We start from the raw sequence: 62,193 nt of genomic DNA, 5'->3' as shown, positions 1-62,193 counted from the left end.
TGTCTGTTAGGAGAACCACACTAAAATGATGGATAATTTTCATGAGTGTTTTTAAAAAGAAAAATCACAGCTTGCTGCAGAAATGTGCAAAACAAAAAAAAATTAAGACTGGAAAAAAGAGAAATGGAGAGAACCAACATTGACAGATCCAGGCCGTCTTACCCATAGGTGCTAGGGGTGTAGGGCACCCGGTGGCCGGGCTCTCAGGGGCGCCAGGCCGAGAGTCCGGGGCCCAAGAGTTGAGTCCAGAGAAGAGCCCACTCAGCAGTCAGAGCGCCGTGGCGGGCTCATCTGCGCCATGAGTTGAGGGATGACCAAGCTAGCAAGACACTGAGGTGGCCGGCTGGCTCCGCCTTCCTGCGCACCTGGGACTGGGCAAACTGGGGGGAGGTGCACCGAGCGGATCTTTTCACCCCGGCACCACATATGCTTAAGACAGCCCTGCATCCGTCGCTACTTGGGATCCAGAGACCTGCTTCTTTATGCACCTTCCTGCACGTTGTGGTCATCAGGGCATGGTGCTCTTCTCACAGCACCAAAGGTCTCCAAGATTCAGTCTTTGGTGACATGAAAGGGCATTCTCTGTGATCAGAGCCAATGCTAATGAAGTTTCAACAGCAGGTAAAAATGTGACTGTTCACTAAAGCATTTTACTAAAGTGGTCTCCTTGCTATGCTGATACAGTGGTACCTCGGGTTACAGACGCTTCAGGTTACAGACTCCGCTAACCTAGAAATAGTACCTCGAGTTAAGAACTTTGCTTCAGGATGAGAACAGAAATCGTGCTCCGGCAGCGCAGCGGCAGCAGGAGGCCCCATTAGCTAAAGTGGTACCTCAGGTTAAGAGCAGTTTCAGGTTAAGAACGGATCTCCGGAATAAATTAAGTTCTTAACCGGAGGTACCACTGTAGTAGTTATATTGTTAGTGTAATGTCTGTTTTTCTACTGAGTTGTATTTAAATGAAATATTCTTTTATTGTCCGCTGCTCTTTGCTCTGGGCTCATGTTAGCAATGGCAGGTTATAAGCAATGTAAATAAAATAAACAGGGAAGGTTCCAGGTTGGAGAACACTGAACTAGGCCCTGATCAGACTCAGGCCTCAGGCTGATGCCTTCAGACCATGCTAATAGTTATTTTTAAAAACTTACATTTTTAAACCCACCCTCATAGTGTTATTTAAAGAGGCAGCATATTTGTGGTCTACAGTGTTAGAATCTGACCTCAGATGGAAAAGAGTGAGATGCAGAGGGATTGAGGCCCAGTTTACACACAGCATTTTTATTTTTATTTTTATTTTAAATGTTTCTAATAAAAACAACAGTTTCTAATAAAACGATAAACAAACATGTCACTCTTTTTGCAGGTCCTTGCTTGAAAACGATATCCATGTTTGGAGACTTTTCGCTAAGGATCTGTCCTGCTGTGTTAGAGGGTTTCACACCATTAAAAATTCCTGTAATATTCCCATGAGTCCTAACTATATTGTTACATATGCCCCAATCTCCAAGTGAGGTGCATAGTAGATTCTTATTCCTAACAGTTATTTGTTCTCAGCGGCTCCCGTTAAGTTCTGCAGAACAAAGAGAACCAGCTGTAAATTGAGGTGCCATTGCAGGGAAGAGAAACCTTACTAGACCCCCCTTGCCTCAGGCACCCCAAAATGAGTGTGTCCCCAACTTCTATGGCATTCTCAAGTCAAGTGCACCCTTTCATTTTCTATCATAAATGCATTTACTCCAAGAGGAAAAACAAAATTGCTGCATTTGGGAGCAACAGATCTCTTGGGTGCTGAGATCGGCAGATGGGGCCTGCTTGGTAGTTGCTCCGTCTTCAGAGGCTCAAGGAATGGTGGCCTGGAAAAGGGCCTTCTCAGTGGTGGCCCCTAAGCTGTGGAACTGCCTTCTCACAGAGCTGTGTCTGGTACTTCCGTTACCTAGCTTCCTGCAAATGCCAGAGAGGCACCTCTTTGCCCTGGTTTTTAATACTTGAGGTGCATATATTTAGGACCCACCTTTTGTGATTTCATGTTGATTTAAACTGTTTGTAGTGGAAGGTTTTTTTTATAAATGATTGTTATTGGTTTTACATATAATCACATTACGTAACATCGTTCCCTCTTATTTTATCTCTTTGGCTCGACTGAGCCAGACAACTTCCCTCCCTCCTCTCTGATGGTTTGCAAAATTAAACTCTACATCTTTACATTTCACTTCGTTTCCTATCCTTGTTATATCATTACCTAAAATATTATATTACTCAACCTGAATAGGTAGCGATTTCATCTTACAGATCTTCAGATAACTAATGCTAATGATATTAATTGCTTACAGTTGTCTTTCAAATATAATATAAATTTGTTCCAGTCCTTTTGGAATGGTTGGCCTCGCTTGTTCTGGATTCTTCCAGTCAGTTTCGCCAGTTCTGCAAAGTCCATCATTTTCATCTGCCACTCTTCTTTTGTTGGTAACTCCTGCTGTTTCTATCTTTGAGCTAACAAAATTATTGCCACAGTTGTTGCATATAAGAACAATTTTTTATCTTGTCTCAGTATCTCTCTTCCCACTATACCCAATAAAAAAAGCTTCTGGTTTTTTAACAAAGGTGTTTTAAAACATTTCTTTAACTCATTATATATCATTTCCCAGAAAGCTTTTACCTCTTTACATGTCAGTCACATATGGTAAAAAGTACAGTACCTTCCTTTTCCTTACATTTCTAACATTCATTTTTTTTATCTATATATTTTGGCCAGTTTGTGATTTTAAGTTGCTTTAAACTGTTTTTAGTGTTTTAATGTTGTAACCGGCCCTGGGATCTTAGGGCAAAGGGCGCAGGCAGTTAACAACAGCAACAACAGTACATTGTGGTGAGGAAGGCTCCACCATCAAGGAAACCACATGCACACACACACACACACACACACACACACTTCCTGCAAACACACAGATACAATAATGGGCCCTCCGTTGGTGAATAGTAATCCCTGCCTCCTTACAGATTTGTTGTTTCAGTTAATGAGATCAGGGCTGACGATCACTTCCCGTCTCCCAAGTTATAAGCAATTAATAATCTTCAGAAAAACATTCTGTCCCAGTCTGGACAATGGAAGCATTTACCCATTTGCATTGATGAACTGACACACCTCACAGGTGTAAAATTACTCCTGCGTGGGAGCCGTGTCTGCTGACTTGGCAACCGGCCTCCCTTTCCTATGTGAAATGTTTTGGATCAGATAATTTCACTGGTAACGTTGACGGATTGTGTTCTCAGGCACAAAATGTGCAAGAGGAGTAGGGACATCCTTAAAAACAAAGATCTTGTTTGCCTGAAAAATGTTCCTGGCTATAAAAATAATGTAGTCACACACACAAAAAGAAGCAAACCAGCAAATCCATATAAATGGAATCATCTCAGAACAGCGTGGTTCAGTGTGCATGTGCTCTCTTCCAAAGCATTCAGCAATCTTTAAGGACAGACGTGTGACTGAGCTACTGTAAATTCCATCAGATGGAAACAGAAAAACATCAGCTGGTAAGATATATTTCCCCCCCACCCCCGGCTCCTTAAGCACAAGTAACACGGCACACTATTCATCGTTCAACAAATCATATTTATTTCTCTATCATGCCTCTCAAAATTAAGGTCAAATGATGATTTTATGCACGCACAGAGGGAGAGAGGGAAAGACTCAACTTCACCAATACAAAGTATAAAACTAATTGTGCAGCTCTTGAAAACAGTAATTTCTCCTGAAGCATTGTGTGTGCGTAGGTGTGCCCAGCTCGATAAATGCTGGCTGTGGATCTCCACCTGCCAATCAAGCCTTTGACAGATTTTCTTCAAAGAAAGAAAGGATTCGGGGAAGACCTACATCTGATGAAGGCAGGTGACAGCTTTGGGCAAGGAAACGGACAGCTTCGCCTTTGCTCACAGAAGGTTTTTGACAGTAGCAGGTAAGAATCATGCCATCCCGACTGAAAAGAGTGGCGGCAGAAAAAAACTCTCTAGAAGAAAGAAGTGCTGGTCTGCAATCCATCAATCAATTGCTCCAGAGGTTAGACAGTTCCCTCAAATCCCCAGTATTCAAAGACGAATGCATTGAGGCTACAATGCTATCCTATCCTGATAATAAGTCCCATTGATGTCAATGGGGTTTCAGTACCGACAGGAGGCAGTTTCTTATGTTCCTGTGTACTTCTGAGCAGACATGCATAAGACTGTTCTTTTGAACCTTAAACTTATATCTCCCAAGGAGATCAGAGTAGCATACATGGTTCTTACTCTTCCATCCAATTTTATCCTCACAACAACCCTGTAAAGTAGGCTAGACTGAAAGACAGAAACTGGCCCACAAAGTTGCCCAGTAAAGCTTTATGGCTGAGCAGTGCTTTGAACCTCTAAACTACAATAAAGCTGACCCTCTAATATGCGGGCTCTCAGGGCAAATATCTCTTTCACAACCTCACTACCTGTATTGTTTACATACCCCTGCTTTTCTTTTCATTGTTGTTTTATATTTTCTTTGTGTATAATTACACACACACACACACACACACACACACTACATTGGGGTCCCCCCCCCAAAAAAATTAAGCCCTCAAACTGCTTTTAAAACTAAAATAAATGTAGGGTCCTGGTGGATATACACAGAGCATTTCCACAAACCTTATTTCAAAAAGTAAAAAACCAGGACACCCCAAAAGTTGCTGAGTTCCCCCCCCCAAGTCAATTCTGCCTTTGAAATCCCGGTAATGTCCAGGAAAATCCGGACATATGGCAGTCATAACAAACCTCCCCAATAGAGCTGCTTGTTCTATTAACATGAATTAGCAAAGCTTCACTGTGGGCATGATGACTCAAGCTGCACACTTTTATTATTCCATTATTTTAGCATGCTTATATTTCTCCTGAGAGAAATGTAAGTGGCTTAGAAAATATTCTCACAAGGAAAATCTTAGTCACAGCATCAGGAACAGGAAGAACATGGTATCTTTACGGTGGTAGAGAGAGATATTCAGGTAGCATTGTGTACCCCCATCCTTGGTCTTCCTTAGCGCCAGCAGGAAAGCCCATCAGGTAGGCAGGAAAGCCCATCAGTGATCTCTAAGGCAAGGGGCAGCTGGCTCTCTGCCCATGATGGAGGCCAATGTTTCCTTACCAGCTATTGGCAGTTGCCAGGCAACAGTTCCCGCTAAGGACCTCTGAGGAAAGGGAGTGGGGTTCAGGACCAGAGGCAGCATGAGAGAGCAACAGCGGGGCTGGGCTATTGCCTTCCTGTTTGTTGGTTTTCCTGAGGCATGTGATTGGCTGCTGTAGGGAGGACCACAGTGGTAGAGTATCTCCTTTGCATGCAGAAGGTCTCAGCTTCAATCCCGGCATTTCCCACCCAAAATAGCCACTGCCAATCATCATGGGCCATACTGAGCCAGGAGAACCAATGGGCTGACTCGATATACAGCAGCTTCCTGTGTTGCTGGACCAGACAGCCCTTTGGTTTGATCCAGCAGGGCTCTTCTAGTGTTCTTAAATCACATGGATCAACACCGCAGCTGGTTGCCGAGTCCATCAAATGCAAAACGGAAAGATGAGCCTGAGTGATAGGAGGGATTGCACGGGCAGTCGCATTAACAGTTTTACAACAGGGCTGTCGGTGCATTAATCGCCGCCAGTTTCCTGAGACTCTCCTTGACTTCCCTGTCCTGTCTTGCCTGGACTGCTTCCCAGTATTGACGATTTCAAAACTGCTCCCAGCCAATCATTCCATTGTCTCACCGGCGTCATTGACAGGAACGACTCAGCAGTACGTCACTGACATTCTTTGCAGGGTGAACCTGGTCACCACCATCATCTCAATTCACGGACTTTCCCCTCTTGTCTCAGACAAGTAGAGCATATCACTGTTTATCTGCCCACATGTCAAATCAGTTCTCTTCACCTTCCAGACTCTCTCTGCCTTGCAGGATTGCCAGAATGAACTCTGGCGAGGGTGTTTCAGGACATGTGTGTTCAAGCCTTTGCCCTCCTTTCAGTGGATTGATTCAGACAAATTATTTTAAGATAATACACATCTCTGCCTAGCAACCTCCAGTGCCTAACTTCCACAGAAGCAAGGGATAATAACCCTGTTGACCCTGAGCAATGATCAAAGACACGTTTCGTCCCAATTCAAAGTCCTAACAAATGCACCACAACAACCTGTGTTAGTCCATGGCATCATCGTAAAGCCTATAACTCTCCAGATGTTTTTGCACACAGATTCTTTGGCCCCAGCCAACATCTGGGATGTTGGGGGTTGTAGTTCAATGGCATCTTGATATCATGGACTGGCTGGATACAGAGGAATGGTGGGAGGCAGCAGCTGGGGAACCCCCAGGGAAAGAAGGCTCAGAGCCAGGGGATTGGTGGTGGGACGGTGATGAGTGGTCAGAGGGAGCAGACTGGGAGGGCGTTGTGTTGGAAGGTGAAGAGGCAACAGTATTTGGTGAGCAGGAAGAGGCTGGGACAGAGAGCAGTCCAGTCTCAGAGGCAGGGGAGGAAGGGGACCAGAAAAACAGAGATGAGACATAACTGCTGAAGAATCCAGGGAGTTTCCCCCTCCTGCTGCAACCAGCTCCCCTCCTACCCAGGTCTCCCAGAATACAGAGGAAAATGTAGAGGGCAGAGGAAAAAGAGACAAGACTATGGAGCCTTAGGCTACTGGGGGAGGAACTGGGGAATAATAATGATGATGATGATGTTCTATTTATACCCCACCCATCTGACTGGGTTGCCCCAGCCACTCTGGGCGACTTCCAACACACACAAAAATAATAATAATAAAACATCAAACATTGATAGTAACAATCAGATCCTATATAAAAAGTCGCAATAACTTTAAAATAAACCATAGAAGCCATAGAGAGTGGTGGGAAAGCAAGGACCTTTGGTCCTCACAATGCCTCATTGGGGCAAGACCTACTGGGAAGGGCTGCTGTGAACACTAGGCCTGCACTGTTTTGGTTTCTTTGACTAAAAAGTTAACTTCGCTGACACTGGGTATTTTATTACAGACCTACTCCTGCACTCTGGCTCCTGACGCTTGAGAACCACAGGCTCACCACCCCTGCCTTAAAGGACGTCTGAAAGTTTCAAACATCCAGCAAAGTTCTGCTATAGGTCCCAATATTCACATTCCGGCCTTAGGACATGACATTTTGCAGAGGTTCATGGCTGGATGCATGTATTCTGTTGCAAAATCCCCATCTCACCCCAGATTTTTCACTGAAGTATTAGGTTTCATAGTAAAACTGGAACTGTACACAGTGCAAAACACATCTCCCCAAACACCTTCTTGTGAATACCATGTTTGTACACTTTAACTGTAAGTCCATAGGTGCTTTGAGGTATTGAGGAAAACCAAGTAAAATTGGACTAAGGCATCAAATTCAAGAAAGCAGACAGAGTTCCTTCTCTAGAACATTTCTCTATGCCACATAATACAAGATGATGTAAAAATGTGGAGTTCTTTTCCTACCTATGAATCAGGGACCATACTGTTTTCTAGCAATTATGAACTATACGTACAGCTGTTGAAAGAGTCAAGGAACATCAGAACACCCAGGCTGTTTTCCTGGGGTCTCGTAAATTAAATGTCTTCAACGGTGAATAGATATAAAATTAGATCTTGGTAGTTGTCAGGGACTGGCAGGGTGCCAAGGAACAGGTGGCAAAGGCTGCAAGGCCAGAGGCTGACCCAGGGAATGGGACAGCAATTTATGGGGTTTGTACCTCCCACGAGGCAGGAGCTAGGGGGCTGGAGGCAGGGGAATAGTCCGAGCATGACAGGACCAGGGATGGGTGCAGGATGTGGGGAAGGAGGCAAGTTAGGAGGAAGAACAGGACACACAATGAACGGAGGAAAATATAGTGCCATGGGGTGGGCAGTAGAACCCCCTCTGTCCCAGGAGGGGCCTGAAGAGACTGGCACTGCAGCTGTCAGGGCTAGAGCCAGACTCAGGTCAGCACGAAAGACGCAGGGCTCCATTGTCAGTAAAGTTAGCTCTTCATTCAAGGAAACGGCAAACAACTCAGCAACACTTCCCAGTAGGTCTTGCCCCTGTGGAGCAGTTGCCAGGACTGAAGGTCCCTGTCTTCCACCCTTTCTAAGGCTTCACCTCTCCCGTATGTTTCCCAAGCAGTCTCAAATGACATCTGTGCACCTCTGGACTCTGTTCTGCTCTCAATATTCTGCACGTTCTTAGAGATCAGCAAGGAGGGGAGCTTGTCGCAGAAGGAGGGGGAGAATCCTTGGATTCTGAAGCAGCCTCTTGAGCCACCTCCTCTGCTTCAGCCTCGAGGTCTGAACTGCTCCCTGTCACGGGCTCTTCCTGCTCACTAAACCCTGTTGCCACTTCAGCATCCAGCTCCTCCCTCTTCTCCCTTCTCCATGTCCCACCACCAATCCCCTGGCTCAGAGCCACCCTCCTCTGGGTTTTCCCACGAGGGGTCCCTGACTGGTGCCTCCCACCACTCCTCTTTGTCCAGCCAATCCCTGACAGTGGCAACTTCTGCATAGAAGTCGTCGCAGGTCGCTTGCGTGTGCCCCATCAGACAAAGGTATATAATCTTGGGTGAAGGAGTGGTTGTGCTGTTGCTCCAATAGTCCAGCTCAGAGTACAAGTTTGGGGAGGGGATGCAGCTATTTAGTCGCCAGAAGCGTTTGTGTGTTCTGTGCACCTTAGGAGCTACCGCAAGACTCTGCTTTGTCAATAAAGAATTAAACTACTAGCCATTTGTCCTCCTTGCGCTGGGACTGCTCAGGGCAGTAGTTTGTCGTAATTCATAACCATTTACATGGTGGCCCCACCCACAGCAGAATTACTGTTTAGTTCTGTGCATGCAAGACCTGGAACTCGGAGTAACCCTGTGCATATTAGCATAACTTTAATTCCTTTGTGAAGCAGGCAGCAGAGTATAAGAATTATGTAACTGCATAGATTTAGTCACAATTTTGTGCCATTATGTGTCAGGCTGCAAGCATAACCCAAAGGAGGCTGGAAGTCTTGATCAGCAGAGTGCAGAGTGCCCTAGTGAAGTAGCACATGCTCTGATTGGCTGCGTAATTCAGAGGGAGTTTTTACCTCTGTGTGTTTTAGTGTCCCCCTGCTAAAAACAAGGCCTGAAGTCTGAAAAACTCTCCTCAAATTGCTCTTTCCTCAAATTGTACACTGTTTTTGTCCAGTGCCCTCAGTAATTAAGATTTATTTTATCCCTGGACTCCGTGTTATTTACATGACTTTTCTCACAAATGCATGGTACAATCTTTCCAGTACTTTGCTGCTACAGAATGCGGGTAGAGGACCACTTATCTGAATGCTTCTTCAAAAAACTATCTGTGAGGAGAATAACCCCACATAAGGGATTATGGAAGAGAGTGAATCTCTTTTACTTTCCCCACCCAAAGCTCCTGAGCTTTATTGTCTGCAATTTTGTAGGACTCATCCACTCTGGAGGGGTTCTTGTACCTGTAAATTTCATTCACTTTTGCCAAAAGGGGAAAATGTTATAGCTAGTATTAGGAGTTTGTGGGTGCTAGACACTACTAAATTCCTGGGACCAGTAAGTGTTAGAATTTAAACATGGCTCAGGGTGTTAAAAAACTGGCACCAGACCGGTGTGCATTAAGTTATGTACTAGACCAGGGATGTCCAACAGGTCGATCGTGATCTACTGGTAGATCCCTGGGAAGTTTTGGTAGATAGTAGATCACGGTCGATCGCTGGGTCCCTTTCCTTAGCATTGGTAAAATCGAACCCGGCCCCACCCCCTCGCCCCATCCTCCATTGTTGCACGATCTGTAGAACGGAAGATGGAGTTTACTCAGTGAGGCTGTTTGTTTCCCCAGTGATTTGTTGACCTGAACCCCCCCTGTTTTTAATTCTGTAAGTAGACCACAGTCACCTGGGAGTTGGCCACCCATGTACTAGACACTTCTATTCCCCTGGAATCAGTTAAGTGTCAAAAAATAATTACACCAGGCTAGTCTGGTGGGCCATTAAAACACAAAGGATCAAAAGGGACTGCATTGTGCTCTAGTTGGTGTGTCCACATCATCTTTGAAGGCAGAACTGAATACAGTGCATTACAGTAATCTAACCTAGCTGTGACCAACACATGGATTATTGAGACAGCATGCGATCTAAGATGATAAAAGGCACTCCTAAGCACAGATGTTGGGACACGGGTGGCGCTGTGGTCTAAACCACAGAGCCTAGGGCTGCCAATCAGAAGGTTGGTGATTCAAATCCCTGCGACGGGGTGAGCTCCCATTGCTCGGTCCCTGCTCCTGCCAACCTAGCAGTTCGAAAGCACTTCAAAGTGCAAGTAGATAAATAGGTACCGCTCCGGCAGGAAGCTAAATGGCATTTCCGTGCGCTGCTCTGGTTTGCCAGAAGCGGCTTAGTCATGCTGGCCACATGACCCGGAAACTGTCTGCAGACAAACGCTGGCTCCCTCGGCCAGTAAAGCGAGATGAGCGCCGCAGCCCCACAGTCATCAGTGACTGGACTTAATGGTCAGGGGTCCCTTTACCTAAGCACAGATGTTGCGTATGCTTCCACATACAGTGCTGAATCCAGGAAGTATGCACGAGAATAAATCCAATAAAAATTCTGTCAATAGTTATGTCACAACAATGCTAGCTGAGCAGCCTCTCAAGCATGGTGGGCCCTGAATAATGGGAGCAAATCTGTCATCACCAATAAAGGCTCTAGCGGAGAATAATCAGCTCTGCTAAACAGGTCTTTGGGTAACTCCTGGTGCCATTTGAACATCTATGTCATCAAAACCAGGTGCAATTTATTTTTTAGGATCAGATGATGCTCCACAAATCACAGGGGACCGAGAAGACATCACAGCCCTGAAGGCAGAACATCTACCTCTCTCTTTCTCAGTTCTGAGCCTAACTATCCCACTGGGTTTCATAGACTCCACGTCTGCTGTGGCAATTAGGTAACTCCAAACGTTTTAACCCTGCCCCAGCGTTTCAAAGCTTTCTTATACACATCCATGCAGTTTGTTGTTGTTGTGGACAGCGGCAATAAATCATGTTGTCTCACCGCTGGTGATAACTCTCTGTTGGGACTACTTACAGGACCAAAAGCCAAAGTAGTAATAATTACTATGATACCGGCGATATGCAAACACCTTTGTTACAAGCTGCTGTGGGACAGAGGGAGACATTTCCATAACCAAATACACTCACATAACAACCAGTCATTTGCCTTTGGGGATTACTGGGAGACTGGCACCGCTGCAGAATGCAAGCAGCTTAGCTCTCAAGGGAGGTATACCTCCCAAATCTTCAGAGCACAGAGGTTTGAAGCTGGGGGTATATCAGCAGACTGTCCCTCTTCTCAAATTTATTTTGGCCAGGACTCAACATTGCTGAAGGACACTGGGGGAAGCTGTCACATACTAGAAAGGGGGGGGCCTAAGACAGCAATCCCAGTAGCAATGCGCCTTTCAAGGGATGAGAGAATACGTCAATTTCAGTTTCTCATTTTTACTGTCTTAAGGTCGGTTCTCCACGTTAGCACATCAGTTACCTGGGGGGGGGGGGAAGCCTTCATGAAAATTCCTCAGCATTTCACTGCAGTTTTACCCTAACATCCACAATTTTTGTGCAAAGTATTTTTGTGTGTTATTTTCATGAATATATGCACACTTTATGTATCTTAATACACATCACTTGGTTGGAGAACTAAACTGCAAAATTTGGAGAAGGGTGAATTTCAAAGGAAGGCTGTGTTTCAGTTCACACACAGTTTTACAAAGTGAGAATTCGGTAAATTTGCTATTAAACGCAAACTGAAACAAATCTTTCTCCTCAACCCCCCCCCCCCCCAAGCTATTGGTATTTTCTTAAGGATGCCTTAACACGAGACCTTTTCCTCCGCACCTGAGCCATTATGGTCATCAAGACAGAACACAGAATACAACATAATCTCCCCAGTGCAATCCAGAGCCCTTCTTTTCCAGTATTATTTTATTCTACAAGATTTATATGCTGCTTAATCATTGCATTTCCCTGAGAGGTTTAGACTATAAATGAGTTCCATCTGCTCAATAGGACTTTCTCTGCCTTTCTTGTGGCTGAATGTCCCTCTCTCACAAATCTGCTCCAGAAAAACCAGAACAGATTTTGGGGGTGATGTGGGGAGACGAAGTACTGTTGCACAGGCAGAAGTCCTTGCACTAATGTCTTTGTTGAACACAATGCGATAAAATTATCGCAATACAGATAAAAGTCAATACATCAAACAAATGGACATAATAAAATTTAAAATCTGAGCCCAGTCCAAACAAAAGTTTTTAACATGCAACCACTTACAACCATGGCGCTTGTCTAATATCAAAAGGGAGAGAGTTGCAGAGAATAAGAGCTGTCATACTAAAAGTCTGATTTCTCAGAAGTGCAGAACATACATTATGTTGCACTTGTAAAAGTGCTAGTTCTGCAGATCTACAAGTTTTCAGAGCAATGGGATGTAGGAGCATCTGCATCCCACCCCATCTCATTTATAAATGTTCAGGACTCCAGTTGTGTCCTTAGCTAGCTGGTAACTGAGGCAAACATGGATAGCAATAGCTGTGATGGCCTCATCAATAAAGGAAGCAATCCACTGTGCCCCAATAACCAAATCGTTTTTCCTTTTTCAAAACATTGCAAATAAGAAATCACTGTTGGAAGTTTACGCTCTGAGACTCTCAATTCTTGCATCAAGATAAACAGTATAAACAGGCAAAAACAGTATTGAAGGGGAAATCATATATTAGCATGGATAATATCACGGGGACAAATCCTGATAAATGCTCAGTAAAAGAGGACATCTGGATTGGTTAATGCTGCTATAACCTTCCTTCATTGGGAAATGATTCCAACATCCCCCCCCCCTTCATTAATCAATCAGATTAACTTTTACATACATTCCAGTACAGTATAATATACCAGGACAATGGCTTGCCATTTAAGCTCCGAAATAATGACAATAATAAAATATGACTCAAAATATGGAAACAGCATGGGAAATTAGCAATGTAGTCATGGGTAGGAAATTATCAGCACCACAGAAGTACCAAAGGGGTAAAGGACATTGAGTCTTGGTGCATAGTCAAATAAAATGAAATTGTGTGGGAACTTGCCAGTCATGTGTTTGTCTCTTGATATAAATTATAAACATCTACCATGTTGCTGCATAACCCATTGATTTGGCTGTGGCTCATGAAACTCTCAGCAAATGAGTTAAGTTTCTCAGAGACAGCAGCGGTGTGTAAAATCTTTTTAAACCAAACACTGAGGGTCCTTTTCTGCATCATTTCCAGCTCTATACTATCTTTTTTGAAGTATTATAACTAGAACTGTACACAATATTCCAAGTGTGGTCACACTATTTATTTGCATAAAATCCATTCACAAAAGAGATAGTGCTTATTATGATTTTTTATTATTATTATGGTGACATCTTGTGAAAAAATCATGAAGATCTGCTTTTGACCCAGGTCTTTTGCCCAGACCTGACATTTGGCGGTTCACTTCAGTAGGGGAAAATCAGACCCCTGGTAGTTAGAGCAATCCCAGTCATGTCTACTCAGGAGTAAGTCCTGCTTAATTCAACAGGTAATTACTCCCATGTAAGTGGGATCAGCATTGCAGTCTTAGCCTACAATGTCAACCCTACTTACATGGGAGTAAGTGCCACTGAGCTCAATAGGATTTTCTTCTGAGTAAGTAAAGGTAAAGGTACCCCTGCCCGTGCGGGCCAGTCTTGACAGACTCTGGGGTTGGTGCGCCCATCTCACTCAAGAGGCCGGGGGCCAGCGCTGTCCGGAGACACTTCCGGGTCACGTGGCCAGCGTGACAAAGCTGCATCTGGCGAGCCAGCGCAGCACACGGAAACACCGTTTACCTTCCCGCCAGTAAGCGGTCCCTATTTATCTACTTGCACCCGGGGGTGCTTTCGAACTGCTAGGTTGGCAGGCGCTGGGACCAAGCAGCGGGAGCGCACCCCGCCGCGGGGATTCGAACCGCCGACCTTTCGATCGGCAAGCCCTAGGCGCTGAGGCTTTTACCCACAGCGTCGACATGGTTAAATATATCTACATATTTTTGAAGAATTGAGAAGTTGAGGCAGGGAAGATGAAATGAAAGACAGCTGATCCCATAACTGGTGACAGGTACATGAGAACATATAGTTGGTTTGCTAGAAATCTCTATTTTACCACTCTGAGGTCCACAGCAACCTCATTTGAACAAATGGAGCACTGTAGGAGGGAAGTCATTTGGTGATTGAGATACAGCTGGTGTACAAACCTTTGGCTTGGCAGCTGCTACTGAACTACAACTCCCATCATCCCATCCCATTATTTATTTCTGATTTCTGCACTGCAGGGAGCTGGACTAGAAAACCTCTGGGACCCTTCCAACAATATAATTCTATGAAATGCAGTAAATAAGTAGATCCCTGGGCTTAATTATTACATTTTTACCCCACCCATCCCCCATGAAGCTCAAAATGGGATGTCTGGTTCTCCTCACAACAACCCTGCGAGGAATGCTTTCTTCTAAGTGGATATTTTTCTGTCAGTCTCTTTAACGGATCTGAAGTTGCTTTCATGTATGTAATTAAGTTGCTTTCATGTATGTAATTATTTTTTGGTATGGGGTGTAATCATTTTAAATATATATATAAATGGTTTTTTATATATATATAAAAACCCTTGTGATTTTCGTTTCTAACCCTTGTGATTTTCGTTTCTTCAGTTTCATGGTGGTTTCGTTTAGGAAGTGCTTCCCATGAAAGCACCTGGAAGCGTAATATATATATAAATGGTTTTTTTAATATATATATATATATATATATATATATATATATATTACGCTTCCAGGTGCTTTCATGGGAAGCACTTCCTAAACGAAACCACCATGAAACTGAAGAAACGAAAATCACAAGGGTTAGGGCAGATACAGTTAGCAGAGCTGGGGGTGGCAAATGCAAAAACTAGATTTCTTTTTTAAAGAAACCACCACCACCATCCATTACAGCTCTTTTTTTCCTAAAGCAGTTAAGGGGCTGCTGTGTAGCAAATGATCTCCCGACAGAAGCCAGCATTAGTTAAGCGGCGCTGCAACAAATATCCATTTACAGTGCAGCCCCACTCAGCGCAAGTCTCCAAGCCTTCGCTTGCTGGCAAATCGAAAAAACCCTTTTGGATTCCGTGCGACTTTCCTCCGAGTAAGCACACATTAAAGTTGAAACCATTAATTTTTTTCGGGGTAGAGGAATCGATTTCTCCTGCAAACTGCACCGCTGAACGCCAGGAGCAGAATTCTGTTGCATTGTTGGGGAATGCACGGGAGACAATGCACGTATGAAAACGTTACCCACGTGTAATGACAACCCCCCCCTCCCAGTTTCCCCTGGTAAAAAGCTTGTTGCAACGTCTAAGCGGTTCAGCTTTCCTCTGCTGTTCCTGCGCGGCTCAGCAGCGCCCCCGGACGCCAAGCTGCGCATTGCAACCTCCCCCTCCTCCCCTCTCTTTCTCTAGCAACCGCAAACAACAAGCAAAACGTTCCCCTTCTCGCTCCGAGTCGCTTCTCTAAAACAGGCTCCCCGGCATTATATACCCTTCTAAAAATAGCCTGCCGAGCGGCCGGCCAATCAGGGCGGCTCGAATTTCGAATCGGCCCAATCGGGCGCGGCGTCACGGAGAGGCTCGGTCACGCCAGGAGGAGCCGGGATGCGTCGCGGGCGCCCATTGGGCTCCTCTGACATCATTGGAACGCGGTGTAACGAGTTTTGTTGTTCGAGATTGGGCAGCGCTCGGAGCCGGCGTAATAGGATCACGAGGTGGCGGAGGGAGGGGGTGGAGGAGAAGGAGTAAAGGGGGCGGGGCGAGAGTAGCTGGGAGCGCGAGGGAGGGGGGAGCCGAAAAGAGGGAGGGAGTAGAAGGAGGAGGGGAGTAGAAAGAGGAGGAGGTTGTGGCCAAGGAGAGCTTTGAATAGGGAAGTTTTGCTGGGGGTTACATTCGCAGTCATCTCAGTGTTTGCAAATATTGAGTAGGCTCCTGAGCAAGTATCTTCTGGAGAGAACCCCAGGAGTGGAAAGCAAGATTTACCACCAGCAGCTGCATTTTGGAGACTGCAAGAGAGAGATATATATATATATATATATATAAATATAAATAGATCTATGTATATATATATCCATACCTTGATATTGCTGTGCAATTAAACTTTGCATGAAACTTTTGCTTTATTATTATTATATTTTAAAAAAAATACCCTTTGCATCTGAACTGCCGAAGAGGAATTTAATATATAATTATTTTTATTTTTGAAAGAGGGGAAAAACAAACCTGTCTTCTTCTTTGTGGCCGTCTTTCCCTCTGGAGGAGGAGGAGGAGGAGGAAGTGGGACTTTGTAAATAGCTGGTCGTATTTCTCTCGCCATCACCTGCCATCACGACTACCGACGACAGCAGCAGCGGTAGCAGCTGAGAAACATCTGTAGCGGTGTTGATACTTGTGCTTTTTCTTCTTCCTTACGACGAGACGCATTGCAATCGGACGTTGACCCTGTGGAGGGTTTATTTGTTGCAACTTCTTTTCCCCCCTTCCCCTTGAAAACAAAAACAAAAAACAAAAACCATGGATGTGCTTCCAATGTGTAGCATCTTTCAGGAACTCCAAATTGTCCACGACACTGGTTACTTCTCCGCTTTACCATCTCTGGAGGAATATTGGCAACAGGTAAACCGAAGGATATCTGCTTGTGCTGGGCAAACGTTGCTTTTAATTCGGAGCAACACTGATAAACGAGGTTAGAGGCTTGCCTTTTAGGAAGGCTTCCTGCAGGAATCTCTTTTTTTTAAATAATTTTTAAATAGTAACATTATTGTTTCAAGCAAGTGTGTTTGTTTGGGCTGCTGTGCAACACTGTTTGTTATATCTGCTTTCTGGGGTTTTTTTATGCCGTGCATGCTTGTTTTTGCTCGCTAGCGGGAGAAGTGCTGTTTATGCCCAGCGCCGCTGTCACAGCTTCTGGACAGTGGCTGGTGTATTTCTGAATGCCTGTCCCCCCCCCCCCTCTCTCTCTCTCTCTCTCTCTCTGTCTCTGTGTGTGTGCCATTAAAACAACAACCGCGGGAGCGAAATGTTGCCACAAAAAAATAAATAGCATAAATCCGCAAGTCCTGCGTTTTGCATTTTGCTTGATCTAGTTCCTGGCAAAGTTGTCTCTCCTCTCTCTCCCCCCTCCCCCGCCTTGAAGCAGATCCAAACACTACAACTGGGTCTTGTCATCCAAACTGTCTTTTATTTCCACCGGTTTTTTTGTTGTTGTTTTTTGCTTTTTTTACACCCCCACTTTTTTGGGGGGGGGAGGGAGAGAAATGGTTGGAAATTGGGATTTTTCAAAAAATAATCTCCACCCCTCCAGTATTATTTTCCTTAGCAGAATTGCCAACCTTCTAACTCCCTGCTGCATGTTAACCATTAATTATTATTATTATTATTCCCTCTCTTATCCGCCACCCCCCCTCCTGAGTTGTCAGTCATATGACAATGATACTGTTTTGTTTCTCCTCCCCCCCCCCCTTTTTAATTGCTGTGAGTCTTCCTAGCGGAGGGAAAGAGGGAGGCTTGTTGCCTTTAATGGACATGGTTTTTTTTTTCTTTTCTTGGGGGGGGGGTGCGCTTGTTTGTTAGTACAAGTAATTGGTTTGCTTGGAAACAAGATTGTTTTTGCATTGGCTTGGATTTCCCCCCCTTGGAAGGGGGGGTGTAAGTGAAGAGAGAGTGTTTGCTTACTTACCTCTTCCCCTAGCTGTGATGTTTGCTCCTTCTCTGTCTCTCTCTCTCTCAGCCCAGCTGAGTACCCAGATCAAATCAGTCTGGAGATTTTGTTTGTAAAGCCTGAGAACCTATCAAGAAGGTTGAAACCTTGTGCATGTTTTGAAATTCCCCATTTCCAATTCCGCTCTCCACCCCACCCCCCTTCTTTCTTTTTTCTTTCCAAGGCAGCACCAATAGTATGTAATTGAAATTGATCTAAATACTGTAGTTTTCCCTTCCGGCATTTCTGGGATTTTTAACCCAGAGCTAGATATGTATCCCACTGTAGCCTTTTGAATAATTTCAAAACCTCCTTCGGAGCTTCAGGCCAGTCCTTCAGGCTGATTTGCATAATGGGGGAATTTTAAATCCACCCTGAATAAGAAATTTGAACCTGCCCCTTTCTGTCAATTCCCTTCCTGTTTCCTTATAGAAATGATGTGTCTTGTTTTATTTTTGAAGTGCACTGCAAATCAGTTCCCTAATTATAGGGAAACCGATAAATATTGATTAAGCTTGCAGTCTCTCCCACTTTTTGGGCCAACCTTCAGTTAACAAGAGAGGAGAAATGGTCAGTCAAAACCTAGGCATGCTTACTCTGAAAAAAGTCCCATAGGTCAGTAGTGGTCCTTACTCCCAGGTAAGTGTGCTTAGGAGTAGAGGCTAAGCAGATGGGGGAGAAGTGTAAAAATCAGCAACATACTGTGACAGAAACTCCCATTAAGTTGACACTTAAGAGAGTGAAATGTGTGACATTTGCTTTTGGAGTCAGCTTTGCTTATGGGGATGGGGGGGGGTTCCTGCTTAAAATAAGGTAACTATCGAGTCTGATATATTTGTCCATAAACACACACACACACACACACACACACACACACCATATATTTAGTTCCATTAACATGCTGATCTTTAATTATGGGGATGATAGTGAAGGGGAAATGAAGTGTGCACTGATAGACACCCCCCCCCAAAAAAAAGAGAGATAAATGCTTGCATTTCTTCCAAAGTTCTCTTAAGTTTGTTAGGAATTTGGAAACACATTTGTGTCACTCGGAGGGTTGCTTGTCTCCTATTGCAGCAGGGAGGATAGCTTACTTTATTTCATTTTATTTTACATGGCCCGTTGCATGTCTATCTGAACCGTGTACTTTCTTGGCAGAAGTTCAGGGTTTTAAAAGGAAGTCTCTTTTGGCATTGAGTGAAAGAAATAGGGAGATGACTCATACGGTTGTGCTCTTGGCCAGTAGATAAAATTCTTCAATGTGGGGCTCCCAGCAGGACCTCGAAAAGTTGTATTTCTCTTTTGACCGCTTTCGCTGCAATTCCATTTTCTAAAACTTTCTTCTTCTTCTCAGCATCGCCTTATCACTCTGAAAGGTTTTGTTCACTGAAAGTCCTTAGGCCGCTATCATTTCTACCAGAATTGTTCCAAGTTACACAAAACTCATGCCAGTGTGCTTGGAAGAACTGGCATTCTATGAACGTCTACCTTAGGCTGAGTTTTCATCTGCAGGAAATGGGCTGGCTTGGTGGGTTCCCCCTGAATATGGATCATGACTTTGCCGCAACTGCACATGTTTCTTGAGTTCAGAGTGCTGGTGCTGTCAGCTCAGTGGAAGTCTAGCTTGACAACTTTCTGTGGAGATCACACAATTCACTTGGAAGCCCTCTTAGTTAATAAAATACTGGAAATTGTAGAAAGGCCTGATTAAAACTGGAGGGTTGGGGTGAGAACAGAGTCACTTCCAAGCCAACCCATTGAACATCTCCTTTCTAGGAGATGATTTTTCAGCTCACACAATAAGAGTAATGGCTGGAAAATGTAGGTGGATTTGAACTCTTTCTATGTGTGTTTGAACTCCAGCCCAGTTCTTGGGAACTGCATTGTTTACTGTAACAGTCATTAAATGAGGGTTGAGTGGCCTATTACTTTAAGGGAGCCTAGCAACCAGAAATAAACACCCCATCCTTTGCACACACATGGTTTGGTTGATGTTTCTGGAGAATGGCTTCTATCGCTTTGCACTTTTTTTTTTTTAAAAAAAAAAGAGATTTAATTTTAATTTATTGTGTTTATTATTATTTTTTGTAGACATGCTTAGAGCTGGAACGATACCTTCAGAGCGAGCCTTGCTACGTATCTGCCTCTGAGATAAAATTTGACAGTCAAGAGGATCTGTGGACCAAAATTATTTTGGCGCGTGAGAAAAAGGAAGAATCTGAACAGAAGGCCACATGTGTTCCAAAGGAGGAAAGCGTAAAGACTCAGAGTTTAGAGACTAACAGCTTGAATTCTGACATCAGCAGTGAATCTTCTGACAGCTCTGAGGAACTTTCGCCTACAACAAAATTTACATCTGATCCCATTAGTGATGTCTTGGGCTTGACCAGTACAGGAAACTTGAGTTCATCTGTCACGTCGACTCCTCCTTCCTCCCCTGAGTTGGGGAAGGAAGCTTCTTCTCAACCGTGGAATTCTGCGCCTGGTGAATTGCATTCGCCGGGCAAAATTCGTACTGGTAGTGGTGGAAAGACTGCAGAAAAGGGTGCCCCAGTGAACGGCGATGCCTCTCCGGATGGGAGGCGGCGGATCCACAGGTGTCAGTTCAATGGGTGCAGAAAGGTTTACACCAAAAGTTCACATCTGAAAGCACATCAACGTACCCATACAGGTGAGATCTTCTCCACTGGGCGATCCAAACATCTGGTCTTGGGTGATCCAAATAGTAGTCACTTTGTGTTTTCCATGGAAGAAAACAAAACTGGGGCATAATAAGGTGGCCTCAGCTGTTTGTTCATGTGTGGGTTCAAGCACCCCTTGTCTCATCCCAGTTGGCTGTGATCTGAAGCCACAAGATATGGAGTCCTTGGTGCAGCTAAGAAGGTCTGTGACCAGTCAGCAGGAAGCTAGGAGGCCTTCTGGGAACCCTGTTTACAGTTTTCCATCATGGAAGAAAGGCAGGATATAAATGTAATAAGGGGGACCCCATTTACTTCCAGTTCTTATAGCACTGGCAGGTAGCTTTCTCTTACTAGGATGTGTGTCAAACCTTCCATGGCTTGGGCCCTAAGATGTTACTGCACTATCACATATGGTTTCTATAGGACTTCTGCTTAATACTTCAGCTGGTGGCTGGTTCTCAATGACAGCATCATCCTCTTTCTCTTCCCCTTCCCTTTCTGTTCATGGCCAGCAGAACTATGCACCAGGATGCCATTAGTAGGACTGGCAGACATGGAGAGCATATGGTTCCTCCAGATGTTTGCTGGACTCCCATGTCCTATCAGCCCCAGCCAGCATGACCCATGACCAGAGATGATGGGAGTTGTAGTTCATCAATATCTGGAAGGCCATAGGTTCCCCATCTCTGATCTACAGTTCACCAGAAGTTTTTGTCCCTTATTCCAGGCAACCCATCTGGATTTAGCTTCATGTCTGACTTTGGTTGGTGATAACTGTAAGGAAAACCCTTGATGCTAATAGTGTCATAATGTTACGCAATTTCTGGAGCAAGAGCTTGGGGCCATCAGATGATGCAATAACAGCTGAGGTTTCCAAAATGCAAGGCATCACTTCCTCATTTTTGTTCTGCATTAGCCAGTTGCAAACTTCTATGTGCAAAGCTTGGATGAGGCTAGTTAACTTTTCTCTCTCTTGCACATGTTTGGTTCCTGTTTTGTAATTAGCTGGTGCTTGAGAAGATGCACAATTGTTAAATTGTTTTTCCAAGGAGGTGGAGGGAATCCCTCAAAAACAACAACAAAAAACAACAACAACAACAGAGAACTAGCTTTGAAACTCGGCAACAGCAAAAGGAAATGGAAACATTTCTCAGAAATTGAAGATTTTGGTCCTGATTCTGAAGGACAGATTCTTCATTGATTCATTTAATAGCAGAAGAGTAACTAGTTCCCTTAATTGCTGGACTTGCCTCAGGCTAGCTGTGTGTGCATTGACAGAAGTAAAATGATCTTTTGAGAGAGATGTTTATGATCATAAAGACAATGGCAGACTTTATGAGCTTTTCATTATGTGGTTTTGCTAACACTAAGCAAACAGGATGTTACTAGTAAACCTAGATTTAAACAAAACAAAACCCAGTTCTCTAGCTTAACTTGAAAGGATTTGAAACGGGCAGGCACTCCAGGGTTTCTATAAATTTTTTATAGTGAAAGTAGTTGCTTTTTGACATTAATATTCTAGAGTGCTTGATGACTGTGGTTAGATGTGCAGAGCCGCTGGCTGGCATACCAATCTCCAGCTCAAGGTGCAGAGTGAGATTCTGCACCTTGAGACAAACAGCTTAGAGGTCTCCTCTTCAAAGATGTTCTTTTCACCGTTTGAAGAGGGGAATACAAAAAAGATGGATCTGTTCTATGCTTCCGCAGCCTGGTGAGCGAGGGAGAGCTTATCTCTCATATGCCCGTTACTCTGCGGAAATCAAACAAATAGTGTTAAGCCATGGAATCTCATAACCAGAATCTCTGGACCAGAATGCATTTTTATGATCTGCTGCTGAAGGTGGTTTTGCTCTCCACTCTAGCCTTTCCCAACCTGCTGCTCTCCATGTGTTTTGGACAACAAGTCTCATCATCCCTGATGGTTGACCATGCTCGCTGGGGCCTGGCAGTCTAAAACACCTGAATGACAAAGGAGTGGGAAATTCTGTGTTGTTGTTTTTTCTCTGCTCCCCGCACCCTACCCTAGCCCACTTTGACCCATGTAGTCTTGGGGAAGCTGGTTGGCTGTGTGGGCAAAGCAATTAGATCTTCACAATTCGGGGACAGACATTTTCACACTTGCTAGATTTCTAGAGTGATAGAAAGACATGGAATGGAACCTTGGGAGAGTCTAAGACAGGCATCCCCAAACTTGGCCCTCCAGATGTTTTGAGACTACAACTCCCATCATCCCTAGCTAACAGGACCAGTGGTCAGGGATGGTGGGAATGATAGTCCCAAAACATCAGGAGGACCGAGTTTGGGGGATGCCTGTTCTAAGACTTGCTTTCCCATATTGTCAGGATTAAGGCTGGCAGCCAAACATTCTGGCTTAATAATAGTTAATAATAATTCTCCCCTTTGAATGGACCAAATTTGTAGGTTAGGTTTCTCACTACCATCCAATATTGATCGGCCTAACCTATGTATCTAATAGGTGAACCCAATATATACTGGGTTGTATGTGCTTAAGTTATACTTGGAGAAGACCTATTAAATCCATGGATGCACATTAGGCCTAACTAATTCAATTCCATTGTTTTCAGTGGGTTTAGTCTATGAGTATAATTTGGAGCGTGCAACCCATAATTTGCTGCTATTGTGTAGCAGGAAGTCCACGAAAGCTACTAGCGCAGGAGACCTCCAAGCATGGTCTATATCAGTTGTTTTGAGCCTAAAAGATATAGAGAACCAACTTCTATTAAACTTCTATAACAATCTGGAGGCAGTTCTTATTCGCCCTAGGTGACCAGGTTAGTGGTGATTTTACAAGCCTGTATTCTAAACACTCAAAGAATTCCTAGGATGCAGCTGCACAAGGCTTACATTACTGGCATGTTTTCCAGTCAAGGCTTGATGTTTTGCTGTTGCAGCAAAGCTGTCAGCTCAGAAACATCTAAATTCTCCATCAGCGTTCTCGGAAGTACTTAGTGTGCTGTTGTGAATTAAATTGAGTGGCCTTATTTCCTATGTTAAAAACAAATGAATCAATATTCATCTTTGCTTGGAGAGAGAAACGGACGGTTAATAATCTTTGGTATGTTTTATTTGCAGGAGAAAAGCCTTACAGATGCTCATGGGAAGGGTGTGAGTGGCGTTTTGCGAGGAGTGATGAGTTAACCAGACACTTCAGAAAGCACACGGGTGCCAAGCCTTTTAAATGTAGTCACTGTGACAGGTACGTGTATGGACACTCTCTTTTAATAACCCCTGCACCTCCCTCTTCCCCAGTGCTTCCATGGGAAGCAATGACTTACGCCCTCCACATTGATGAAGCCACCAAGGCGCAGGCAGTTTCATCAAGTATCAGCTCTGTCCCATTGCACCGGAGCTTTTCAGAGGAAGCATCCAGCTTCAGTGATCAGCAACAGTGTAGCTTTTTTAGTTCTAACAGTGCAAAAAGAGAGAGAAATAAGTCTCTGATCAGGTGAATCAATTCTGTCTCCGCTTAAAGGAAAAACGTTTCCAGTTACATATTTCAGAGCAGCCTACTTGAAATTCCAGTGGAAATACTCCCAGAATTAAGTGGATTGAAGTTAATGCATTTTAGATAGTGTCTGCATGGATACAGGTTAAATAATAGAGTGACTTCTGATGCTGAGATCAGGAGGAAAGCAGAAGAAGTTGACAGGAGGAGGAGCAGTCTGTAGGGTCTCTTTCAATGAACGTCTTGGAAGGGTTGGGTTGGGTTGGGTTGGGTTGCTATGGTGTAGTTAAACACCTAGCAAATGCTGTCACATTATAAAGAGGTGGACTTGGTCGCCGTGGTGGTCTCTCTCCCAACTCCTAGTATTCTGCGAGTCACCTTCCCTTTCCTCCAAAACTTCCAAGACAGTTTATGTCTTCTAAGAAATAGCTCTTCTGCTTAGCCATCTTCGTTTGGGTCTCTTTTGCACCAGCCTTCTGTCACAATGAGTTATTGGAAAAGGATTGTAAAGAGTTATTTTAGCAGGTGCTGTGAACTTAGGCTAAGATTCTTGCAGGATGCTCCCTTGGATCGATTTAGATGAGCCTAGTCTGTCTCATGGGGTTGCTCTGACCCTTGCATGCCATTCCGAGCTCCTTTCAGGATATGAATGTCAGCCCGATTGGTGAATGACCGGGAACGTGACTGTGGTTGCACTCTGCACACTTTGCTTTGACACAGCATTTTGCATTCTGGCCAAGTGGCGGAGTGACCACTCTGTTCCTCTGTTCGCCTACTTGACAACCTATCTCTATGCCCCAAGGTCACATGAACCAGTCCCAAGTCACACAGATTGCAGTGGAGTTAATTCTGCACGTTGCTTTTGTTTTAAGTATGCTCCGTAAAGGTGCTCTGTAGTATTTGCCTCCGTTGCAACTGATGATAGTAAGGCTGGGGTACAATAGGATCCCAAAGGGCTTTGCACTTGGGTCTCCCAAATCAAATTCTGTGTCTCTCGGATGGACCTATAGGGCCTCATAACCAATCACAGCAGTCCCCAATGTGGTGCCATCTGGATGTTATTGGAATATTAACTCGGATCAGTCCAGCATGGCCAGTGGAATGGGACAAGCAGAGTCATAGTCTTGCAACATCTGGAGGAAGCCATGCTAACTCCTCCTGGTCTAACCCAATTCACTCACCTATAGGAAGATGGTCCTCAAAATTCTCCTCTCTTCTCCATTGACAGGTGTTTCTCCAGGTCCGACCACCTGGCCCTGCACATGAAGAGGCATCTCTGAGTGGGTGAAGAGGTCGAATCTTGTGGGCTAAGAGGCTTCGAGGTCAACCAGCCTTGAAAGAGGGGATGCGTGTTCCAGCCAAAGCATGCCATTTTGCACCCTAACCCAGTTGCCTCCAGGGCCTCTCTTCCTTGGAAGGTCTTCAGAGGGCTAAACAAGTCATGTAAGGAAACGGCATAGCGACCGCACGGTTGTGGGTCTCGTACGCTGGCACCCAACCTTCTACGCCTTCTGCCGTGAGCACGTGCACTGAGAATGTTAATGATTGGACGACTGTATGTTATTGAGGATCGTACTGGGCGACTGTATGCTGAGGCACATGAATACTTTTTGTTTGTTTGTTTCATTTTCCTTCCGTTTCGTTCCTCGTGGTTGTTTTATAACCGTAAGCGAGAGAGAGAGAGGAAAGGTCAGCTGAATGGGGAGGGCGGGGGAATCATTTGCGTATGTGAGGAGTATGCCGCAAGAAAGGAGCGATCAATCATTTCCAAGGGGCGGGGCGAAAGGGGTGTCTGCACCTTTAAAAAAAAAAAAGAAAGAAAAAGAAAGAGGGAGGGGAAGATGGAGGGGAGGGGGTGGCGAGTCAGGACACCAGAATGGAGGGAGGGGCCCCTATCCTGTGTGAGAGGAGCTTTTGGTGTCTGGTCCAGCTCTTAAATGTGCAATGTGTCAAGTAGCTTGTTTTACTTGCTACAGAGCTCATTTGTAATCCATTGTATAAGCTGTGTATTTACAATATAACACAACCTATAACTTTTTCATTATAATACAAAGATTATTGCATGGTTCTGGGGAACTATATGCTTTTCCATTCTTTAATCAGGACTTGCAGGTATTTCTTTTGTTTTCTCTCCCCCTCTCTCAATTCCAGTTAAAAAGCTGCTACAATGCAATTGGTTCAATGTTACATAACATACAGATCCTGGATTTTTATTTTTTTATTTTTTTTTGTCCTGTTGGGTGGATAAAACCACTGTAGGTTAGAAACTGTAATATTTTTTAAGAAAAGAAAAGAAAATTCTCATGCAGCTATGTTGGGGTCTTGTTTTTTTGTTCCTTTTCTCTTTTATTTATGCCTTGAGGTCTCTTAATTTCTGGTTTTCTAGCTGTTAATGCACTGTTGACCTTAATAATGGTGCCTTATGCAAAAGTGATCTCTTCTCGTAAGAGGTCTTATACAGGGGTATGGGTGATTTGTGCTTCATTAAGGCTCTCTTGTCACCTGACATTTGTACTGTATCAAATGTAAATTATGAAGAGGTGGAGGAAAGCATAGGCTGATCTTCAGGGTTTTTTTCTATGTAGAAAAGCATCTTTGGACATGTCAATACAATATTACACTTTTCCTTTTAAAAATCTCATGGAATAATATGACCGGTTCTGCCACCTTGAAAATCCCTGTTTATACATCCTTGCACAACCAATAATATGTGTACGGAACATGCACCCTGAACCTCCCTTTCCCATGTACCTCAAAATGTTACAATTCCTCCCTTTTTAAAAGTGTAGGAGCATTACAAAAATAATCATTTGCTTAAAATGGCACAAGTTCCATGTCTTTATATCAAGCTTACTCTTGGTTAATACTAAAATAAAACTCTCTCTTTTTTAAAATGGAAAAAGCAAAACAAAACAAAAAACAGTTACCAAGCAGGCAGAAAGTTTCTTGGGTGTATATATTTGTTTGTATAGTATTTGTAAGCACTGTGTGTTTGTGTGTGTGTGTGTGTGTGTGTGGATAATATATATTTTTCAAGGAAAGAATTGAGTTCTTTCCTGTGAAATATGGCAGTCCATAAGAAGTCCTCTGCTTTTCCTTAAGTTTTGTAAAGGAAGCAAACAAGTGGTGGTCACTAAACACATGAAAACGTTTTTTTAAAAAATTATTATTGGCTTGCAGACTACTTTAAAAAGGGTTTGGGCAGCAGCCTGGGGGTGGAAGAGAGGCTCCGATGGGCGCAAGCGATTCTTGCGAAGAGAAAGCTGGGCTCCATTCGCTTCTGTGTCGGGGGGGGGGCGCACTTGCGAGCTCAAAAATCCCCGACCGTCAAGCAAATGGAGCAGATTGGAACCTTTTCCCTGAGGGCTACTGCGAGATTGGGCATCTTTCATTGCAACTTGGCAGCTTTCTGAATCAGGTTCTCTCTCTCCAGACCAGTGAGCCTGCCATTTCCCGTTTACCTTGTCAAGATCCCAAGACTGCCCCTCTTGTCCTAACTGGACCTTCCAACCAACTTTCTGCTGGTGTCTGGCTGGCTTTCCATCTGTCCCGAAGGGCACTGATTTGGTACATCACCTTGAGGGCCGAACTCACTTAGTGACATGTTTCCACATCATCTGGAAGCGCTACATCAGAGTTGGGGAACCTTTGGTCTCTGATGTCGTTGAACCACAACTCTCACGATCCCTGACTGTTGACCATTCTGGCAGGGGCTGATGGGAGTTCTGGTTGCATGGCATCTGGAGGGCAACGGGGTCTTCACCTCCTGTGCCACATTTATCAGTTGATAATTCTAGCAGGTGACCACCACCACAACAAAAACCCTCCAACCCAAGTCCACCCCTTTGGCTTCTGTCTAGAAGCTCATTGAGAAGATCTAGGAATGAGCTCCTTGATGATTGCTTTGTTACTTTGGGTATTTACATTTTAGCTGAAGGCGCTAGATGGTTTTCATGAGAGAGCTTAGATGCAGCCATCCCCCAGAGGTTGTCAGTGAGTTTCAGAACCGCCTTCCCCAGCAGTGCTGTACTTACCCACAAACCACAGTGATAGCCTATTTCTTGCTGTTTCGGACAGCTTTTCCAGGAACTGGTGGTGAAGGTTAAATAGTTCTCTAGAACACATTAGACACTAATTTATCCAATTCTAAGGAACACACAGGCCTGCCCCTTTTGTATTGTGTTCAATTTTTATATACTTGAGTGTGCACTTTTAAAAAAACAAAAAGTAAATATGCCCTGGGAAAAAGGTTTATATTGTCTACAATCTGTAGGGCTCTCATGTTACATGTGGAGCTTCATGCATGTAGGATCTGCCTTCCTCTTTTTTCTTTTTTCCCTGTTGAGGGACTTCCTTGCAGCTATAGTGAGAGAAACATTTCATACATTCAGCATTCTCCATAGTAAAAATGGGAGGTCTATACATGTATGTTTATCAGGATCATCACAAGTGGAACAAGGCAATTAAGAAGGGGTTTTCTATTTGTTTGGGGGTATTTCAGGGGTGGGTTTTTTGTTTACCTATTTTGCAATGCTTTCTGCTGAAGCATAATAACTCTATTAATGCTCAAGGAGGAAAACATGGAAATTTAATAAATCCCCTTGCATTAGCTTTTCTTGATTGCGAAGCATCAAAACGGTTTTGGAATGGGGGGCTGCGTGCCATACGTCAAATTATGCCTGTCAGTTTTGTAAGTTTAAACAAGTACATTTTGTTCAGGTGATAACTGAGCCTCAATAAAGCGGAGAGAGAAAAAATTGCTTGAAATTTCAGAAGAGAATTTCTATTCGTAAAATTTATTTCTTTCTTTCTTTTTTCCTTTTTTTGTTCGTTTGTTTTTTGGAAGCACCCTGTTATCTAAAGAATCTCTTTGTAAGATTTTTGTAAAAAAAAATTGTTTTACAAGATTTTATTTGAAATTGTTTTTTGCAAGATTGTTATATTTCTGTATGAATGTATTTTTTATTGGAATAACATAAAAAAAATTCTTATCAGCATTTTGGGGTCTCTTTCTTTGATTTTGCTTCAGTGGAATTAAATATGGTAACAGAATTTCCATTATCTAGAGTTGCCCCTAATTCACTGTGAACACGGCATTTGCTTGGCTCCAGATGGGATGCCAATGGTTCTTAAAAGTGCTTTAGCTAGGCTTGCCTAGTCAAGGCAAGGAGCTAAGCTTTGCCAAATGAGAATTCGTCTAACCCACTTATACTTCCTTTGATGTAACATACTCAAATCTGCTCCATGTGCCCCAATTGTAGTCACTCAATGAAAAACGTGATGTGCATTGAACATGCAGACACTGCATCTCTATATAGAAGGCGCTGAAAATGATGCAGGAGAGAAGCATGTTTCTTTTCTCGCAATTAAAGGCCCTCTATTATGAGTCCCATTTCATAACTTTAGACAGCTGAAGGTCCAGTTCCTATAGGCCTGGTGTGGGAACAGCTTTCTCAGAATTGAGATTTTACTTTTGTACATATGGTAGGCTAGCTTCTACACCACCCCCACCCCCACTACCCAGGGAAGAAAGAGTCACTATTGGAAATCTTAAGCCTCGAATCTCATAATAACTGATTCCTGCATTGCAAGATGGCCGTTGTGGCCCCTTCCAGCCCTCTGATTGGTCCTTTTCCAGTGAATTTGGAGGGTGGAACATGAGTTGAGGATGTACTCTTTTCCTTACTGGAAAGAGACAGTGTAGTAGTAGTAATAATAATTTTATTACTTATGCCCCACCCATTTGGCTGGGTTTCCCCAGCCACTCTAGGCAGCTTCCGGTACATATAAAAACATTATAAAACGTCAAACATGAAAAACGTCCCGATCCAGTACTTTCCCATGGCTCCCAGAATCCCTGCAAGCTGCTGCAGTTGAGGCCCTACTTTGGTAGTTTCCAGGTTCTCTCTTCAATATGCCCCACCTCATCATTTAAGGGAAGTAGAAGTGCACAGTTCCAGGGAGGACCACACATAATGAATAAATGAAACCAATGGACCTATAAGTCTCAATGATTTGGAATGAGAGCAAATTAAAATCAGGTTCCATGTGTATTCAGACATCCCAAGGCCACATCCATACGAGGCATTTGAAGCACCTTATACCACTTCAGTAGTCATGGCTTCCCCCCAAAAAGGATCCTGGGAAGTGCAGTTTGTTACGTTGTTGTTGTTTAGTCGTTTAGTCGTGTCCGACTCTTCGTGACCCCATGGACCAGCCAGGTGCTCCTGTCTTCTACTGCCTCTCGCAGTTTGGTCAGACTCATGCTGGTAGCTTCAAGAACACTGTCCAACCATCTCGTCCTCTGCCGTTCCCTTCTCCTTGTGCCCTCCATCTTTCCCAACACCAGGGTCTTTTCCAGGGAGTCTTCTCTTCTCATGAGGTGGTCAAAGTATTGGAGTCTCAGCTTCAGCATCTGTCCTTCCAGTGAGCACTCAGGGCTGATTTTCTTAAGAATGGAGAGGTTTGATCTTCTTGCAGTCCATGGGACTCTCAAGAGTCTCCTCCAGCACCATAATTCAAAACTATCCATTCTTCGGCGATCAGCCTTCTTTATGGTCCTTTCTTCTTCATGGATCACTGCCTTGTCATGGCAAAGGGTCTTGAATAACTCAGAGAAGCTATGAGCTATGCCGTGCAGGGCCACCCAAGACAGATAGGTCCTAGTGGAGAGTTTTGACAACATGCTCCACCTGGATCAGGAACTGGCAAGCCACTCCAGTATCCCTGCCAAGAAAACTCCATGGACAAAAACAACAGGCAAAAGTTATGACTCTGGAAGATGAGCCCCGCAGTTTGTTATAGGTGTCGATAATTGTTGGGAGCCCCCTGTTCTCAATGAATAATTACATTTCCCATAGTTCTATGGGAAGAGGGATTGGTTGTTAAGACAGTTGTAGCTCTGTGAGGAGAATAGTGCTCCCCTAACAATACTCAGCATCCTTAAAATGTTCCCAGGATTCTTTGGGGAAAGTTACGGCAGTTAAAGTGGCTTTAAATGAATAGTGTGGATGTGGCCTAAAACTCTCACATAAGGGATCAGCGAGGATGGATACGCTAAGCATGCCTGACACAAACACCAGTTGCCATTCCCACTATCCTCCATGATTTGGAGGAATAACATCTGCAGTGCAGAAGCGTTTTCTGCTCACATAAGACTCTCCACCCACTCTCTTAGAGACCTGATTTCAGGGTTCTAAAACACATAGGCATCCTACAAGCTCCTCACTTTCAAAGTTAGCCCTCTATAACTCATGGAAGTCAACAAGGAGGAGGATGGGGGCACAGCAAACATTCGCTTCTTTAAACGCCATGAAAGAGTCGAATAGGGCCAAATAGGGCTTAGATGTGCTCCAAATGAGTGACTTTTAATCGGACCCCTTCCATATTGCACATCTGTGGGAGGAGGCAAGAATTTGTCCATTGCTACTTGGAACAGAGGTAAATATCTCCAGTGCACCACCCTTCATTGCAATGTTGCATTTATGGAAACAGGATCTTTTTCATACTTCACACACACACACATAAGACTGAGCCTACGGTTTGAAGACGTTTGCCAATTTTCTTTGGGCGTGCTGCATTTTCGAGCTTCCTATGAGTAATGGTGGAATTGCTTCAACCACACATCCTAAATAAAGGCTTGCGAAAAAGCCCAGTTGAGCTATTCTCAGTTCTTCCAACCTCCCTCGCCTTGCAGGGCTGGAGGATAACGTTCCGCTCAGAGCAAAGCATGGCGCAAGACGTTTGCTGCAAAGCAACCATGCAACAATGATCTGTCAAGGCTGCTGTGCATTTCAACATGCCCCTTGTTCTGCTGCCTTGCTTCACTCCTTGTTTGGAAATACTGTGGATTTAAGGGGGGGGACGGATGCAAAGACCACAGAAGAAGAGCGTTCTGGACAATGCTCCATTTGCAATCTCCGGAGAGACTCGGCATGCCTGGCTTATGGCAGGTGGGAGGTAGCAGAGCCCAAGAGAATATGCAATATTTGTGCCAATATTTAATTTGTTCCCTCCCCCGTCCATTAAAGGCTCAGAACCTTTTAGCAATTTGCAATCAAGGCACAGACCAAATCTACTTTTTTTTTCCTGCTGTGAGAGCTTCAATGTGCAAGTGAAGCTCTGCACCAGACTTGTAAATATTTTTTTTTTTTTATAAATATTTATTAAAGTTTTTAAATATAAATGCACAAATAATAAACAGTCTTACTTCTATCACAGACATAATTTCATCACTTCTTTGGACTTCCTCACGTCTCCCGCTCCCATTTACATCGTTAAAAGTTTTTTCCAAACAAATTATCAACTTGTTTACAATCTCATGTCCACTCATTCAAATATAATCTAGCACTTCTTCCAAAAAATTTTATATTTTCTTTAGTCTCACTTATCATCAAATTTCAAATCTAATTTAGTGGTGGCCAGTTTTTTATAATCTAGCATCCTTCTTAGCATTCAACCAAATTACAATGTTTTTGTAGATACTTCTTGAATTTCTCCCAGTCTTCCTCCATCTTCTCTTCTCCCAGGTTACGGATTCTGCCTGTCATCTCGGCCAGTTGCATATAGTCCATCAGTTGCATCTGCCACTCTTCCAGTGTGGGTAGATCTTGAGTTTTCCAGTTTTTTGCGATGAGTATCCTTGCTGCCGTTGTTGCATACATAAAGAATGTTCGGTCCTTCTTTAAGGACTGCACCAGACTTGTAAATAGCCACTCACCATGTTACCTATGGTGAGTAAATAATTCCTGTAAGTGACCAAGCAGAGGAACTTTTTCAGAGACAGACAGAACCAGTTCTCTTTTTTGTTCGATGCCATCCATGTGACACAAAGACGAGCATCAGAATGTTACATGCAGGCATTTGCAAAACAGTAATTTTTGTGGACATGTTGCAAGACTGTGTTAAACATATACGTCAGAAATGAAAAGAACCACTTGCTTAGGCAGAGAAGTGGCTCGGCTATGAATCAAGAAGCCCCAGTTTGAATCTTGCATGTGACAAGAACTCATTGAGCAAAACACTCCTTAATATTCCATGTGCAACATGGAATTCATATAGAATTGTTGTTCTTGTTAGGGATTACAGCAAGGTAATGCATTCAGTGTTTCCTTTGAACGATCAACAGTATTATACAAATAATGAGTACCTTTATTACCCATTATATGTATGAAAAACAGTTCGCATTGCTTTTATATGTTTTTATCTGAGAGTTCTTTAGCTAAGGAATGGCCCTAAGTGAGAAATCCTTATGATGGTTGGTCATTGAGACTCAGAACATGGAGGGAACTGAAAAAAGGCCATTCCCAGTTAATTCTAGAGACTGCACAAGGAAGGAAGAGGACTTGTCAAAAGTATGAAGGGCCATACCTATTTAAGCACCTTCCATTCTGCTTCAAATGTACAAGGAAGATAGCGCAGCTGTTAAAAATCTGCTAGAACACACTTCCAGTGCCCATCGCTATCAGGAGAAGGGCTGCCAAACCATGTTCTGAACCCATATCCCGGCAGTCTTCAAGGGAAGCTCCTAAGAGATTGCAATGTGGTAGTCAAGTTTCAAGACTCAGGAATTTGAAAGCACTGGTGATTATTGGTGGGTGGGGTTGCCAACTGTAGAAATCAAAAGTCCTAATCCCTGGGTGAGCTCAAAGGGCAGAGTTATTTGGTCAGAGGGTGGAGTCCAAAGCGGCTTGAGGAGAACAGCCAAGGAGAGAAATCCAGAATTTTTTTTAATAGGTTGGAGGCAGAGTCCTGTAAATGTTTAGCGGATCTGAGGGAAGGGCCCCAAGCAAAAGGTAATCGTGTTCATCTAAAAACGGCTGAGGAGGGATGGAAAGAAATGCAGCCTTGCCAATTGCCGTTGTGGAGAACGGTCCAGCTTTTATTTTCCAGGTTGTCTGGCAACCCACTTGCTAGATCTGGTGGAACTCTGCTTTCTTATCCGAAGGAGCTCTGTAGAAGGTGCTCCAAGGAATCCCACCAATGCAGCCTTCAGTTCACTCACAAGTGCAGCTCGCAGCTCAAAATGCTTTTTGACCGTATTGCAAAACTCCAGGCCAAATCCTTTACAGCCCACCTTGTAAAAACAGTTACTATTGTTTACTCTCCTCCAACCTCCCCCCCTCCCCAGTTTCAAATCCTGGTTTCATGAGAATCATTTTATTAGGCACACACTATACTTAACTTGCATTGTGCTTGTCAAAGCTTGTTGGAAGCCAAGCACGTTTGATATCCTAGGTGATTTACAGTTCTGCTGCCTTATCTTTCCTTTTCTCTTGCCTGCTGACAATAGCAAATCATCATCATCAGCAGCAGCAGCCTAGCAGTTTGAAACCATGCCAGTGCAAGTAGATAAATAGGTACCACTGCAGAGGGGAGTAAACGGCATTTCCGTGCTCTCTGGCACTCGTCACGGTCCTCCATGCACCAGGAGCATTTCAGTCCTGCTGGCTACATGACCTGGAAAACTGTCTGTGGACAAACGCCAGCTCCCTCAGCTTGAAAGCAAGATGAGTGCCGCAACCCCTTGGTCGCCTTTGACTGGACTTAACCATCCAGGGGCCCTTTACCTTTACCTTTCAATAATAATAATAATAATAATAATAATAATAATAATAATAATAATAATAATAATAATATAATGCCATAGTGCTGTTGACCACCTGGGACATTTCCACAAAAACAAAAATACTTTCCAGAGTTTAGTTCAGAGATTGCCAACGGTTTGAGCTCTCAAAACATAGTTTTCTTATTTGACACATGGAAAACGACTTCACATAGCAGCTCTACAAAGGCATTTATGGATAATCTTGTATGCTGAGGAAGGCGGCTGAAGTAGCCATTTTGGGATTGCAGTCGTGATAACAAGCAGATGGGTGATTGTTTTCATTTCATGTTAAAGTTGGTATTTATAGGAGTGAAGACGAGAAGTGATGCATTTTGTTAATGGGTGAGAAAGGGATAACCTCCCACATAGTGTTAAAATAGGCAGGAAAAGATGTGATGGTTTGTCCAAACGAGGCTTTTTTTCTTTTTGGCTATCCTCCGTTTTCTGTCAAATTATTTTGACGTGTCATGCTAAGGTTCTTACCTTTCTGGTTTCATTTTGCATAATTTCAGAGGGATTGTTTTAGGCATATTTTTCAGTTTTTTTGCTAGCTCCCTCCAGTGCTATTTTCCTAGAAAAAGAGGTGCCAGAACTGAGTTCCAGTGAGTTCTGGCTGGAAAAAACCCCCTGGCTCTCTGGAAGTTACTGGTGGAAAGTCAGGGTATAAATGTCTTTTAAAAATGGGACAATGCCTCTCTTAGATGGTTCATTTGGTGCCATTTCTTTTACGTAATTTTAGCGAGACTTCTTTTACCAGCTGCTCCCAAAGGACGGACTAGGTTTGCACCCACTTCATACACTTAAAGCACATTTAAAGCATTTGGCTTCCCCCCAAAGAATCATGGGACCTGTGATTTACTCCTCAAAGAGGATGGGCCTTACTTCAGTGGTAGTGCATCTGTTTTGCATATAAAAGGTCTCAGATTCAGTCTCCAGATATGTTTGGGTGAGACTTCTGACTGCAACACTGGAGAGCTGCTGCCAATCATTGCCAACAATATTGGGCTAGATGGACCAATGGTCTGACTCAGTGTGAGGCAGCTTCCTTTGTTCATAGGGAAAGGGCTGTAGATCACTGGTACAGCATCTGCTCTGTATGCAAAACGTCCAGGGATCAATCCCCAGCATCTCTAAGTATGGATGAGACAGACCTGTTGAAACCTTTGCCTGTCTTATAGATGATGTGATGCCGAACTAGATGGACCAATGGTCTGAATCCAGATAAGGAGCTTCTTGTTTTCCTGTGTACAATTCCCAGCACCCTTTACAAACTACTAGGATTCCTTGGGAGGAGCCATGTGCTTTAAATGTGTGGTGTGGATATGACCTAACTGGGTTAAATCTACATGAGGGTAAATCCTGGTTGAACACTGAGGTGAGGGACCTCTTGACTGTAGGAGTAGTTTGACAGTAGAGCCAATTATCTAGAAGAATGGTGGTTTCTCCCTCATTGGGGGTCTTCAAGCAGAGGATGGACAGTGATCAGTTGGAGGTCCCTTTGCTCTGGTTTTCCTTCATCAGCTGGAGGTTGGAGTAGATGGCCAACAACAACCCCTCCTATGATTCTTCATATTCCCTTTGGGCATGTGAAGAGCAGAACATTCTTTCTCATCTCCCAACAATCTATTCACTTGGGGCCGGAAGAATTTGCTACATTCTATGATTACAGCAACCAACCCCACCCGCTCCTTTTGCTCCTCTGACGGACAGATGTCATCACTGTGAAGACACTTCTGCATTTTGTCTGCATCCTGCAGATTTTTAGAGAGACATTATGTACTGAAGATTTGCAAAATGTTCTCCTGTCTGCCCAAATCTGTTCTTCCCCCATTTCTCAAGCTGGGAGTTACTCCATCGCATTGTGTTGCTTGAGGCAATTCTGAATGCACAGAGGAGCAGCATTGGTTCAAGGATCACTGGGGTGAACAGTGATGAGTGGACAACTTGTTCATGGCAACATGGGAAGCTCCCCAGAGTTTCAGACAGGGAAGATTCCCTGCCCTACTTGAAAACACTGCATATTGAACCTGGAAACTTCTGCATGTAAACTGGAAGCTTTATCGCTGAGCTATTCCTCTTTGACCCATATTTCTGCCTTTCTGTTGATATCCTACTCAATCCTGCAGGCTCTGGGTCTCAAAACATGTTTATTAAATCTAACAAGGTAGCATTTAGCACACCTACACATGTCGCCAAACTTAATCTTGGTCATCAAATGCTATTCAAAGAGAAAACTTGCTTTTCTGATGTCATAACTTAAGGCTGCAATCCAATGCACATTATCTTGCAGGAGCACCAACTCTAGAGGGGGAAGGTGTTGTCAGCCCCTTCAATATTCCTTAGCAGGGGGCTCAGCTCCCTCCCCCCCCCAATACTGAGGGGGTGGAAGAGGCTGAACCACCGAACTGAGCACAGTGCAGCATCAAAGCCGGGCTTCTCCTGAGTGCTAGAGAGGAGGAGCCCCAGCTGTTGAAGCTGTACGACACTGGGCAAGACATTCTCTTGATGACGCTCCTCCTCCTGATGATGCACACACAATGCATGCTGTGTGCATAACATCATGCATGTGACATGCCTCTGGGCCTCCCCAATCTTAGGTCCAATGTGACGCCTCTGTTTTGTTGGGAGAAAGGCCCATTGAACACAACGGAACTAAGTTCTGAGTAAACATGCCTAGGGTTGCCCAGTAAGCCTGCAAGTACATGGATGCTTTGCTTTGTGATGCTGGCTTTGGAACTTAAACCAGTTCACCAGACACATAAAAACCCACCTTCTTCTTCTTCTTTGGCCATCACTAGTAACCGAGTAAGATTGTCTTCCATAAACACAGTTTTAACAATGAGTCCGTAAGTGACTGTGGAGGCCAATTCTGGATCCACACGTCCTCCCACAGTGGGGACATTGGTTTCTGGGCGGGAGTTGATTATGGTATGGATTTGCCAAGCGTGCCTTCCTCTTAGCATGTTTCTCCCTTGTGTCCTGAATTCGAGTGTCTTCAAAGCCCATGACACCTTTGGTAAAGGCTGTTCTCCAACTGGAGCGCTCGCAGGCCAGTGCTTCCCAGTTGTCAGTGTTTATACTACTTTTTTTTAAGATTTGCCTTGAGACAGTCTTTAAACCTCTTTTGTTGACCACCAGCATTACGCTTTCTATTTTTAAGTTCAGAATAGAGTAGTTGCTTTGGAAGACGATGATCAAGCATCCACACAACATGTCCAGTCCAACGAAGTTGATGTTGAAGAATCATTGCTTCAACACTGGTGATCTTTGCTTCTGCCAGTACACTGATATTAGTTCGCCTGTCTTCCCAAGTGATGTATAAAATTTTTCAGAGACACCTTTGATGGAATTTGCTTAGTAATGTCCCATTTGGCAAGTGAATAGGCCCACTGAAGGTGTTTTGCCCAGTTCTCCACCCCACCTCTCCCACCCTCCCGAAATGTGGAGTTGGCACTTCCTTTGAGTGAACCTGTAGTAGGAATCAGGTTGCCCAAGAGCATGGAAACTCGCACAAGCCCAGCCATCTCCAAGGGCACAGCTTGGAACAATTTCCCACTTAAGCTTTGAAAGCTCCATTATCTATTTCACAGCCGAGAGCATGTAGAAACATTGCTACAAATTGACCTTTTCCTCTCTCTCCTGTCTTCTTTCTCTTTCTCTTCACTTCCACCTAGCATTTTCTCTTTCCTCTTAATCTCCTAATCCTTAGCAGTAAGTAAGTATGACAGGAAGATGAACTGGAAAATTAAGGATTATTAGAGCTATTCTGTGCCAAAAGGATCATGTCACAAATGCGATTTTAGCCTGCCCAGTTTGGGAAATAATTAAGGGATCATCCTGCTCATTTGGCCCGAGGATGAGATTGTGAATGGCCATTGCAGTTGCTTAAACCCTAGCCTGGTAAATTTTGCTGCTGAAAGACTGTGTGTTTCGGGTTGGCATGAACAAGGCTGGATTTTTTATTGTGCCTAATATGCCATCAGGACCCCTGTTGAGCTGAGATTACCTGCGCAGACTCTTATATAGAGATCCAATTCTTATACAGAGAGCCTGTTCAGATCCGTCATTCAAAACTTTTGTATCCTGCTCTTCAGCCAGAAAAACTCCTAGGGAGATTTAAAAACCAGCCATCAATCAATTCTATCTTCTCATTCTATACCTAGATTTTGGGGAATTGCCTCTTCTCTATGCACAATTCTGTGATTCTTAAATTTGGATACCTCTTAAGAGATCATCACAACATTTGGCATGATGGTTCCTGAGATCTGTTAGGATATGTGTTGCAGCTCAAGAAGCAGGTTTTGGCCTGTGTTAGGAAACAATTGGGTGCCATTTTGAATCAAGATGACCGACTGAAGCAGCCACAGCAGACATCAAGCAGTAGGTGAAGCCAGAACCAATGATAGACCAAGCCAGATAGAATTAGTCCCCCCTCCTCTAATAATAATAATAATAATAATAATAATAATAATAATAATAATAATAATATATTATTTATACTCTGCCCATCTGGCTGGGTTTCCCCAGCCACTCTGGGCGGCTTCCAGCAAAATATTAAAATACAATAATTCATCAAATATCAAAAGCTTCCCTAAACAGGGCTGCCTTCAGATGTCTTCTAAAAGTCAAATAGTTGTTTATTTCCTTGACATCTGATGGGAGGCCGTTCCACAAAGCAGACGTCACTACCAAGAGGGCCCTCTGCCTGATTCCCTGTAAATTTACTTCTCACAGTGAGGGAAGTGCCAGAAGGTGCTTGGCGCTGGATCTCAGTGTCCGGGTAGAATGATGGGAGTGGAGACATTCCTTCAGGGATACTGGGCTGAGGCTGTTTAGGGCTTTTGGAGTACTGCAACACTGAGACTAAGGAAGAGGAAACTAACCCTAACCCTAGACTAGCTGTAGACAGTCAAGGGCAGTGGTGATGGTGGGGCTGGCTGTGGGCAGATTGAGGTAGCTAGGGCACTCCAATGGACCAGCCTCCACTTGTGTTATTCAACAACATATATTCAGCAACATATGGAAGTCGCCACTTTAGCTTTCCCTGTTATGCACTGCAATGAACTCAAAGGGTTAATTCCACTTCCTGCCACCTGATTTTATTATTTTCTTTTCCACTTGACACCCAACATTCCATAGCTACTGAGCATGCTCAATCCTTCCTGGGTTATTTTTATTCTGTGTGGGGTGGGGTGGGGGGTTGGCAAAGCTCCAAGCTATTTATTTCTGTGTACCTCCAAGTATTTTGATATATCCCTCAAATTTCTTTGCGACCCTATTTTGTCTCCATTGCTGTTGGCACTGTACACCTGGGTTTGCTATTAGAAAACATACATACATACATACATACATACATACATACATACAGATTGTATGTGGAATCAATTCAAGGTGCTCACATTTGTGTTCAAAGCCCTAAGCAACTTTGGTCCAAGGTATCTGAAAGACTGTCTCCATCCCTGTTGACCTTATCAGGTGTTAAGATATATAAAGGTGGCTGCCTTGGTTTTCTGCCACTTTCCAAAGTATGAGGAATGGTGGCCTGGAAGAAAGCTTTCTCCATGGTAGCCTTTAAATTGTGAAACTCTCTTTTTATATATATATATCAATATTTATTAAAATTTTTGAATACAAATGCACAGATAATAAACAACCTTACTTATATCATAACGTGGTTTCATCACTTCTTTGGACTCCCTCACGTCTCCCGCTCCCATTTACATCGTAAAAAGGTTTTTCCAAGCAAATTATCAACTTGTTTAGGATCTTATATCCACTCATTTAAATATAATATAGCAATTCTCCCAAAAAATTATGTTTTCTTTAATCTCACTTATCATCAAATTCAAATCTAATTTAGTGGTGGCCAATTTTTTATAATCTAGCATCCTTCTTAACATTCAACCAAATTGCAATGTTTTTGTAAATACGTCTTAAATTTCTTCCAGTCTTCCTCAATCCTCTCTTCTCCCAGGTCTCGGATTCTGCCAGTCATCTCGGCCAGTTGCATATAGTCCATCAGCTGCATCTGCCACTCTTCCAGTGTGGGTAGATCTTGAGTTTTCCAGTTTTTTGCAATGAGTATCCTTGCTGCCGTTGTTGCATACATAAAAAAAGTTCGGTCCTTCTTTAGCACCTTCTGGCCGACAATACCCAGAAGGAAGGCCTCTGGTTTCTTAGTGAAGGTATACTTAAATACCTTTTTCAGCTCATTATATATCATTTCCCAGAAGGCCTTCACCTTAGGGCATGTCCACCAGAGGTGAAAGAATGTTCCTTCATTTTCTTTACATTTCCAACATTTATTATCAGACGAATGGTATATTTTGGCAAGTTTAACTGGGGTCATGTACCATCTATATATCATTTTCATTACATTTTCCTTCAGAGCATTACATGCAGTGAAGTTCAGCCCAGTGGTCCACAACCTTTCCCAGTCCTCAAACATAATGTTATGCCCAGTGTCCTGTGCCCACTTTATCATAGCCGATTTAACCATTTCGTCTTGTGTATTCCATTTTAACAGCAAGTTATACATTCTAGATAGTACCTTAGTCTTTGGTTCTAACAATTCTGTTTCTAACTTCGATTTCTCCACCTGGAACCCTAACTTTTTGTCATTTTTAAAGACTTCTTTAATCTGAGCGTAATGTAACCAGTCTCGCACTTTATCCTTCATTTTCTCCAAACTCTGCAATTTCCAATTGTCTCCATCTTTTTCTAATATTTCCCAATATTTTGGCCATTTGGCCTCCATATTGGGTCTTTTTCGGGCCTTAGCTTCCAGAGGCGAAAGCCACCTCGGAGTCTTGTTTTCCAATAAGTCTTTGTATTTTGTCCAGACATTAAATACTGCTTTCCTAACAATATGGTTCTTAAAGGCCTTATTGATCTTAACCTTGTCATACCATAAGTATGCATGCCAACCAAAAGCGTTGTTAAAACCTTCCAAATCCAGTACGTCAGTGTCTTCGAGAAGTAGCCAGTCTTTTAGCCAGCAGAAAGCTGCGGCTTCATAGTACAACTTTAAATCTGGCAGGGCAAAGCCCCCTCTTTCTTTCGCGTCAGTTAATATCTTAAACTTAATTCTGGGCTTTTTGCCCTGCCAGACAAATTTAGAAATATCTTTCTGCCACTTCCGGAAGCACTCCGTCTTGTCCACAATCTGTAATGTTTGAAACAAAAATAACATTTTTGGCAATACATTCATCTTAATAGCAGCAATTCGGCCTAACAAAGAAAGCTTCAATTTTGTCCAACTGTCCAAGTCTCTCTTAATTTCAGTCCAACATTTTTCATAATTATCCTTAAATAGACTCAGATTTTTTGCTGTTATATTCACCCCCTAGGTATTTTACTTTTTTAACCACAGTTAGTTCTGTTTCCCTCTGAAACCGTTCTGACTCTGTATCTGTCAAATTTTTCCCCAGCACCTTGGTTTTCTGTTTGTTTAATTTAAATCCCGCTACCCGACCAAAGTCTTGTATCAGTTGCAATACTCTTTTCGTACTAGATTCCGGCTCCTGCAAAGTCAAAACTAGGTCATCTGCAAAGGCTTTAAGTTTATATTGTTTCGCTCCGACCTGGATCCCTTCCACCAACCGGTCCCCTCTGATCATATTCAAGAGCACCTCCAGAACCGAAATAAATAGCAGAGGGGAAATCGGGCAGCCTTGTCGTGTTCCTTTTTCAATTTTAAACTCTTCCGTAACCACATTGTTAACTATCAATTTAGCCTTTTGTTCTGAATATATTGCATCAATCCCATTCTCAAAGCCCCGTCCCACTCCCATTTCTTTTAGATTTCCCTTCATAAATTTCCAAGAGATATTATCAAAGGCCTTCTCCGCATCTATAAAAATTAACACTGCTTTTGTGTTTATGTCTGTTTGCAAAAGTTCCAAAATGTCAATAATGTTCCTTGTATTAGCAAACATGTGTCTACCTGAGAGAAAGCCTGCTTGGTCTTTATGGATTACCTCGTTTAATACTCTTTTAAATCTGCTTGCCAAGACGTCTGCAAATATTTTGTAATCCACATTTAAAAGGGAAATGGGACGATAGTTCTTGAGTTGTGTCTTTTCAGTTTCCAATTTTGGTATCAATGTGATGAAAGCTTCCTTCCACGATTCCGGCGCCCTCTTCCCCTCCATAATTTCGTTGCAGACCTCTATCATTGGTTGGATCAAGTAGTCTTTTAATGTCTTATAATACTTGGAGGTCAGGCCGTCTGGCCCTGGAGATTTGCCCAGTTGCATGTTCTGAATGGCTTGTTCAATCTCTTGTCGTGTTATTTTGTTATTCAGGATTGATCTGTTTTTTTGTGACAACTTTGTTAGTCCATTTCTTTCCAAAAATTGTTTAATCTCAACCTCGTCTTGCAGCCCTTGAGTATATAATTTTTTGAAATATCTCTGGAAACACTTTCTGATTTCCATGGGGTTCTGAATATTTCTTCCTTCAATTTCTAGATTTGTAACTGTATTTAATTTTTGTCTCTTCTTCAACTGCCACGCAAGCAGTTTCCCACATTTATTCGCCGATTCAAAAGTTTTTTGTTTCATTAATTTAATCTTCCACTCTATTTCCTGGTTTATCAGTTTAGAATATTGTGCTTGGTAAAGTTTAATTTCTCTCAGAATCGGCTGTGACTTCGGGTTTGATCTTAACTTCTTCTCCAATTCTTTGATTTTCTGCAGAATCTTGTCTTTCCTTTCATTTTGTGTACTTTTCTTTACAGCGGTCTGTTGTATCAAGAACCCCCTCATCACAGCTTTGCTTGCATCCCAGATAGTTCTTTTTTCCACCGTAGTGTTCATATTTATCTCGAAGTAATCCTTCAAAGCTTTTTGGGCCTTCTTAATATACCTGTGTACATACCCTACACAGTACAGTACCTAGCATGCTGCACTAGGCTACAAACTGTCCATTGTCTTCCTGCTGACACTCCCATGACATTCTCTTCCTCTGACAAAGCTGTTCATCACTGATGGCATTTGAGTTCCTCCCTAGGGCATGAACAGTACCAGTGATGGACATGGGACTGTTGATGCCATCCACATTGCATGTCCAAATGTTCTGGGAATGGGAGTTTCAAAAGCAAAGTGGGTGACTTTGATGCCAACGAAGGAGGGAAAGCCACCAAACCCATCTGTAGTGAATTAATTCACCCAGCCTGGGTGCAGCAAGGAAGTATTCATAAATCAAACCAACCATGATGTGAAGACTGGATGATTCAAACACAGCTCCTTTTTTTTCTCACACTACTCCTTCAGAGATGAATGCAAGACTTTTCTCCAGGGAAAGTGTCCTCAAATGCAGTGTTTAAGAAGTGTACACGCGGGAAGCAAAGCATGAGGTAGATTTGTAACCTCTTTGAAAAACTGTAAGCTGGGTTGTTCCATCTCATGGACACAGCTGACTTGCCCACTGCTCTGGTAACCTCCAGGCTGGACTGTTGTGATGTAATCTACATGGGGCTACCCTTGAAGACAATTTGGAAACTTCAACTGGTCCAGAATATAGTGACCAGATGAATGTCTGAAGTGTCATTTAGAACTTGCATGAAGCAGCTGTTCTGGCAGGCAGATTGTATGTGGAATCAATTCAAGGTGCTCACATTTGTGTTCAAAGCCCTAAGCAACTTTGGTCGAAGGTATCTGAAAGACTGTCTCCATCCCTGTTGACCTTATCAGGTGTTAAGATATATAAAGGTGGCTGCCTTGGTTTTCTGCCACTTTCCTTTTTTAAAAAAAAAATTATTTTTATTGGATTTTCAAAAATTTTTTTTTTTAAACAAACACAGACATATATCATAAACACAAAACACAAAACAGAATATCTGTAGTTTCATACCCTTACAATCATTACCCTCTTTCTGTGACTTCCCCCCACCCCCCCCAACCACCTTCCCATTTCATTAAATATCTCAGCAAGTTATTTGTTCAAATCTCTTAAATATTATTCATATCTTTTCTTATAGTTTATCCTTTATCCATTTTTACTTTAAATCCATTATACACATTAAGTTGTTTCTCTAAGGTCGGCCTAATTTCTCTCCCATAAATTCCTTGCTCTTTATATTAAATCAAAAAAACAATAATATTTCTATTCTAAACCCCAGACTTTTACCACCCTACACTCCCCTCCCCCTCTGTCCCGGTTTTTGCCCCTTCCCGCATTAATGTCCAAAAGAAAAAAAGAAAAAAAAACAGATTTAACCCGGATTTCTCACATCAGAGGCCCTTAGGCCCCAGTTAGTCACTCTCCAGCAGTTTTGTTTATAGTCCTTTTTATTGATCTTCTCTTCTCGAAGGAATTCTGTCACCAGTTCCTCATATTTTTCAAACAAAAACAGTCTTTGTCCAGGATCAACAAATCTCCCATGTTGCAGCTTAAAGAAGAAGTCTCCATCATACTTGTTCGTTCTTTCGTAGCTTAATGTTTCAGTTGTTCCAGGGACTTCCATCTTTCTCTCTCTTTGCAGATTTGTAATCCATTGGTTGTCTTTTTCACTTCTTTTCCTCCCAAAAGTTACAGATATTTGATTACTCTCTTCCTCCTGAACTCCTTCTTCTTTTTCTTCTTTTTCCCCCAGTTCTAAAGTTGTCTCTTTTTCTACAGCTGCAGATTCTTTTTCCATCCGGTTAGCTCCACCAACAGAGTTGTTTAGTTTAAGATTGAAGGTCATCAGTTGTTCTCTCATGGCTAAGCTCTGCTCTTGCAGAGCTCCCACCAGAGAAAACATTTTTTTTATCTCTGCCAGTAGTTTTCCTTCCGCAGCCATTGCAATGTCTTTAGTTCCCTCTAGGGGGATTTCCATCATAGTTCTTTTCCAACAGTTCGTTACTTTGTTATTCAAAATTAGTTTGTTTCCAGTCAATTCGATGTAACACTTTTAGTCCCAACAATATAGTTGTAACACAATTTTAACACAATTTCCAAGCTGACGTCCGTTTGACAGCTCTTTTGACAGCTGTCAAACGCCTTGTTTTTTTCTCTCGGGTTCCCAAGCAGGGCACTGCCCGGGTTCGGGGGGGGGGTCCGCCAAAAAGCAAAACCTCTGAGATTCCCCTCTCTTCACTCCAGCACAAATAACTTTTTCAACCAATTTATGAAAGTGTTCTTTTTCCTTTCAGCACCAGAGTCTTTCCGACTTAGTGCTCCTCTCCTTACTTTGAGTTTTTTGGTGGGGGGGGGAGTGTGGACTTCCTTTTTAACACATCCCCCGCTCGTACTCGAATTCAATAATAAAACTTTTAGTGCCAAAATTTCCTTCTACTCACAAGTTGTTTTTTCAGTCCAAATTTCAGGAAGAAAGATAGCGCTCTCCGGTCATGGCTCGCGGCTTCGCTCCGCCAAGGCAGCGATCGACTCTCAGCTCCACGCCACTCTCCGGTCCCCTCCGTAGCCTTTAAAAAGGCTCTTCGCGGGTCGGGGAGGGCGCTTAAGGTGCCCACCGAGTCTCCATGTCCGCAGGCTTCAGCGCCTGCGGTTTCTGAGGGTCCCCGTGTCGCCGGCACGGCAAGACCCGTCCTTAACGGAGCCGATTCCCTCCAGAACTCGGAGGGAATCCGCCATTACCCGTTCGCGCTATCCCGGAAGTCCGGTTTTCTGCCACTTTCCAAAGTATGAGGAATGGTGGCCTGGAAGAAAGCTTTCTCCATGGTAGCCTTTAAATTGTGAAACTCTCTCCCTGCTGATGTGTGTCTAGCATGTTCCCATAGTACAACTTTCACTACACACTGAAGACACGCTTCTTTATCTTGTCATTTGACAGTTCAGGTATATTGATTTGTGGGATCCATTTCTCATATTAAATTTTTTACTGTTCCGATCCATTTGCAATCCCTTTACTTGTTTTTATCATTGCAATGGCTTTAAATGTTTTTACAATTGTCTATTGTAATGTTGTAACCTACCCTGGAAATATGTATAGTGAAGGGCAAGTAAGAAATCACACACACACAAACACAAAACATATGTAAGTTCCTAACGGGAGGGTTAATTCACACAAATACTCTTGTTCCTTTTCTATGTGGAGAGAGGTTGGTATGAACTGATTCACTGTGCTGACCCGGTCATTTGATTGCTTTAAGGTCTATGTTTCTCAAGTGTGTGTGTGTGTAAGTTTTTTTTCCGCAAAAGAAGATATAATTGCTAAACAGACTGAGATCCTGAACTTGGTAGATCTTGCTCCCAAATGCCATCAGCATTGAGATTTCAGCTTTATTTTTCAGCTGAGGAAGCTGAGTATCAGTGGGGCTTCTGATTCAAATTACTCCCCAGCCATTATCAAACAGAGCATATACATAGTCTTGCAGAAGGGAAACCACTGGTGGACTGGAGCAATGATAGATGAATTAATTTTCCTTTGTTCTTCTAAATAATCAGAGGTTCCATTAGAGCACATTGTAATTATATTTATATTCATATACATTTGTGATTGGAATGTGCCTGGTATTTAATTGATAATGTGTTGCCACCTTTGTGCTTTTCCATAATTTTTTACCCCTTATGTCAATTTCCAACATGTTGTTTTAATTATATAAAATTACATTGTAAAACTGTTGTCCTTGTCTTATTTTGTTTTAAGTCTCCAAATCATAATTCACCACCTTCTCAGTCAACTGACTTTGCTCATCATATGGAGAATGCAATGACTTTGATGAAATCACATGCCCAGTGCTAAAATAACCACATGACATGTGCGCCACATCAAAAAGCTGTGGACGGTATCTGGGTCAAGACTGTGACAGCACTCATCTATTCCTTGTGAAATCCCCATAACATATGGAAAAGGTTAGCTGTGGGGGGAGATAAGAGTACGAGACCAGCATTATTTATTATTTACTTGCTAGCTTTCCATGTGGAAAAGCAACTCGCAGCGTATTTGCTGTTGCATAGCAAAATCAGTTCCCAGTGGACTGATATTGTTCCTCTGCTGTAGTTAGTTGCTGCAGGGCTACAGGGTCGACCCAGCCAGCTGCAGAAATCACAGTGGTAAGGGAAAAGGAAGATAGAAATTTAAACTGATAGATAGTAGACGGAGATACCATCTGTATTTTTCATGGGAGGAGGCATACTGACAGGTTAAGTTGGTCATTTTGGAACAGTCCAGTGGCATCTCAAGTCATGCTGCGTGGTACATTGGTGGTTGACCAGGGCCAGTCCAAGACATTTTGCTGCCTGAGGTGAAGGAGAAGGAGAAACATAGAGTCATGTATGGAAGTCCGAATGATCAGCGAACTACAAGGGCTTCAAAGTATCACATAGGGTGCCTCAACTACCATGGTTTAAATTCAAACATGTGTGTGAAAATGGATCACCTGACATCATGGGATTTGTGAAACTTCCCCCTCACAGAGGTAGAGGAAATAAGGGTCTCAGCTCACTGGGCAGACCCAAATCCCCACTCCTGTCTTAATTCCTCCCTCAGATAGAAGAGGGTTACAGAGTAGATCCCACAAAGTGATATGGGATAAGGTGGTCCTTCATTTAAGAGCATGTCCAAATCCACCCCCTTATTAATTTACATATTTAGTATCATTGCTCCATTGGGCTGATACAAATTTTACTAAAACACACATGTGTTATCCTTGAGATGCTGGCCCAACAAGAAATTAGTTTCATAAAATGTGAATTCAGGGGATAAGTGGCAGCTGTGTTTTGGAGAGGTACCCATTTATTTATTTTTTAAAAAGAAACACACCACATGCCACAAAATCAAGCTACAAAAGGGAACTGGAGGCCAATGTTATGATTACACACTTAAGGTCACCCTGACAATTTTTATACGGAACTGACAAGATTTGCAATATTTCAGCTGTTCTAACATGTAAAGAATCTCAGCTCTTTACGTCTTGGGAAACTTTCAAAACATGGGTTGGATCGTGAGGGTACTGAATCACAATCTCTTCATCTCAAAGGGTTAGTAGAATTGGTAAACCCATCAAAGAAAAAGTGACAGCTCATCCTGGTTTCACCATGCGGCCAACACAGTGGAGGTTGAGGCTTTCCCATGTTTTTATTGTTGGAAAAGGTGACTAACACAGGGCATGAGAGAGTTTTATGGAGCTGTGTTTCCTGTGAAGAAGGTGATTCAACAGAAAACAGTCGAACCCGCTGATTGACAGCGGATTGAAAGGAAGCACAGATGATGCATGCAATGGACTAATCAGCTCATGAGATTCCTGGCCACAAGATGTGAGGATGGCAGGCACAGGCACACAGGGTTTTTGTAACAGGATTAGGGAGATTAATGGAGCTGAGAGACTTGTTACTGAAACCCCAAAATGAAAGATCCCTAGTCAGAGACAATATGCCTCGTGTTGAAGGTGGTGACTGTGGAATAAGAGGGTGCTGCTATCACTACGAGGCCCTTTGTGAGCTTCCAAGGACTGGGGTCACAGTCACACCACATATTTAAAGCACTGTGATGCCATTTTAAACAGCCATGGCTTCCCTCAAAGAATTCTGGGAGCTGTGCTTTGTAAGGGTGCTGTGAGTTGTCAGAAGGCCCCTGCTCCCCTCACAGAGAGCTTGATTGTTCAACGTCTCTGGAAATTGTAGCTCTGTGGGTCTTCTAACAACTATTAACAAGCTAGGGCTCCCAGAATTCTTTGGGATTGTTTAACCCCTTCATGGATCACTGCCTTGTCATGGTGAAGGGCAGGGCCACCCAAGATGGACAGGTCATAGGCGAGAGTTTAGACTAAATGTGATCCACCTGGAGAAGGAACTGGCAAACAACTCCAGTACTTTGCCAAGAAAACTCCATGGACATAAAAAAAGAGAAGCTTTGAGAAGAAAGGGAGAGTTTCCAAGGCCTGCTCTGGTTCATGGGGTCACGAAGAGTCGAACACGACTAAGACGACTAAACAACAACAGCATGATTGTTTAAAGTGATGTCATGGCACTTTAAATGTATGGTGTGGAAGTGGCCTCTTTCTGCCCCACACACTATAGAAGCAGGGTGTCAGAGAAATGTTCTAGAGACCAAGCATATGTCTGCAGAGCCGCAGGTTCCATTTATTGTTGTAGGTATTTGTTTTGAAGGAGAGACACTTGATGGTTCAATCAGGTCATACTCCTTTTCCAGCATAAGAGCGTTACATCTCCTTGAAATTCATGGGGGTGGGGGGCACGGCAGACTCCTCAGCATTGCAACAGACCTTGCTATTAGCCGGCCATCAAAGCAATTCCCAAGGACAGGCTATTTCTTTTGAATCTGTCACTTCATAAATATGCATCTTTGGCCTTCAAAGGCTTCCAAGCCCAAGGTGCTGAGTGCAGTCAAACCTGTGAAGGAAATACGGAGGCAGCCTGCCTGTGGATCCGACTGTTCTGCATCTGAGGAGTTCCTCTTAATAGTGCTGGCTCAGCACTTGCAAGATGGCGAATTATCAGGGCTTAACAGCAGGAACAGCCAGCTTTCAAAGTTCACCCTGTCACAATTTCTTTTCGTCAACATGTTAAATTCTCAAGTTAGCAAATACACCTCCAGCATTATTTCTTCCCGAGTGATATTATAAAATACAAATTCCACTAAAAGTTAATGATGACTCCCGCTCCAGAATTTTTGGTTGTGGTGGAATTATTGAGTTAGAGACATGACAGGGGTATATAGATTTTGTGAAACTAACTCCTGCCAGGAATGGAGGTTTTCAGCAAGGGTTTGTTAAACTGGGTAGAAAGGAGTCAAATAAAGTGGTCCAATTGGAAGCAGTGTCAATATGGATGTGCTCATTGAAAATGTTTATTACTACTACTACTATTAAAAGGTAAAGGTAAAGGGACCCCTGACCATTAGGTCCAGTCGTGACCGACTCTGGGGTTGCAGCACTCATCTCATTTTATTGGCCGAGGGAGCCGGAGTACAGCTTCCGGGTCATGTGGCCAGCATGACTAAGCTGCTTCTGGCGAACCAGAGCAGCGCACGGAAACGCCGTTTACCTTACTGCCAGAGCGGTACCTATTTATTTACTTGCACCCGGGGGTGCTTTCGAACTGCTAGGTTGGCAGGAGCAGGGACCGAGCAGCGGGAGCTAACCCCGTCACGGGGATTCGAACCGCCGACCTTCCGATCGGCAAGTCCTAGGCTCTGTGGTTTAACCCACAGTGCCACCCGCATTCCTACTACTACTACTACTACTACTACTTTACTACTATTACTACTGCTGCTGCTACTACTATTAACAATACACAACCTACTGAAGTATGAGCAGAGGATTAAGACCAGCATTGGATTTGCTAGTACATTCATGGCTAAGACAAATAGCAAAAATGGGATCACACTGCAGGTAAAGAATCTCACTTGTCTTCACCTCTAAGCTACCAACAGGCACTCACCTGGACAAGGCCCTGTTGTTTGTTTTTCTTTGGCTTTCTCTTTCTGAAATAAGTGTGCCTTATTTCAGTGAATGGGTCTGGAATTTTGCCTGCCATTTTAGAAGTAAGATAAGGTGCTTGGTTGTCCAATTTCTACTGATAGCCAATGATCATTGTCCTAAATGCCTTATACTGGATTGGCCTGACCATTTGAAAACTGCAGACTGTATTGTTGCTGGCTCCCAGCTGTGAAATCACAGAAAAGTTTGAAGAAAAGTTCAGAGCGCCAAGTGGGACTGAGAGGAAAGGCCAGGTGTCTTAGTTCATCACAGTGTCTTTTGTTGCCTGCATGGGTGTTGTTGATTATTGGCTAGACTGTAGACAAGGTCTGATTAGTGGGTTTGGTGACTCACAATGCTTCATTCCTGTCTGATTGTGTGCGGATTAGGTTTTGTGTACCTGAGAGCAGACTCACTTCAATAAGAGAAATGATTCAGCTTAGGCTGTGAGAAACAGTTGTCTGAGAAACCTGCTGTGGGGGAACCCAGCACACACCTGAAACAATTTTTATGACGCACACATATCAACAGATTTTCCTTTTGCTCTTCGTTGACCGGCAAGGAAGGGTGACTCCAGCCTATCAGTATTCTTTGGGAGGAATTCAAATAGCTACTGGAAATTTAGGTTTGAACAATTAAAGTGGATTAAAGCACTCCGTTGCCCTGGAGCAACAAATCCACTTCTAAAGGAAATGGACTGTTTGCAGTTAGGAAAGTGATAGGGAAATGCACTGTGAAAGTGTAGGGCGGATGAATTATTAACAGGAAGATGTATAAACACTTCTCAATCTGGATAATCAATAAAGGCAAGACACAGTCAAACCTTGAAGTAACCACTGAATACTGAATATTCAGGTTGGATACTGAATAAGCAGTTCATCTGAAGAACACCCAATTGTCCTCAGGACAACCTTGTGTTTGATTATGTGTCTTTTGCCTTAGCAGCAGTCATTTGCCAATGACTCTATTGAGATGTGGAACCTATTGGAAGATGAATCTAAAATCCATGGCAAAATAGTCTTCTGATTGCTCTCACAACACACCCAGTAACCCAGGAGGTGAGGAATCTGTGGCTCTCCAGGTGCTAGACTCCCATCATTCTTGACCATTGGACATGCTTGCTGTAGCTCAAGGAGGGTCATGGATACCTTGCCCCTGCAGAAACCTTGATCTCATTCTCCCCCCTCAGTGCTTATATGACTAATCTTTTCTCTTTCTAGTGAAATGATTATTACTATTAATAATAAATTTATATACTACTTACATGCCAAAATGGCTTCTAAGTGGTTTATAACTATAAAAATACATACATAATTGAAATACACAATAGTGCATCAACTGAGGTGTTACAAAGTCCTTAAATAAAATTTAAAATGAAGCAAACAATTAAAAAGCATCACAATGAACGTTTTAAATAAATGGTTAAGACAATTAATTCAGGAGAATGCTTGCCTTAAACAGGTGTGAATTCAGGAGCCCGTGGAATGCCAATGCTGATGGGGCCTCTCGTATTTAGCAGAGAGAGCATTCCATAACACTAGTGCCAACTGTGAAAAAGCCCACCTCCATCTTACCACAAGCCCATAATAATCAATCTGTGTAGCATTTGGAAGGTACCAGGTGGGAGAAGGCTGGTGAGCATAAGACAGCTTTGTAATTATTTATTTGGCAGGTTTATAACCTAATTTTTAAAGAATTGTTCTCAACCCCATATGCTGTTAATGCTGTTACTTATAATAGGGTGTCATCCACATGACTAATTTTAAATTAAATGTAACCAAAGTAGGGGGGAGGGTTACATCACATTAATATACCATAAAAACTTCACTTTGAAATTTACATTACAATGCATCTTTTTTCTTCTGTATAAGTGCCATTTATAAGGTTTTCTCCAAATCTTGCTAATATTACTATTAGGCTGCTCTGCCTGTGTGGTTTGAGCAATTTCACAGTCCTTTCTGTGCAGGCTTCCTGAGTGTGATCCTACTCAGAGGCAAGTCATAATTCAGATCAACGACGCTCCTGAGTATGTATGCATGGGATTGCAGCCTGTTTCCACATATCTGTGCTTATGTCATTTTAAAAAATGATTTCCCATATCTATAAATCACATTGGAAAGCTACCTTGACTGGAAAGTGCCTTTGATTCCAAATTGGCATTCTCTCGCTGTCTCCCATCAAAAACATTGACAAGCAAAGCATTCCATAGGAAAAGCTGTTCCTTTCAGTCGTAGGTGTGTCTGTGTGTGTGTGTGTGTGTGTGTGTGTGTGTGTGTGGCTGGGGGTGGGAATTCCAAAACAATTCTTTCGTGACATTTGAACTGTTTTGACTGTGTCTGCACAACAGTAAGCAAGGAGAGACCGAAATGGGATGCAAGAGGAGAAACTGCCTGCTCCAGGTCAACTTGCTCCTCACACCAGCCTGGACAATGAGTTATCTGCCAGCACCACAGTGCAATGCAGAGAGCAATCAGCATGTATTCCATGCGCAACCCGTCTCCATTTCTGCAATAATGCAGGCTGATGCATAGGAAGGGGTTGTAGCACATGCTTTGCATTTATAAAACCCCAGATTCAGTTCCCGGCATCTCAGACAAAGCTCTCGGGCAAGGGCTTCCATTTGACAATCTGTCTGGTCACTGCCAGGGTACCGTGTGGTTTGAAACATAGGAAGGTGCCAACTTCTGACTCAGACCATGGATCTATCTATTTCTTTATTGCCTACAGGGAGCTCTCTAGGGTTTCAGACTGGGGTCTCTCTCAGCGCAACCTGGAGATGCCAGGGATTGAAGCTGAGATCTTCTGGATGCAAAGCTGAGGTATAGTCCCCCCCCCCCAATGTTGCTACACAAGCATCCTTAACACTCCTAGGCATTTCTAATCAGAAGTAAGGTCACAGCCACAGTACACATTTAGAACACTCTTATGTCACTTTAGAATTCACGTTTCGCCCATTCAAATAATCCAGGGAGCCGTAGTTTGTTAAGGGTTCTTGGACCTGTAGCACTGTGGCATGTCTCCTAAAAACTCTCAGCACCCTAAGCAAACTACAGTTCCCAGAATCCTTTAGGGGAAGCCATGACTGCGAAAGTGGTATAAATGATTTAAATGCATGGTGTGGGTGTGACCTTAGTTCTGTTCAGCTCAGTGAAACTTATCCTCATGTAAGTGTGCATAGAGATGCAACTTAGGATGTTTTCACACATCTCTGCCAATGTCCGTTTTTGTATTTCCCGTATCTATAAATCACAGTGAAAGCTACATTGACTGGAAGGTACCAATGAATTCAAATTGGCACTCTTTCACTTTCTGTCTCACATGAGCAACATTGATAAGTGATGCCAGATGCTCTCTTCACTCATGGAATCCTCTCCATGTTTCTACAGATCTATGCTTACATCAGTGTTGGCCTTTCCCGCATCTATAAATCATATCGGAAAGCTCCATTGATTATATGGTACTGGCCTTGATGGGCCATTTCTTAGGCTCACTACAAAGCAGGAGCTTCCATTTTGCGCTGTGTCCAGCCATCGCTTGATAGTTGCAGCATCAAGTTGTGACAAGTTGAATGTGTTAATGAGCCAGAGTGAATCAGACAAATCCCACAGAGAGAAGTCTTGTTTTACCTCCAATGCAACACTTTTCAATGGACTCAGTGTGCCAAGGAATCAAATGACGTAAGTGGTATGTGTGAACAGGAGATTATTTAGTGCATGAATGCAATTCATTAGTGGAAAACTTCTTTTGCCATCAGTGGCATGGACACAAAGGTAAATATTGTGAAGTTTTTTCATGTCCCTGCTCTTAAGATGCCCTTTTCTTAATGTCTCACTGTGTGCCGAAATACTAACAAGATGACATATTGAATTTAAGAGGACTCACATCTGAACAAGATTATGATGTTAGTCTAGAAACAAACTTCCTGATTATTGCCCTTTAGGCAATAATCACTATATTAAGACAGTAGCACACTGCAGAACTGGTTGCGCAAGCAAAATATTTTCCTCTCTCCAACCCAACCCACCCCCATTAATATCATGCAAAAGGCAGAGTTCTGTGAATTTCAAAATTGAGCTCCCTGCTCTGTGATTTGCAGTTTGTCCCAATAAAGGTATTACAATCCGCTTTTGTCACTCTATACCATTTTTGAAGAAATGGGGAAAGCAGGTTAATGAAGCCATAGCTTGTATTTTACTTCCCCAACTACCAAATGTTTTATCATACCAGCATACTGTATTCAAAGAATTGCATTAGCCAAGTGCTTAATATTTTATAATTGCACTCGCGTTTTACATCCGATTACTTAATAGTGTTTCTTCGAAACGCGCCATTATAAGCTAATGTTCTACCGAACAATAGAACGCGGTAGTCAAAATAATAAAACATTCCTCCCCTCCCCCACTTTCTCTCAAGGGATGTTGCTAAAACGCAGAACTTGCTATTAGGTTACATCCCGTTTTAAATTTAGAAAGTGCAACAGCTCAGGATAGGCAGCACTGATCTAAGATAGCAAAAGAGTCAAAACAAAAGAGGAGAGAAGAGTGTCTAATTCCCACCCACCCCTCCGTATTTCTCTGCTCTGAGGTTGTCCTCTGATTTAATTCTATCAAGAAATGAGCTTCCTGCTTCTCCTTTCTCCTTGATTAGACTTTCCGGGCAGGGTGACATATCCCGAAAGAATGCAATTCGTACACCGGGGTTAACTTTTCTGACTCAGTGCTGACTGAGAACATGTGGTCACTCTTGTTGAAAGCAGATCATTTCCTATGCCCATATGGGCTGTCTATATTTATCAGCAGTTTCCTACTCTGCCCGAGGCTCAGCAAATAATTGGATTGCGTGGCTTTCTTTGTAATAATCCACTCAACCAGAGTACCACATTAAAAAAAATAAAAATCCAACCCTTTCAGATATGGAACAGTAACAAATCATGGTCCTAGGAGAATCAAAGAGTATAGTATTATTTATCTAAAAAAGAAGAAGTAAAACAGGCCCCTCATATTTTGGGGAGCCTATGTTCTGGTCACAGTGATCAATGCTGTAGTAGAGTCCCAGCTGGATTACTATAAGGTGTTGTACATGGGGCTGCCGTTGAAGACGACTTGGAAGTTTTAATTCATGCCAGGTTTGTTCATATTGGTCCAGGCTTAAAAGAACTGCAATGGCTGCCTTGTCACTTCCAAGCCCAATTCAAATGCTGCTCCTTGTCTTTGAATTCCAAGGGAGCCAGCGTTTGTCCACAGACAGCTTTCCAGGTCATGTGGCCAGCATGACTAAACCGCTTCTGATGCAACAGAACACCAAGATGGAAACCAGAGCTCACAGAAATGCTGTTTACGTTCCTGTCGCAGCGGTACCTATTTATCTACTTGCACTGGTGTGCTTTCGAACTGCTAGGTTGGCAGCAGCTGGGACAGAGCAACAGGAGCTCACCCCATTGTGGGGATCTGAACCGCCAGCCATTTGATCAGCAAACCAAAGAGGCTCAGTGAACCTAGCAGTTCAAAAGCACGTCAAAGTGCAAGTAGATAAATAGGTACTGCTCCGGCAGGAAGGTAAACGGCATTTCCGTGTGCTGCTCTAGTTCGCCAGAAGCGGCTTAGTCATGCTGGCCACATAACCCAGAAGCTGTACACCGGCTTCCTCAGCCAGTAAAGCGAGATGAGCGCTGCAACCCCAGAGTCGTCCACGACTGGACCTAACAGTCAGGGGTCCCTTTACCTTTTTAAGCTATGGGTTAAGCTATATGGGTTGCCCCCTGCCCTAAAATCTCATCCGATGAATGGTGGTGCAGACATGCTTTCAATGAATACAAATAAATGCATTTTCTGATGGGACCAGGTGGTCCTGGCTTCCACCCAAAACCAGTCAACAAAGGAGCTTACATGTAAGTAAAGAAGTCACCTTTTATCAGAGCAGTCTAACGATAGAGAGAACGGTAGCTAGGAAAGAGCAGAGTCTAGTCAGGGTACTCCCACAAGGCAGAGAAGCTCGAATAATACATCTAGTCCGACAGCAAAGGCCAAGGGTCAAGAGCCTAAGATTAGTAGCAAAAGTTCCAAGGCTGCGTGTGAGCTGCAAAGTTGCTTCAACAAGTTTCCTCACCTCCATGCCAGACTTTGAAGAAGGGACGGAAAAGGCTGAAACCCCTCTTTCTGCCATCATTCCTAGCCAGGAGACTGTGCTTCTTTGAGGTGAATAAATCTCTCTGTTCTTTATAGGTTGCATCTCCCTAGAAGATATTGATGGGTGTGTCTCCTCCTTAAAATTCTTCTGCTTCATCACAGCAGGTCACAGGGGTGCCAACTTGAATCAAATATTGGGGGGCAGGTAAACCCCACCCCGCATAACTGATCATAAGCCACAGCACATGTAGACCATTTGACTGGCAATGGCCATCAGTTTTGGGCAAGGGACAGGTCTCTCTAATATTTTATAGAGGGCTGGCAGAGAGACCTAGGCCCCTAGGAGTTGGTTCATATGGTAGGCCAGGTCTCTCAATACCCCATATCTTCCACAGGCAGGAAAGGGATAACCCTGGACCCTCCTGCCTTGTCAGGTCTGAATGCATCTGGGGTCTGAGGGCAGGGGCTTCATCAAGCAGGCTCTGCTGCATAGCCTCCTCCCGTCCTCCACTTCTGAATCCTCCTCTTCTGGTGCCCCCTACTCCTGCCCAGAATCAGAGGGCTAAGAACATATGGGCCTGTTGGATCAGGCCAATGACACATCTGGTCCAACATCCTATTCACATAGTGGCTAAACACACACACACACACACACACACACACACACACACACACACACACACATTAAGATTAGGAGAAAAAGAGAGTAACCAAAATTGATATATTCACCTATCCCTGCATGGATCCAACCCATACTATTGAAATACAATAAATGTGTTTCAGATTTCTCCCCATCTAACAATGGATATGCGTGTATGAGAGGCTTTTGAAGCCCCATTGGGAGCTGCACATACAGAGGATGTGTATCTGTATCCCAAGGTTCATCTGAGCCCTGCCAAACTTGATGGATGCCTTCTGTTGATGCACACCCTCAATATTGCATTCAGCCAGTGATGGATCGGTGCCAAGCGAACAAGGAATTTCCATAGAATAGCATTAGATCATGCCTCTTCTCACCACCCCCCTTCAGCAAGCAGCTCTAATTAAAGTCCCATTGAAAAAACAGATTATGAATCTACAATCAGTGGAAGAATTTGTTGCACAAAACAGTTGGCACGCTTGTAATCCATTTATTTATATTCATTTCCTTAATCTTTTCCCTGCTGCCTCACCTTTAGATGTAGAATAAAACAGAAGGTTTACAGAAACTACAACCCCTGTTGATGATGAATTTACCAAAAGATTGGCATGAAACTGAGTGCACAGTTCATCATATTTCTGGTTTCAAATGAAATTAAGCACAGTTCTCTTTCCCTAGTGGTGATCCTTCTCCTCTTTCCTTCACTCGGCCTCATTGTTGCTCTTTGCATTTCTGTCTGAACTGCTGTGGATTTCTGGCAATTGCACAAACTGGGGGAAGACTGAACATACCTCCAACTAGTTCAGCTGCCTCCTTCCTTCCCAAAAGTGACCTCATTATTTAAGGTGCTACCTAGTATCAAGGTCTTAGAGCAAACAGCAGGCAAAGTGGGTCATTTTTGTCTTCCTTAGATTGTTTGGAAAGGTGGACTGAACTAGTGTTGCTAAACTGCTTCTCAGCGTTTTAGAATCTCTTCCCCCTCTACCTTCCCAAATCCCCAGAAGAATATTCCACTTGCCCTCACTTTATTTTGATCCTCAAGAACACCTTTCCAAATTTAATTAATGGAAGTATGCTGTCAAATTCATCTTTATGAAATCAGATTTGGGAACGGCCGTATCGAATTGTGCTCTGTCTCACTTGATGTTCGCAAGCTCAATCACTACAGCTCCCATATGTCTCTCCAGACAAGAGAGTTTCATCTACTGACCAAAAAGAAAAGTCAATGTTTGGTGTAGGAACCCGGGTGGAATACAAGCATGAGTAAATGACAGCTTAAGACATAACAGCTCACCAAAAAAGGATCGGGGAGCTGGCAGAACAGCTAGATTTTGATATAATTTGCATCAGAAGAACATAAAGGACTTACGCTAAGAGGGAGAAGTATGTATTTTCAGACTGTATTTGCAAGCTTCAATCAGAGGTTGCTGTTTCAGAGTCCTTAGTCACAGCCACACCATACATGTAAATCCTATTATACCACTTTAACAGGGAGACTCCTAGGGGATGTAGTTTGTTAAGGGAACTGGAGCTCTGTAATATCAGGAACCTTAGCAAACTATAGTTTCCAGGATTCTCCGTGATGGTTAAAGTGGTATAATAGTGCTTTGATTATATAACGTGATGTGACCTTTACTGTCAGAAACAGGTAACCAAAACACATTTCTGCTACATTGTGTTGCTGATGGTTTTAGATCACTCTGCTTCTCTATGGCAGAAGACCACAATCACCAGTGGTCAACCCCTCAGCATGTGCAGACAAGGCTGCACTCAGACATGGGGTTTATTTACAGGTTACAATGATAGCACCTCTGTCCAGATTTCTAATGCTCCTTTTACACTGCAGTACCTGTTGTGTTTTTCAGCACCATGCCACCATGCTGCTAAATTTTAAATCGCAAGAAGGAACTGTATGTCGCGAAACCACTGCAAATTTCATCCCAGGAAATTACAACACAAAACTCTTGAGAGGTTAAGACTCAATAGGGTTGCGAAGGGATTTTTTTTTTTTTAATGGAAACATGGAATTGTGGACTAAACTAGATTGCACTAGATTTCCAGAAGTGGCTTTTACATTGCGTGAAAGATCACAACACAGAACACGGAAATTAATCAGTAAGGAAACATGGGGAGACAGAATAAAGTGCATCTGAATGGACCCAGGCTTCATATAGTCTTCCGCTCCTTGGTTGATCTTCGCAGCTGAGGAGTGGGATCATTTTGGACATCAGATGATTGATCTGATGAGTGGGAAGGGAGCAATTTGCATCACCAACAGTATTGGCTGGCCAGAGAGGTTTAAACATTTGCACACACACACCCAGCATAATATCTACTTTGTTTTCTCCACCTTTGCTAAAATTTGTGGGGTTAGGTGGGGGAGGGGAGACAAATTGACCACATTTGCTCTAAGGAATATGGGGGGGGGGCAGCTCTGATATTTGTCAGTGATGTTACTTTCATTTTATTTCTTTTTTTAAAAAAACAAAACAAAACACCCACCTTTTAAGTATACGAAAAAGCTCTCAAAGTGGCTTATAAAAAATAAAAAATGCATAAAACAGAATGAAACCACTCATGTTAAAATGAAAAAAAAAAATCAAGTTCTTAAAAATCTATTTCACACATCAAATCCAAGAGCAGAGCCAAGCAATTCAGCACACACACACACACACACACACACACACACACACACACACACAAATACAAACTGGGAGAAATGTATATTTTGTATTTCCATCACATTATTGTCTGAAGTGGCTTAACATACAAGACTCCATACAAAACAAAACCAGAAATACAAAACAATTTAAAAAAAAGTCCAAAAACACAGCAGCATAAAAACAAAAACAAAAGCACTCTTCCCTCTGGTAGCCTCCGGCAGCTGACATTCAGAAGAATCACCACCTCCAACTGTTGCAGGCAAAACATGTCCATAGGATTAGTAGCCATTATCCTCCATGAATTTGTCTAATCCTCTCTTAAAACCATCCAAGTTGGTGACCATCACATCCTCTCCTGGGAATTAATTCCATAGTTTAACTATATGTTTTGTGAGGCACTTTCTTCTGTCTGTCTCGAACCTTCCTACATTCAGTTTGATTGGATGTCCACAGATTCTAGTATTATGAGTAAAAAAACCCCACACATTTTGCTTGTTTTAAAAATTATGCTTCTTTTTAATCTATTTATTATCACATAGCCTGGATAACTCAGTTGGTTAGAGTGTGGTGATGATAACACCAAGGTTGCAGGTTCGATCCCCATATGGGACAGCTGCGTATTCCTGCATTGCAGCGGGTTGGACTACATGCTCCTTAGGGTCACTTATAGTAATAATAATAATTTATTATTTATACCCCGCCCATCTGGCTGGGTTTCCCCACTTCCAGCTCTATAATTTTATGATTCTATCTCACACACACACACACACACACACACACACACACACACACACACACAGCAGCCCCTTTAAGCTCAACCAGTTTTTTTGGGGGAAGATATGATTTCTGTTCAAGACCACATAAGTGTCAGGCTATCACTGGAGCACTGGAATCCATGGGCCTTCATATGTTGTTGGACTTCAACTCCCATCTCTCTTGACCATTGGCTGTGCTTGCTGCAGATGATGGGAGTTGGAGTCCAACAACCTCTGGAGAGCCACACATTGCCCTCATCTGCTCCAAGCTCTCATCTCTCCTTGCTTGAACTTGTAACCTGAATTTCTAACCTGGACGTGAGCTGTCCTTGGTCCTGACCACTTGTGACCCGTCCTAGATTCTTCCCATGCTTGTCTGGTATACCCTGGTAGGCTCCAGCCTAGAGCTTGACAAGGGACCACCAGCTGTTCTTGGGATATATCCAAGGAAACATGATGCTACAAATCCAAGCAGCGCACACATTGCCAGTGCACATTTAGTTGGGGAGGGGGTTGGAATGGAAGAAAAGGGTTCTCATAAAGGGTTCTATTGATTGCTACTGGCCTTGATGGCTATGCTCTGTCTCAACAGTTGGAATCAGTAATGCTTCTAGATAGCAGTTGCTGGAAACCACAAGTGGTAAGGATGCTCTTGTGCTTGGCTCCTGCTTGTGGGTTTCCCACAGGCATCTGGTTGTGAGAACAGGAGGCTGAACCTGATCCACAGGCTCTTCTGATGTTTAACAACAACAACAACAACAATTTATTCATATCCCGCCCTCCCCAGCCGAAGCCGGGCTCAGGGCAGCTAACAACAATAACACAGCATTCTAAAATCAATTCATTCTAAAATCAATTCAAAATCAAATTAATGGCAACCATTGGACCAGAGTTAGGTGAGGATTACCAAAGGAGGGGGTCAGACTGTCCCTTGGCCAAAGGCCTGGTGGAACAGCTCTGTCTTGCAGGCCCTGTGGAAAGATGTCAAGTCCTGCAG

The 62,193-nt window shown here is 43.2% G+C and overlaps 1 protein-coding gene and 1 long non-coding RNA gene across 3 annotated transcripts; both read left to right on the top strand.

The window, feature by feature from the left end:
• The first annotated feature begins 3,553 nt into the window (after window positions 1-3,553).
• LOC309326152 lies at window positions 3,554-8,764 on the top strand. Of its 2 annotated transcripts, none has more exons than XR_014150207.1 (2): window positions 3,554-3,953; window positions 7,050-8,764. It is a non-coding gene; the product is annotated as an uncharacterized lncRNA (long non-coding RNA). The 2 variants fall into 2 exon arrangements; XR_014150208.1 differs by having other exon boundaries at window positions 5,508-8,764.
• Window positions 8,765-16,023: 7,259 nt separating this feature from the next.
• KLF6 (KLF transcription factor 6) lies at window positions 16,024-29,016 on the top strand. The gene is made up of 4 exons (XM_081834549.1): window positions 16,024-16,788; window positions 19,964-20,543; window positions 23,647-23,770; window positions 25,248-29,016. Exons 1-4 carry the CDS (start codon window positions 16,687-16,689, stop codon window positions 25,297-25,299), a joined length of 858 nt encoding a protein of 285 aa, XP_081690675.1. The 5' UTR covers window positions 16,024-16,686; the 3' UTR covers window positions 25,300-29,016.
• The last annotated feature ends 33,177 nt before the right edge of the window (window positions 29,017-62,193 follow it).

This window comes from Podarcis erhardii (genome assembly GCF_964252035.2).
Source record: "Podarcis erhardii genome assembly, chromosome: 12".
NCBI lineage: Eukaryota > Metazoa > Chordata > Lepidosauria > Squamata > Lacertidae > Podarcis > Podarcis erhardii.
The sequence above is the reverse complement of the archived record's forward strand: the minus strand, read 5'-3'. Positions and strand labels throughout refer to the sequence as shown.

Bases quoted from the DNA above. Each gene is read 5' to 3' on its own strand.
- KLF6 (XM_081834549.1), top strand. From the start codon at position 16,687: ATGGATGTGCTTCCAATGTGTAGCATCTTTCAGGAACTCCAAATTGTC. The intron at 16,789-19,963 runs GTAAACCGAAGG...TATTTTTTGTAG, and splicing joins TGGAGGAATATTGGCAACAG to ACATGCTTAGAGCTGGAACG. The intron at 20,544-23,646 runs GTGAGATCTTCT...TTTTATTTGCAG, and splicing joins ACATCAACGTACCCATACAG to GAGAAAAGCCTTACAGATGC.